This window comes from Lactuca sativa, chromosome 8 (assembly GCF_002870075.4).
Source record: "Lactuca sativa cultivar Salinas chromosome 8, Lsat_Salinas_v11, whole genome shotgun sequence".
Classification (NCBI taxonomy): domain Eukaryota; kingdom Viridiplantae; phylum Streptophyta; class Magnoliopsida; order Asterales; family Asteraceae; genus Lactuca; species Lactuca sativa.
The window spans coordinates 40272222-40344310 of NC_056630.2; the positions used below are offsets into that span (position 1 = coordinate 40272222).

The 72089-nt window shown below is 37.1% G+C and overlaps 3 protein-coding genes across 3 annotated transcripts; 2 read left to right on the forward strand and 1 right to left on the reverse strand.

Annotated features, from left to right (window-relative positions):
* The first annotated feature begins 19996 nt into the window (after window positions 1-19996).
* On the forward strand, window positions 19997-22625 carry LOC111914274 (uncharacterized). Its single transcript, XM_023910049.3, has 12 exons — window positions 19997-20222; window positions 20338-20425; window positions 20609-20789; window positions 20852-20978; window positions 21072-21170; window positions 21275-21405; window positions 21502-21550; window positions 21655-21744; window positions 21821-21874; window positions 21980-22045; window positions 22129-22232; window positions 22406-22625. The coding sequence occupies exons 1-12, from the start codon at window positions 20145-20147 to the stop codon at window positions 22473-22475; spliced, it is 1137 nt and encodes a 378-aa protein (XP_023765817.2). The 5' UTR covers window positions 19997-20144; the 3' UTR covers window positions 22476-22625.
* An 862-nt stretch (window positions 22626-23487) lies between these two features.
* On the forward strand, window positions 23488-25436 carry LOC111914273 (tubulin beta chain). The gene is made up of 3 exons (XM_023910048.3): window positions 23488-24054; window positions 24262-24531; window positions 24597-25436. Exons 1-3 carry the CDS (start codon window positions 23658-23660, stop codon window positions 25274-25276), a joined length of 1347 nt encoding a protein of 448 aa, XP_023765816.1. The 5' UTR covers window positions 23488-23657; the 3' UTR covers window positions 25277-25436.
* Window positions 25437-38000: 12564 nt separating this feature from the next.
* On the reverse strand, window positions 38001-40043 carry LOC111914272 (uncharacterized). Its single transcript, XM_023910047.3, has 4 exons — window positions 39397-40043; window positions 38904-38966; window positions 38743-38817; window positions 38001-38645 (listed from the first exon to the last, which is right to left on the reverse strand). Exons 1-4 carry the CDS (start codon window positions 39784-39786, stop codon window positions 38190-38192), a joined length of 984 nt encoding a protein of 327 aa, XP_023765815.1. The 5' UTR covers window positions 39787-40043; the 3' UTR covers window positions 38001-38189.
* Between the last annotated feature and the right edge of the window lie 32046 nt (window positions 40044-72089).

Genomic DNA, 72089 nt, shown 5'->3' on the forward strand with positions numbered 1-72089 from the left:
TGGCAACCTATGGCCACGTCGTGGGCGCTGGATTTCCAGTAACTTAATAGATTAAGCCACTTTCTTCGATTCCAAGAGCTCCAAAGCTCACATCTGGTCCATTATATAGTCTAAATGGATAAAGTTTCAACTTTATCAATTAAGACACCCAAAGAGATCAATATATCCAACCCTATGACCAAAATAAGACAAATACCACCATGTCTTAAATGTTAAGTCCTTAATCTGGAAAAAAACTTAACCCAACCACTCCATAAGGGTTTTCAAATAAAAAAAATTATCATAAAGATGAAAGCTTTATAGACATGCATTCCAGTACATGTCTAGAATCCATTTTAGGTCATAATAAGCTAAAAGTGCCAAAAAACTCAAGCAACGATAAGAACTCCAACCAAAGTCTAGATCTACAAAATATGATGCTCTTGGGACTCAGGAAAGTCATAAAGTTGCCAACTTTATGAGCTCTTTCCTTTCAAATTTACTCAAACATAAAGAACATTAGACAACATTCCAGATCTAGCCACCTTAAGCCAAAAAGATTGAGCCTTTGACACTTATAACAGTCCATAAGCTATGTAAGATGATGATGGTGTTGCTTCCTTGCAAGATCCAACAATAAATCACATTCTTTTCCTCATCTCGTCTTCTCCAAGTTATCAAATGCTCCCAAAAGACCATAAATCTCCAATAGAATGGGCTAGGGTTTCTCTAAGGTAGGGGGTAGAGGCTGGAAATGAACCCTAGAAATGGCTTAGAGAGACTTAAATACAAATGATGTTGGATTAGGTGTCTAAGTTCATAACTATTTATGGGATGTACTTGACCCGGTTGGCATGGTCCATTTGGGTTGCATGACATTGCAACACTTTGATAGACTAAATGAGAGAAAGGACACTTAAGGATTATTAATATATTATAAGTTCTAATATATTAATAATATTATTTAATTAGTATCAATCAAAGAATTGATTTGAAATTAATTAAGTGATCAAAAAGAGACTAATTAAATATATACGGTTGATTGTGTAAATAATTTATTCTTATATAGTGGGCTAATGATCCATGGTTTGTATGGATTGGGCTAAAACCCATAAGGTGCTCAATGGATAATCCATGGAGGTTACAAACCCATGGATCATGAAATATGAAAATCCATGACAATTAGGGTTTACATGGTGTAACCCTACCTGTGCGACAACAATACAAAGACCCATAGTCTAGCAAAATTGGCACTACTTGTAAAAGATAGAGGGATGGTTGATTTTGAGGTTAAGTGAACTTCTCTCAAGCCTATTCCAGGAGTTGTAGTGTTGTGTGAGACATTTGAGGCATCACACTTGAGGTGCTAGGCTCACAAGGATCTCAAGGAATCCAAACTACAAAAGGTATGTTCTTCTTCTAGCATTTATGTTTAAAAGTTCCCTATGGTATGCTAGATAGGTTAAGAACCTTAGAAAATCAATTTTGCATGTATCATAGTAAAACATAGATCCACGACTTCTACGGTTGCATGTACACCTTAGGAGTGTTAGAATGCTCAAAATCCAACAGTAGTATCAGATCCTAGACTTGTTTTCTTGATATTTGATGCAAACTTGCTGAAAACTCGAAAAATTGGTTGTCTGGGCAGTGGACTCGCCGAGTTAATGGGGGGACTCGACGAGTCCATGCCTATATTCAACCAACTCGACGAGTCAGTTCATGCACTCAGCGAGTTGGCTTTTCAGAGTGTAGTTTTTCGACTTTTGCTGCTGGAAATGGACTAGAAACATTACCCTAAACTGCTTTGGTCTTATAAAACTTGTTGTAGATGGTGTAATGGTTATGCTGATCCATTTTCAATAGCTATTATCAAATTTTCAAGTTTTATATGGTTAATTTTATGATTCTTGAAATATTTGATATGCATGTTCATGAACTTATGAGTTTAGAAGATCATAGGAATTATTTGTAACTTGCCTATTAGTTTTATAATTGATCATTATGTGTTTTAATGGAATCCATAATTTGCCCTCAAGTTATGGATTACCAAAAGTCACACTTTGACAGTCCACTAAAGAAACACATAGGTTACATAAAATGAAAAGTCACTCATTTTAATAAACCATTTAACCCATAAGTTATGAAAAATGAAAAGTTTTGAAAGTTACAAAACTTGCCCTCAAGTTTTGGAACATGTAAAGTCTCTTTAAAAACTTTAGTTCCAACCCCTAGAATTTTAAAAGTTAAAATTCAACACTTATACTTTATAATATTATAAGTTAATAATAATTATATATGTATAAGAACAAGTCGTTTTACCGTTAGTAGGCCTCATTCACGAAGCCGGTCTATAAGGGGGTATAAGGTTGCTGCCTATAAAATGGCAGCTTAATGGGTGTCCACTCTCACCCACCTTTCCTTTATCGGTGGATGGTCGTTAGCCGAACGGGTAAGAAAGGGACTTTAAATCTTCATTAAAAGTATGATGAATATAAGGTAAATTAATGTTTTTACAAATTCCCAATCTTAGTTACTTTAGGAAAATGTGAATAAGGTGCTAACCCATGAAATTACACTTTGCATTTTGCTTAAGTCGGTTAGCGGAGCGCGTGTGGTTAACCGGCACACTAGTTGGACTTAACAAGGTTGGCAAAGGGTAACTGAATGTTTATCATAGTATCGATGGAACGTGTGTGGTTAACCGACACATCGATTGAGGGGTAAACATTAAGTGTACCAAGTAATTTGCATGGTTACTTCACACCTTGTTTTGTGATCCTCAACATCCCAGTCACAAAAACTGAAGGGCACACTCGAGATTGAAACATGTCATTGAAAAGTTCAATGAATCTCAAAGAATCTAGGAGTTTCAAAACCAATTAAAACCTAATAATTTATTTCATTTTTCATGGTGAAAATTGGTGAATTGTCATTCACCTTATAACACCCAAGATTTTGAAAGCCAAGAAAGTAAAGGAAACCCTAAATTTAGGAGGGACTCGGCGAGTCGGAGCGGGATCTGGGTCGAGGAGTAAGTGACCAACTCGGCGAGTCGGCCAAGTGGACTCGGCGAGTATGGTCTGTGCGAGGAAAACCCTAAATCCGGGGCTTGGAGCCTATTTAAACGTCTCAATCTTCTTCCTAGGGCTCCTTTACTGTCTCTCACACCCAGATTGCCGCACCCTAAGCCTCCATTGTGTTCATTCAAGCTTTTAGCCATTTTTGAGTGGTTTTAAGGAAGAAGAAGGAGTGGGAATCTTTGAAGCATCAAGGAGTGGTCTTGGATCCGAAGTTTGGGGAGCATTTCAGAGCAGTTGAAGGTATTAAGTCGTTTCTCTCCTCCAAATTTTCCTTGGTTATGAGTTTTGGGGCTTTTAAGCCATGTTTAAGATCAATCTTGAGCTTGAGGTCCAGATCTGAGGTTGCTACCTCAGATCCATGCTTGTTTTAGTTTGGAATTCCAAAAAGTATCAGCCATTGGGTGGAATTTGGAGCCTCTTGGTCTTAAACCCTAGTTATTAGTGCATTTCGCCTAGATCTCCCTCTCTACACGTAAAGTTTGCAACTTTACGTGGGGAATAGGCTTGGGAAGGGTAGATCTACAGTTTGGAGTTCATGCATGACTCGGAAGTCCTCTGCATGTAAGTGGATCTTATTGGACTCGGCGAGTCCTTCGAGTGGACTCGGCGAGTAGCTTGAAGATGAGAAGGAACTCGACGAGTGGGATGAACAGCTCGTCGAGTCGGATGAAGATAGGCATGAACTCGGCGAGTTGGATGAAAAACTCGGCGAGTTGGATGAAGATTGTCGTGTGCTCGGCGAGTCTGTTCTTAGACTCGGCGAGTCAGGTCGCGTGGTCCCAAACCCTTCGAGTTAAGTCTCGAGTCAGCGAGTCGAGCCAGGACTCAGTGAGTTGGACAGGACAGGAATTGGGAAACAGTAGACCCTGCGAGTCAGGGGCTGACTCGACGAGTAGAGTCGCGAGTGGAAGGACTCTGGAATTATGAACTCGGCGAGTCAGTAGGGTGACTCGACGAGTAGGGTTGACTTTGACCTGAGTTGACTTGGTTGACCTTTGAAGGTCAGTTAGACTAAGTGTTATGTTGATATTGGTAGCTCGGGGAGCTAGCGGAGCAGTAGTTCGGAGTCAGTGGTCAGGTAGCGGTCAAGGGGGTTAGCAGCAGCAGTTCAGCAGTATCAGGTGAGTTTCCCTTTGTATGAATGGGTCTATGGCCACAATGCCGGCCCATGTAGTTATGAGTAGAAGACCCGGTGGTTAGCCCTAGGCATAATATGCTAGTATGATATTTGGACGAGGTCCAATGATAGAGGGCGGGTGCCCAAGGAGCGGTTTATGTGATAGTTTATACTTGTTGTCTGTGTGATACTTGTATGTGCCTGGTAAGGGGGTGAGTGTGGGCGAGGTCCCGTATCTCACCAATAGCAGAGTGTGGATGGTGTTCCACATCTCAGTAGCAGCAGAGCAAGGGCGAGGCCCAAGTCAGGAAAGGAGTGAGGGTGGGCTGGGCCCGTATCTCACTATCAGTAGGAGTATGGACGAGGTTCCATGACTCATCAGTAGCAGGACACGGGCGGGGCCCAGAGATAGGCGAGGCCTTAGAGCAAGAGTTGTTAGTATATGTTTAGTTTATGTAATGTTATGTGATATGTTTATGTGCTATTATATGTTAGTGGGCGAGGCCTAAGTAAAACAGATCTATATCCGAGCGGGGCTCGAAGCCAGGCGGGGCCTGGAGCGGCGGGGACGTTGTAGCGGGCGAGGCCCAGGATAGCGGGCATGGCCCAGTATGTGCAGTATGTGGTAAGGTGGGGAACTCACTAAGCTTCGTGCTTACGGTTTTCAGTTTTGTTTTCAGGTACTTCCGGTGGCGGAGGGAGAAGCTTGGGGTGATCGCATGGCACACACCATAGATTAATCAGCCTGGGAATGTTTACTCTGATAATAAACATGTGTTTTGAAAACTTATACTCATATTATGTTTTGGAATGATGTCTTTGTTTAAAGTAATGTTTTATTAAAAAGAATTTTTTGGTCTTGAATTTTGGGATGTTACACACCTACCTTCAAATATTTTATAGCTTGGATTACGGCATCTCTTTTCTGAGTTATAAAATATTGTGTTGGGTCCTAGCCTTAATATTTAATATTGGGTGTTATATTAAGGACTTTAAATCAACTAATTTGAATATCTCCCATTGTAGATGTCTAGTTTAGACAACTATGATCTTCCCAAATCTCATGGAAATCATACTTCTCTACCTCCACCTCCTCCATTTATTCTCCTTGACCCACAAGCTCGAAGACTTGAAAAATTCAAGGTCACTCAAGCCCTACTAGAAATGAAACATAAAGATGGAAGACCTGTGTGCACTCATGTCTTAAGAATGAAGTCACACATTGATAGGTTGAGAATGTTGGCACTACTAGAATATATAACTTTAATGACACACAATTTACGACACGCACCAATTTATGTTACGCAAAAGAGAATGTCCTTAAAATAGTGTCATCTCTCCAAAAGTTCAATGATTGACGTCACACATTATTGCGTGCCCTTAAATTAGTGTCTCAAGAAAAAAAAAACACGGAGGGCGCTTTATCTTAAACGCGCGTCATCTGTACCTGTAGCTTTATAATTTTAATGAAACACGCATTTAGTAGACAAGGGGGAATCGAAATCCCCAAAACTTTGAAAACCCGCCTTGTTCTTTCTACCTTCTTTCTATATTTCATCTTCGCAATCGACTCTCCTTCTTCGATACTCTCTTCCTTCTCTGATACTCTCTCCTCTAGATCTCCCTTCATTATCTACCTCCCGTATCTCTGTAAACCCTAATCCATCACCACCTTCATTCTCTCTAGCATGTTCTAGGGTTTTATTTTCTTCCAAGCTTTCGTTTCTCTCGTTTTCTATCAACACAGTACGTACGTGGTTTCTCTTGTTTTCTCTCAACTCTCTTCTCTAAATCTCCTATCATTTTCTACCTTCTTCAAAGTCGATTGTTTTTACGGTTTTATGGATCATAATTGGGTTATGTCCAAGTCGAGGGTTTCACCAAGCACCTGCAATTACCACACCAGTGACTTGTGAGGCGTTGAAGACGAGGAAAAACAAAAGTAAGCAAGGAATGAACAACTGGAAAGATCATGAGTTTTCTGATTATACAAGGAGGTTACTTGGGACCGTTTCTAGGCTAGTTAGGATTATATAGGATGTTAGGTCAGGCAATGGGGACTTGAAGAATGTGGAAGCGACATTAAAGGATGTGAAATCGAAGAAAAAAGAATTACAAGATGAGATTATAACTCGAATTTATGTAGAGTTAAGTGTTTTGAGGGGAAAAATGGAATTGGATAGAAAGTCAGGGGACATTCTTGATTCCATGATGAAGTCTAAGAGAGAGAAAGATAGGTTCTGGAAAGAGGTGGGAAAAAGACTGTAACAGCCCGGAATCGCAGGTAGTGTTAAATTATGTTTTTGAGGTGAGTTAAGAGGGGACTCGGCGAGTTGGAGCCTAGACTCGCCGAGTAGGATCGCAGACTTGGTCGCGGGTTCGCGACTGGACTCGACGAGTCCGATATGGACTCGGCGAGTCTACGCTGTTTAGCGAAAACCCTAACCGCTCAGGTTTGGGTCGTATATAATGCACTTATAGGTCGTCATTGTCTGTCTTTAGTCGACTGAGAAGAACCCTAAACGGCTGTGAGCATCTAGAGCAAGATTGGAGGATATTAGGGCTTGAAGAAATTGTTGTGCAAGGAGGAGAAAGGTTTTGGCTAAAGGAACAGCAAGGGAATTCGAGTTCTGCGGTTTGGAGACACAGAGAGGGCATATTCCAGGTAATATTTCGGATTCCTTTCTGTTATGTTGATGTGTGCATGGATTTAGGGTTTATGGAACCCATTTGGTGATTAGATGAATTAGTGCCTTGTTACCCAACGACTATAATCTTGTATTAGGACCTTTAGAGGTCCAGAAGGTCCCATGCTTGTGTATTTCGGGACGAGACTTATCTCAGGAAGCAGTTTGATCGACTGCATGGCGTGGACTCGCCGAGTCCGACGAACAGACTCGGCGAGTAGCTTGGAGATTTACTGAAACTCGTCGAGCTGTTCTTTAGACTCGGCGAGTGGAGTCGGGGTGGCCCCGCGATTCTTCCAGGAGTAACTCGTCGGGTCAAGGAGGATACTCGACGAGTAGGTAGGGACTCTCAGAGAGTTGGAGAACGTCTAGACTCGCCGAGTCGCCATGGCACTCGCCGAGTCCGGTCGAGTTGACCGTTGACCGTTGACCAGAGTGGACCTAAGTCTGACTTCTTAGGGATAGTCATACTTAGAAGATATAAGTGTTAATGAGAGATATGTGATGTTATAGGAAGGTTGTAGCTCGTCGGATTGTGCACGAGTGATTTCAGGAGTTGCTAGCTTTCAGCATTTACGAGGTGAGTCTTCTCACTATACTGTACCCGGAAGGGTTTGACTTTGTGACCGGAAGGTCAGATATGATATGTGATATGTATGCTATATGTGGTAAGTTATTTGTTATATGTGTGCTATGTATGTTATGTGGGCCGGAAGGCAATATGTTATGGGCCGGAAGGCGATTATGTTGTGGGCCGGAAGGCGTTGTATTGAGGACCGGAAGGTCAGGGCCTGGAAAGGCGTATGTGCGTAAGTGTATATTGGGGGACTCACTAAGCATTTATGCTTACAGTGGTTATGTATGTGTTTCAGGTACTAGCGAGGACCGTGGGAAGGCGCCGGCGTGATCGATACACACTGAAGATTGTTTTTATGATCTTGGGATTTAGACTATTTGTATCTGATATAATACTTAAAATTATTTATGCCTTGTCTTGAATGGAAATACCTTATTCTTAAAAAAAAAATGAAAAATTTGTTTGAAAATTTGAGTTGTTACAATTGGTATCAGAGCCTTGGTTTGAGGGATTCGGGTGCACCTTCGGGAGTAACTGAACTCAAACTGAGGATTTGAGGAAAACTTTTTAAATAAAGGCATAAACTTTTGTAAATGGTTTTGTGGTAAGCACGAAAGAAGCAGTGTGTACGATCAGTCAGCGCCTGAACGGTAAAGATCCCCAAAATACCTTACAATGTTATATGATATAAATTGTTATGCATGCTAGAAGACTAGGTATTCATGATAGGACTAGAGTGGCCTGATTTGTGATGCCTTAGTCTAGGGAAGTTTGCCGATATGAGATGCTTTGCTAGTATGCGGGTAGATAGTGCATATCAGAAGTAGAGTACTCACTATCCGGGGTTTTGGGAGGAAGACTTGGGATGAATGCTGATGCGGTGTGGTCGGTAGTATTGGGCCCGTACTACCGAAGACACCGGGTCAGTGGGAGACCCAAGTAAGAATCCCTGGATATCGGAGACTAAGCAGGGTTGCGTTATCGAGTGCGATTACACTTGATGGAGTCTCTGATAGTTTTATGTTGTATTTCAGAGACATCATGGTTAGACCACGCCACGGAGCGAGTACGAGCAGTGTGAGTGACGAGGATATTCGTCAGATGATTCACGAGGAGGTGGCGGCGGCGATCCGGGCTGAGATCCCGGAGATGTTTGGGTCTATTAAGACAACCCTGATGGAGACATTCGATGAGTGGTATGCCGCGTTGACTGAGGCTGCAACCGCTGCAGCTACCGCAGCTGTGGCCGCTGCTAGGCCACAGGGGGGTGACTCGCTGCTGTTCCGAGAGTTCAGCAACACGAAGCCACCGGAGTTCGATGGGACGCAGGATCCGATTACGGCGATGAGGTGGATCGCGGACATAGAGGGGTGCTTCTACACTTGTTCATGCCCGGAGTACATGAGGGTCCGGTTCGCTTTGAACCAGCTCCGTCTGGGAGCGAAGGACTGGTGGAAGTTCGTGACGGCGAACTTCACTTTGGCAGAGACTACAGCGGTGACATGGGAGGGGTTTACTGCCATGTTCAGGGATATGTACGTTCCCCCGGTGGAGCGGGAACGATTGGTTCAGGAGTTCTTAACCCTCAAGCAGGGTACAGATTCGGTGGCGGCGATCACGCGGAAGTTTCATGAGAGGGCGATGTTTTGCCCCGAGCTGGTGTCCACCGAGCAGGCTCGGATGAGCAGGTACTTGGGTGTCTTGAGGAGGGATATCCGGGAGTTTGTGGCGAACTCCACCTATCATACTTTTACGGAGCTTTAGGCGAATGCCAGGAAGCGTGAGATCGAGTTGGAGACTCAGGCCAGGGAGGAGGCCGAGTCTCAGCAGGCAGACCGGCGGCCGGCTCAGTCTCAGCCAGCAGCCAAGCGGATCGAGTCCGCCGATTCGAGGATGGGAGGTCCGAAGAGCCGCACTTGCGGAAAGTGCGGCAAGGGTCACGATGGGGCGTGTCGAGTCGGTGCTTGCTACAAGTGCGGCAAGGAGGGGCACATTGCTAGGGAGTGCCCCAAGGGGTTTATGGTTTGCTTTCATTGCAACCAGACCGGCCATCGGAAGGCCGAGTGTCCGCAGCTTCATCAGGGATCTGCACCTATTGCCAGGACTACTGAGGCTCGACCGGTGAAGGTCGAGGCCCCGAGGGCTCGAGGGAGAGCCTTTCAGCTGACTGCGGAGGAGGTCCGTGTTGCGCCCGATGTCGTGGCAGGTATGTTGTAATTCATGTATTTATTTTAATGTCGAAACGTTGTGCTTATGTTATTATATGCGTAGGTACTTTCCTTGTGAACTCTGTGCTTGCCTTAGTGTTATTTGACTCGGGTGCGAGTAGGTCCTTTGTGTCCTTAGCCTTTAGTCAGCATATCAGCGCTAGTCGTGAGTCGTTGGGTCGACCTTTGAGAGTTTCTATAGCTGACGAGAAAGTGATTTGTGCCACGGAGGTTCTTTGGGGATGCGTGCTAGAGATTTTCGGGGTCGAATTCCCGATTGACCTGATTCCTATTGCGATGGGTGATGTCTGTGTCATCGTAGGCATGGACTGGTTGAGCCGATTCGGCGCTGTCATCGACTGTGAGCGTCAGTTGGTGATCATACGAGACCATAGTGGGGGAGTTCTTTCGGTGTACGGCGAGGGTACCCGTTCGGGATCAGCTTTCTGTTCGGCCGCTAGGGTGAGGCAGTGTCTACAGTAGGGCTGTATGGGTTTTGTGGCGTATGTGATGGATACGCGGGAGGCTTCCGAGAGACCGAAGTCAGTTGAGGAGGTCCCTGTGGTGCGTGAGTTTTCAGATGTTTTTCCCGAGGAGCTGCCGGGAGTACCTCCTGTGAGGCAAGTAGAGTTTGGTATCGATCTGGTTCCGGGAGCCGCGCCTATTGCTAAGGTGCCTTATCGTCTTGCACCTCCAGAGATGCAAGAGTTGTCCTCGCAGCTCCAGGAGTTGCTGGGGAAGGGATTCATTCGGCCGAGTAGCTCGCCGTGGGGAGCACCTATCCTGTTCGTCAAGAAGAAGGATGGTTCACACCGGATGTGCATTGATTACCGGGAGTTGAACAAGTTGACGGTCAAGAACCGTTACCCGTTACCGAGGATCGATGATTTATTCGATCAGTTGCAGGGAGCATCTTGGTTTTCCAAGATCGATCTGAGTTCAGGATACCATCAGGTGAGAGTGCGGGATGAGGATGTCCAGAAGACAGCGTTTAGGACGCGATATGGGCATTATGAGTTTGTGGTGATGCCTTTCGGGCTCACCAATGCCCCGGCTGTGTTCATGGATCTCATGAACAGGGTATGCAGACCGATGTTGGATCGATCAATGATTGTATTTATCGACGACATTCTGGTGTATTCTAGATCTAGAGAGCAGCATGAGGAGCATTTGAGGGAGGTCCTTGAGGTATTGAGGTCGGAGAAGCTTTATGCAAAGTTCTCCAAATGTGACTTCTGGTTGCGGGAGGTCCAATTCCTAGGACATGTGGTTAATCAGAAAGGGATATTGGTCGATCCGGCCAAGGTTGAGGCAGTGATGAGTTGGGAGGTGCCGAAGTCACCCTCGGAGATCAGGAGTTTCCTTGGGTTGGCAGGGTATTATCGGAGATTCATCAAGGATTTCTCCAAGATCGCAGTGCCACTCACCAGATTGACCCGGAAGGGTGTTGCATTCTCATGGGGGCCCGAGCAGCAGACCTCCTTTGAGACACTTCGCCAGAGGTTGTGCGAAGCCCCGGTATTAGCTCTCCCAGAAGGGATGGAAGATTTTGTGGTATATTGCGACGCATCGATTTCGGGACTGGGTGCAGTGTTGATGCAGAGGGGTCATGTGATAGCTTATGCGTCGAGGCAGCTGAAGCCTTGTGACATCCCCAAAATCACGGCCAGAAAAGACCGATTTTTGTTTATGCTTTATAAAAATCAGAGTACTTCATTTTATAAAAATGTTGCGGAATTTGTTCCCAGAAAAACACGATAAATACGTTATTAAAACATTTTCGAAGAAACGTATTTATTTCATTTTAAAACGTTTGGGATGTCATTGTTAATACAGAAACATAAGCATAAACAGAACTTACAATTATTTACACTAGTGATCTACATCTCTTTAAATCTCTCAGTGTAATGTCACTTCATATCGTCACCTGTGATGTAAATAAACTGAGTGGGTCAGGTTGGGAAACCTGGTGAGTACATAGGGTTTTCAACCCACAATAATATAGTTATTATGTTTAAACAAACAAACAATCAACCCAATTACCCATCCCCGTTATCTTCTTTTAGTCTTCCCTAAAGATATTATCTCAAGGGTCATCTCTTATATCATATTTACTTTTCATCTCCTTACATCGTATTTCCTTATATGATTGTTCTTACGAACTTTACCTAAGGATCATCGCCTACATTGCATAGACAATACTAATCCGGGGATTACTCCCTCAATATGTGTCTAGCAAGAGTTAGGGTATCATCGCATGATTACGCAGCCACAACATCGCCTGGACTTGTAAATCATGATAAGGGTTAGTCTATCATCGCATGAATACGTAGCCACAACATCGCCTGGACTCGTACTTCATAATAAGGGTTAGACTATCATCGCATGAATACGTAGTTACAACATCGCCTGAACTCGTAATTCATCACCTACAGGTTGCTAGCCTGCTGGTGTTTCCACGGGGTTGTCTATAATAGTTCGTGGTCGCCATCTATACTCTGGTAGATGACTACATCTCCAAATTGTCGGACAAGGTTGTAGTATCCTACATCACCAATTCATAGTCACCTATCTATCATCACCTATCTCTCATTATTTTATTTCATCACTCACCAACTATTTCATCTACCCATGTTTTATCCCAACATATTTGTAGATATAAAATAAATATAAAGTTTAAATCATTTAAAACATGTATAAATCATTCCTCCAGCATAGACAACAAGTATTCAAACAATATGCACACATAGCACGTAATTTATATTAAAATACTTCATATCTATGTGTAAGATGAAAGTAAATATGCACTCACCTGAGTAGGTGGTGACTCAGCACTCGGACAGCGCTTCGATACTCTCAAAACGATATTCCTTTGATAAAACCTAGTATCGATACCACTAGGGTTTAGTTTAACGATAACCGCGACAAATTAATTAGTCCGAGTATTATTAAGCGTTAATAATACTCGATATAACTCATAATAATAGCCCAAATAATTATTTTAAGGACCTAATAACATTCCTATAATTATTTGAAAGCTATATTAAAAATTGCGTAAGCGTAGCACACTTACAGCGAATTTTTATTAAAAACCGGGCTTTGCTGGAGCAACGTTTCCAAGCCGAAAGCTTTTCTTCTCGGAGCCGTCGGGCGCTCCGGGGCTTTCTTCTCGTGCTAGGGAGGTTCCGTAGACTTGGGAGGGGTTTAGGGAGGCTAGAGAGAAGTTAGAGAGAGAAAGAAAGGCTTATGGTGTGAAGAAAATATGAGGAGTTCACCCTTGTATTTATAGGAAGTGTATAGTAAAGTAGTCTCCAAGCTTTGTCCGTAACTTTTGCATACGAGCTCCGTTTTTTTCTGTCTTTTTACTGTTGAGATCCTATTAATGAGATCTTCAACTTTCATTTAGACCTCGTTGGCTAATTCTCATTCTATCTCGGATTTACAAAACTGTATCAAATTCGTCGCGCTCGAAAAGTAGGGACTAAGCTTCGTCCATAACTTTCGCATACGAGCTCCATTTTTGTCTGTCTTTTTACCGTTGAGTTCCTATTAATGAGATCTTCAATTCTCATTTAGACCTCGTTGGCTAATTCTCATTCTATCTCGTATTTACAAAATTGTATCGAATTCACCGCGCTCGAAAAGTAGGGACTAAGCTTCGTCCATAACTTTTGCATACGAGCTCTATTATCGACGTTCTTTATATCCACGCGTTGGTATTTACGAGTACTATAACTTTCATTTAGATCCCGTCGGCTAAAAATCGACCGATCTAAAATTCAGATTTCGGGTTGTGCACTGCTATGCTAAATCTTAGAAAAATCATAACTTCCTCATACGAAGTCAGATTTGGGCGTTCTTTTTATCGATTTTCTTAGTTTAACATATTCTACGACTTTCGTTTAGATCGCTAATGCTAAATCTCGCTCTATCGTAAATTCACTATTTACGCTTCCCGGTATCGTGCCGGTTCCGTCGCGAAACTTCAACGGGTCATAACTTCTTCGTTATAACTCGGTTTTCGGCGTTCTTTATATGTACGAAAACCTTGTAACATACTATACAACTTGGTTAAGATTATTTATTCTAAATAATCTTTTGTCGAAAAGTCGTTTTCGACCCCTATTGCCTCTAAATTGACTAGCCCGGATTTGCGGGCGTTACAAGCCTCATGAGGCGAGATATCCCACGCATGATTTAGAGTTGGGGGCAGTAGTGTTCGCTCTCAAGATTTGGCGTCACTACTTGTATGGGGTTCGATGTACGATATACACGGACCATAAGAGTTTGAAGTATTTGATGGATCAGCCCAACCTAAATATGCGTCAGAGGAGGTGGTTGGATGTGGTCAAGGATTATGATTGTGAGATCCTGTACCACCCAGGCAAGGCTAATGTGGTAGCCGATGCATTGAGCCGCAGGGCGGAGAGCACTCCATTGCGAGACGTATGCTTGAGACTGACTGTGATGACTCTAGTGTTGGATGCTATTCGTGGGGCACAGGCCGAGGCTGTGCTACCAGAGATGCAGAAGAAGGAGCGGGTTGTGGGGCTAATTTCAGAGTTCGTTAAGGATGGACGAGGGCTTATGACGTTTCAGGGTCGGATTTGGGTACCGTTCGTGGGCGGTACGCGTATTACTTTGATGGAAGAGGCTCATAGATCGAAATTCTCGATCCATCCTGGTGCTACGAAGATGTATCTGGATTTGAGGAAAGAGTATTGGTGGCCCTGTATGAAGAGGGACGTAGCATGGTTCGTTGAGAGGTGCTTGACCTGCCGTAGGGTTAAGGCCGAGCACCAGAGACCGCATGGCAAACTACAGCCATTGGAGATCCCCGAGTGGAAGTGGGAACAGATCACTATGGATTTCATCACCAAATTGCCGAGGACTGCTAGGGGAGTTGACGCAATTTGGGTGATTGTGGATAGGTTGACGAAGAGTGCACATTTCCTTGCCATCAGCGAGAGTTCTTCAGCGGAGAAGTTGGCGGAGATATATGTGAGAGAAGTGGTATCCCGGCATGGAGTGCCGATCTCGATTGTTTCAGACCGTGATGTGCGCTTCACTTCCAGGTTCTGGAAGAAATTCCATGAGGAGCTGGGTACTAAATTGCATTTTAGTACCGCGTACCATCCCCAGACAGACGGTCAGAGCGAGCGGACGATTCAGACGCTGGAGGACATGCTCCGGGCGTGTGTGTTAGACTTCGGGGGTAGTTGGGATGCGTATTTACCATTGGCAGAGTTTTCCTACAACAACAGCCATCATTCGAGCGTTGGTATGCCACCTTTTGAGCTGTTGTATGGTAGGAGATGTCGGACCCCCATTTGCTGGGGAGAGGTGGGACTGAGAGTGATGGGCAGCACGGAGATCGTGCTTCAGACGACAGAGCAGATTCAGCAAGTTAGGCAGAGGTTATTGACTGCCCAGAGCCGACATAAGAGTTATGCAGACAGGCGCCGATCCGAGCTTGAATTTCAGGTCGGCGACTTCGTTCTCCTGAAGGTCTCTCCTTGGAAAGGAGTGATTCGATTCAGGAAGAGGGCAAGTTGGGGCCCCGGTATATTGGGCCATTTCGTGTGATCGGAAAGGTAGGCCGGGTAGCCTATCGGTTGGAGTTGCCAGCGGAGTTGGGACAGATCCACGACACTTTTCATGTGTCGCAATTGAGGAAGTGCATAGCCGATGAGTCGGCAGTGGTTCCATTGGAGGATATTCAGGTGGATGCGAGCCTGAATTATGCCGAGAGACCAGTGGTCATCAGGGATCGGAAGATCAAGGTTCTGAGGAACAAGGAAGTACCTCTGGTGTTGGTTCAGTGGCAACACCGTAAGGGGTCGGAAATGACTTGGGAGCCGGAACGTGAGATGCGGGAGCAACATCCGGAACTATTTGCAGAGTGAGACTTCGAGGGCGAAGTCTAATCCAAGTGGGGGAGAGTTGTAACAGCCCGGAATCGCAGGTAGTGTTAAATTATGTTTTTGGGGTGAGTTAAGAGGGGACTCGGCGAGTTGGAGCCTAGACTTGCCGAGTAGGATCGCAGACTTGGTCGCGGGTTCGCGACTGGACTCGGCGAGTCTACGCTGTTTAGCGAAAACCCTAACCGCTCAGGTTTGGGTCGTATATAATGCACTTATAGGCCGTCATTGTCTGTCTTTAGTCGACTGAGAAGAACCCTAAACGGCTGTGAGCATCTAGAGCAAGATTGGAGGATATTAGGGCTTGAAGAAATTGTTGTGCAAGGAGGAGAAAGGTTTTGGCTAAAGGAACAGCAAGGGAATTCGAGTTCTGCGGTTTGGAGACACAGAAAGGGCATATTCCAAGTAATATTTCAGATTCCTTTCTGTTATGTTGATGTGTGCATGGATTTAGGGTTTATGGAACCCATTTGGTGATTAGATGAATTAGTGCCTTGTTACCCAACGACTATAATCTTGTATTAGGACCTTTAGAGGTCCAGAAGGTCCCATGCTTGTGTATTTCGGGACGAGACTTATCTCAGGAAGCAGTTTGATCGACTGCATGGCGTGGACTCGCCGAGTCCGATGAACAGACTCGGCGAGTAGCTTGGAGATTTACTGAAACTCGTCGAGCTGTTCTTTAGACTCGGCGAGTGGAGTCGGGGTGGCCCCGCGATTCTTCTAGGAGTAACTCGTCGGGTCAAGGAGGATACTCGACGAGTAGGTAGGGACTCTCAGAGAGTTGGAGAACGTCTAGACTCGCCGAGTCGCCATGGCACTCGCCGAGTCCGGTCGAGTTGACCGTTGACCGTTGACCAGAGTGGACCTAAGTATGACTTCTTAGGGATAGTCATACTTAGAAGATATAAGTGTTAATGAGAGATATGTGATGTTATAGGAAGGTTGTAGCTCGTCGGATTGTGCACGAGTGATTTCAGGAGTTGCTAGCTTTCAGCATTTACGAGGTGAGTCTTCTCACTATACTGTACCCGGAAGGGTTTGACTTTGTGACCGGAAGGTCAGATATGATATGTGATATGTATGCTATATGTGGTAAGTTATTTGTTATATGTGTGCTATGTATGTTATGTGGGCCGGAAGGCAATATGTTATGGGCCGGAAGGCGATTATGTTGTGGGCCGGAAGGCGTTGTATTGAGGACCGGAAGGTCAGGGCATGGAAAGGCGTATGTGCGTAAGTGTATATTGGGGGACTCACTAAGCATTTATGCTTACAGTGGTTATGTATGTGTTTCAGGTACTAGCGAGGACCGTGGGAAGGCGCCGACGTGATCGATACACACTGAAGATTGTTTTTATGATCTTGGGATTTAGACTATTTGTATCTGATATAATACTTAAAATTATTTATGCCTTGTCTTGAATGGAAATACCTTATTCTTAAAAAAAAAAATGAAATTTTTTTTGAAAATTTGAGTTGTTACAAAGACGACCAAGGAGCTAGTGTTGACGGAGTTGGATGAGACTATTAGCTACGAAGAGAAGGAGTTTATGGAGACTTCAGAGGAAATAGATGAGATTGAGGATCAAATGTTGAGGAGAGAGACCATGACCTTGAGCATTGGTGTTAGGGAACTTTGTTTTATAGAGAGGGAAAACATCCCCTGGTTGAGAGTTTTATTCGGCAAATGAAGCAGAAAGACACTGACACGTAAATATTTTATAATGTTTTTATGTATGTATGTATATCAGTATATGTACTATGTAAATATGTATGTTTTTGGTGCTTCAATTATTGATTATGTGCTTGCAGGGTGCCTAAAAGCTCTAATACCAGCGTTTCTAGACCTGAAATCAAGAAAGATTTGCAAACAACCCGACCCATAATATGTAATATGTATGTTATTTTCTTTTTTATAGCCCCTCTGAATGCAATTGAAGCAAATCAGGTCAAATATTGGGGTGGTGATAGTAGTAGCAGTGCAATCCCTGCTACTATGACCCGTTTAACCGCACTTGAAGCAACTCGAACCACCTACCCTGCACGCCCCATCGTGCGTCCTGCCGCACTTGTTACAACGGCTCCGACTCTGCTGGCCTCTTGATCCTGAATCAAATTACTTGGGCCTCTTGCCGCACCCCTAAACTATGAGCCTGATCCGACTTCCTCTTATTCCCCATCTCTAAATTAAGACCCGTGTCTCTGGCACTCACTATCATATCATTTAGTGACTTGCAACTGGATTGACTCACAAAATGTCGGGTATCACTCTTCAATATCTCATGGTATCCCACCATCTTTATTTCCTCATCTACGACATACTATGGAACCAACAATGCCCTCTCGCAGAACATAGCAGTGATCTCGGCCCCCGTCTCAGTAGTCTGGCGAAGGTCCTGGAACTCCCTCGCCAACTCCTACACCTCAATCACCGGTGCAAACTCAGCTCGAAAACTAGTCACAAAATCATCCCATGTCATCAAATCAACCGCCGCATCACCCACAGAGTGCCCAACCTCTTCCCACTAATCTCGAGTTATGTCTTTCAGAAGATAAGAAGCAAGTCTGAACTTTGCCTCATCAAGACAACTGCTAGTGCGGAAGGCATTAGCGACTTCCGATAACCATTGTCTGCTCTCGATCAAGTCTTTCTCCCCGAAGTACTCCGGAGCCCCACATGCTTGAAACTCACTGAAGGTCAAAGTGAGAGCTCCCATCAAAGCCACCATCTCATACTGAAAAGCAATCAAGCGCTCATCCATAATCTCTAGAATGCCATCCTTGACCGTGCCAAAAATCAGATGTGTCTGCTCGAGTATGCTGCCGGTAATCTTAGACGAAATGAACTCCCACATATGATCATCCAACTGCCCGACTCATAACCCGAGCATGAACCCCCATCAGCACCAAAGGTACTTTAGACTTCCTACACCTATTAAAAATCAACAAATATGACCTATCAATAACATCATAAAAATGGTTGAATTATTAAGTGCATTCGCACCAAAACTTTGGAATACCTAAAATTCCATATAAACCCAAGAAGAACTTATAACAACAATATCAAACGCCTTTCGAGGTCCCACACAAAGTATAACTGAGTCATACCACACAACAAGAGACTACATATAAAGATGGGTAGGAATCTGAACTCCCCATAAAATAGCAATTCGAGACCATAACTCTAATAACTCTAAACACCCTACGAAAAGATGGTCCATTGACTTTATTGGTCTCGAGCAAATAAGACACAAAATAGACTCCACCATAATACCCTTAGAAGAAAGGCGTTCCCTCGTAGGGATACATATTAGATTGATACACCATATGAGGATATTTAACTTGATAAGAATCCAATTATTCCATATAGTCTCACAACCCCCATTAGGGAGAGAACCGCTATCCAAAAAACTCCGATCAGTGGCGACAAAGAAATAGTTCAACACATCTAAAGTCCACTCCAATGTCTTCGAACGATCACACAACTGGAACCTTGCATCATAACAAGAAAAGATTCCCATTGGGAAAGCTCGACGCCACTCCTCGAAAATCTCTTAAGAGAATCAAGCAACCAACTTATAGAAATCCGATCTGCCATCGAGATATCATTATGAAGAGCTAAAGCAAAAACCGATTAAAACCAGTCACTAAAACCTGACTCCCGATCCAACTCCCCTGCCAGAAGTCAATCCTCTTATCATCTCCAACATGCGAATGACATAACTGTTGAAAATCTAAACCTCGGTCTCTTAACTGCCATATGGACCTAACAATACCGCTCCAAGGACCATGAGGACATCCAAAAATGAAATGAAGAACTACAACACCCATCCTTACATAGATAGCTTTCATAAACTTAATCCATTCAATCATTCGTATTGTGAAAGAACCTCCGCCTATCTTTAGGCGACTCTCGTCGAGAAAGTAGACACATCTATTACGTTGATGTTTGATTGACTCTTCAGTTACATCGACCCATGCGCAAGACAACATGATCGCTTCATACGTGGTCTAAAGATGAGTCATTTTTTAGAGATGAAAGTTTGAAGGTGGAAAAAAATATTAGGATAATTGAATAAAGAAGGTTTGAATTCGGTGAAAATTAAAAGACGATGTTTGATATTTATAGTAGTTGATGAAAGGTTAAAAATTTGAAATTTATATAAAAAACAGTTATACTTTGAAAATTTGGGTATTTTTTTTTTGAAAAATATGATTTTTTTGGAAAAATATAGTATTTATTTAAAGTGGTAAAAAAAAATACTTCAGTATTTATTCAATGCTTAAAGTCAAATTAGGTAAATGGCAACCTTCAAAGCTTATGCTTGATGGTCATTTTTATAGAAAAGGTAAAAACTGAAAGATTGGTGGCTACAAAGTACAATGTACCAAATAGGCATAGCTCCTAAATCAAACCACGTTTTTTTTTTTTTTTTTTTTGGGTTTTCTACGATTACGTCATAGGGTGGATTAATTACACCGTTGAAACCCCTCTGGTGACGCAGAGCTAAACCCAAAATTGATCGGTGGAATTCGACGACGGACCAAAATCACACACCATCTGGAGACCATGGCGGTTGATAGTATGCCTCCGATCATCTACGCGCAACTCAATTACCTCCTCACTCATTCTCCTCACTCCATCAAGGTACGCGATTTCCGCATTTAGGGTTACATCAAGCTTTACAATTGAACTTGAAAAACCCTAAGTCAGAATCAAAGGTTCGTGTTTCTCATTTGATTTCTTGTCTTGTTTTCTGCAGGTTGAGCAAATGTGGTCTGGTTCCAAAAATCCTGGTTTCCTTGATCGATTTACCTTGGCAATTCCTTTTTGTCTCGATTACATCAAATGTCAGTTTACCAGTTTCCTTTTTGCATTTTCAGTTGATTTGTTATTCAGTAGAAACCGATTCTTTTGCTCGTTGATGTACTCTCTACATTTAGAATAGAAAAAAACATTTTTCGTTTTATGATCAGAAATATCCTCTCACATTCATGCGGATTTTGTATTCAGATTTGGTGTTGTAATTACAGGGGATGTTATCTACAATGCACAATTCCCATTGTTGGCACCAGATATCATTTTTGGACCTGAAGATGAAAGCTTCAGACCATACCACGCTGGTGGAGAAGGAGACCTGAAACCCAAGAACAGTTTATCTGATTGGAATTGCAAAGATCCAACTAAGCTATTGTCTCTGATTCATGAACTTAGGTATTTGCATTATGGATAATTTCCCATTTAGTATATGTAAATGATTATGTTCTCCACCGCAGAAATTTATACATGGCATACCAGAAAAAACGTGTTGGAAATGTTGATGATGAAAGACTAAAGTTTGAAATCAACACCATTTATTCTCAAGAGGGAATCGAAATGTATATGAGCTCTGGTTTTGACAAGGTATTTTGATTTTCATATGAGTTATTATATACTTTCACTTCATTATCAAAATTTTAAATTTTGTAATGATGTTATTATTCAACTGTAGTGTAGCCAGAAGAGGTAAAATTTGCAGTGCCTTTGTTGGAGATGGATTTGAACAAAATGGTTGCAGGGTCCACCTGGCGTCATCAACAGAAGATATACTTACAGGTAAAATCTTGTTTATATATATATATATATATATATATATATATATATATATATATATATATATATATATATATCATTTCTCTTTTTGTGTTGAATCAATTCAGGTTATATATCCTGTGGGTAGAAAGTTTTCAGCAATGAGTTCAGCTCCACGTTTAAAATTAGTATCTACCCCTGAGTTGAAGTCTTTATTCTCCATTGATGACTTCAGACTTCCTCCTTGGTTGGAAGGAATGTAAGCCCCTGTTTCTTTTTTCTTAAATGACTATTTTACCCTAAAAGAAACAACACCTAAGACATTTGAAATATTGATTTTTGATTTTGTTTAAAGGTGCATGGCTGAATATCTTCCCAATTTAGAGGAGATTCTTCAATCACAGGTTAATATTTTATTCTCTTCTATTACAACATTGTACATTCAAGAAATAGCAATATACTTTCATTACTTGTTTTTGTTTCTTAATTTTTTTTATTAATTTTATAGATAAGAGATGCTATTTCATCAATTGAAGTTAGAAGAAAGTTCATTACAGCATTAGCTATTCCTTTTGGAAGACCACTAGAAGCTGACCCAGTATGTAAATTTTTTACATTTTGAATTTAATAAACTTTTATTTTATTCGATTAATATTTTATATTTGTTTTACCAGGTATTTTGCAGGAAGGCAACATTTCTAGCTTGCTCTGGTGTATTTACATTTCTGGTATTATCAATTATGACAGTTTTATAAAGTTATAAAATTTCTGGTGTTATAATTTTATAAAGTCATAAAATTTGTTAAATAAATTTCATATTTTATGTTTTATAGGTGCACTTTTCACTTCCACTTCAGTTCCCTAGGCAACAACCTGCTCTCATTCTTCAAAGTTCTCAGGTTCCATATCCCTTTAAAAATAGGAACGTACTATCGACATGTTTTTTATTTTTATTTTTATTTTTTATTTTTATTTTATGAAGCATTTTCACTCTCCACCTGGTAATGCACCCATAAAGTCAGCTATTTTACAAGATTATCCATGGAGTCCAAGGTGGGATGTGGCAGAAATGACAGAGAGAATCTTGTAAGTTTTTTTTTTTTTTAATAAAACTTAATATATATATATATATATATATATATATATATATATATATATATATATATATATATATATATATATATATATATATATATATATATATATATATATATATATATATATATATATGTTCTCATGAAGTTTGCTGATTCTAACAGTGAGTATCTTATGGAAGAATGTTTAAATTTCAAGAAGTATTGCAATGAAGTACTCCTTCAGCAGCGTTAGTGATATTTATTATTTACTTCAATTTCTTGTATTATTCGTATAATATAATGTGTTTTTTAAAATTGTCCTTTTATTTCCAGATTTAATTCGTGATCATATGTTTGTAATGTTGAATTAAGTAGTTAAAGACTTTTAACATAATTTGGTAAATATGCTTTTTATTTTTTTATTTTTATGATGAGTTGTAGATTTAAGTCGTTTAACATTTTAGGTTAGCCTTATGCTTAAAATAAATAAAAATGACACATTTATAAAAGTGGCATGTTAATATTAGTAATATTAGTAAGTGTAACTTTTTTTATATAATCTAGCAATTCGAATATGAAGCATTTTGTTTATTTGCAAACTTGCCACCGAATAAGTCAAAGGCAGGCTGCAGGCGGCAGGCCATGGGTCAAATTGCCAATACCAATTTATTTTATCATATGGTTTCTTTAATTAGAAATTGATTTTATATGTATATATTAAATATATATACCGTCTTTATATTTTAGTTTCATACTGTCTTTATAATCTTTAGAAATAGTAAATCTTCTTTTATTTATTTTGTCCACAATGATTGATTAATTTCACTAAGCTTTTTATAATTTAATATTAGAGTGAACAATCAACACACGTTGATGACACCTTGTATTTATGACATGAATATGATTCCACCGACTTTACATATTACCGGCTTTAGTTCTTCATTTGTTTTACTTTTACCATTCAACTAGTTGGATCATCCCTATTGGTTGGTTTACTACATTCACGGGATTGAGTGTGATCTTTATCAATAAAAAATCGATTTACTATTATTACATATTTTCTCAGTTTATTCATTCTATAAATATTTTTATTCTATTAACGCGAATTGGATCTTTATAATATTCCCAAATCATTCAATTTATCAATCATTCTATAAATATATTTTTTCAAACATGATCTTTTGTGGAGAAAACAATAGTTGAGGGGTGAGAGTTGCAATTAGGGAAAGTTTTAAACCTGAAAAGCATTTTCAATATCAATACCCTGGCGCCATTTGGGCCCTCAATTTCCTACCACCGTCAACCCCCATCATCCACGATCCTTTCAACTCCGATTCTCTCTCTTTCTCTCTCTCTCCCACCGCTTTAGATCTATCGATCTGTTCCTTCATCTCTATATATCAACCGCAATCTCGCATCATCTTCTCCAGAAATCATGAGAGAAATCTTGCACATCCAAGGAGGCCAATGCGGCAACCAAATCGGTACAAAGTTTTGGGAAGTTATCTGTGATGAACACGGCATTGATCACACCGGAAGTTACAGTGGAACGACTGCTGATCTACAACTTGAACGTATCAACGTTTACTTCAATGAAGCTTCCGGTGGCCGGTATGTTCCTCGGGCTGTGCTTATGGATCTCGAGCCTGGGACTATGGAGAGTATTAGATCTGGTTCCAATGGGCAGATCTTTCGGCCGGATAACTTTGTGTTCGGGCAATCCGGTGCCGGAAATAATTGGGCTAAAGGACATTATACTGAAGGCGCTGAGTTGATTGATTCAGTTCTCGACGTTGTTCGTAAGGAGGCTGAGAATTGCGATTCGTTGCAAGGTATATGATAATATTTCACTCCGTATACAATTCGAATCCCGATCTCTGACACTATTCATTTCGAAACGCATTTTTTTTGTGTTTACCGACATCAGTATTGATATGAATTTTTGTGTGTAATACTGTAAATCGTCATAAATTATGTGTTCGTGTTTGATCTCATGTTGAAATTGCTTTGTGTGGTTTTTGTTTGATCCAATTTTGCAGGTTTTCAGGTCTGCCATTCGCTCGGAGGAGGTACAGGTTCCGGCATGGGAACACTTTTGATTTCGAAGATCAGAGAGGAATATCCCGATCGAATGATGCTTACGTTCTCAGTTTTTCCTTCACCAAAAGTCTCTGACACAGTTGTCGAACCCTACAATGCAACACTCTCGGTGCACCAGTTGATCGAAAATGCCGATGAATGTATGGTTCTCGACAACGAAGCACTCTACGACATCTGTTTCAGAACATTGAAACTCAGCAATCCAAGTTGTAAGTTCGTTTTTTCATCAATTCGTTTACGATTCATCGTTTTATTTCATCATTTTGCTTTACAGTCGGTGATCTCAACCACTTGATCTCTGCAACAATGAGCGGCGTAACTTGCTGTTTGAGGTTTCCCGGCCAACTGAACTCCGACCTCCGGAAGCTAGCAGTTAACCTAATCCCATTCCCTCGTCTCCATTTCTTCATGGTCGGTTTCGCACCTCTCACATCTCGTGGGTCCCAGCAATACACCTCACTCACCGTTCCAGAACTAACTCAACAAATGTGGGACTCCAAAAACATGATGTGCGCAGCAGATCCACGTCACGGACGCTACCTGACGGCGTCCGCCATGTTCAGGGGGAAGATGAGCACGAAAGAGGTGGATGAACAGATGATGAACGTTCAAAACAAGAACTCATCTTACTTTGTGGAATGGATTCCAAACAACGTGAAATCCAGCGTCTGTGACATTCCACCGACTGGACTGAAAATGAGTTCGACGTTCATCGGAAACTCGACTTCGATTCAGGAGATGTTCAGACGAGTGAGCGAGCAGTTCACGGCGATGTTTAGGCGGAAGGCGTTCTTGCATTGGTACACCGGTGAAGGAATGGATGAAATGGAATTCACTGAAGCGGAGAGTAACATGAATGATTTGGTGGCGGAGTATCAACAATACCAAGATGCAACGGTGGAGGAGGACGAGGAGGACGAGGAGGAGGAATACGACGGCGGCGTGGAGGAGTAAACTGTAAACTGGTAAAGTCTCACTTTTTGTTGTCGTTTTGCTATGTGATGCGATTTCGATTGTACTCTTTACTGTTTTGTTGGTTGATTGAGTTTTTGCGTATGATCTTTATGGGTGATTTTTACTTTTTATATAAGTATTTTAAGATTCATTTTTTTAATTATTTTTTATAGAATGGTTAATGAAGTGTAGTGAGGTTACCCTACATGATGGGTGATTGGCAACAAAGGGACAAAATGCTGGACTTTTTTGAGCCAATTAAAAAATGTGGATGTGTATTTTTCACACATTTCTAAAAACCAACTTCTCTCTCTAATAATGGATATAATTTGTTTAAATATAACCAAATTATTTAATCTTTTTATGTGTACTATGAGGTAAGCTAAACTAATAATAATAATAATAATAATAATAATAAATTCTTAAACTAAAACAGTGAACTTCGAATACGCGGCTAATCTCAATCAAATTAAGATTGGGAAGCGATTTGGTTTTTATTTGGTTTATTCGTATCAACGACATGGAGAAGCTATTTACACGTCTTTGTGATATTTGGATCAGAAATTTTAGAATGTTTGCAACTAAGACAAAGTTTGGGAGAAAGGTTTCCGTGCATGAATCTCGTACACATTATGGGAAAGTGGTGGAACATCCACATCATAATCAAAATGATACCATCTTTATATGAGATGGTAATATGATATGTCTTATGCTAATTGTTGGAAATTCTGGAAGGGTAAATTGCAAGTTGGCATTTTTCCCCATACAGTGAGATGAAGAGCATTTCTGTGAGGCTTTAAGGCTTTCCTTCTCTTAATCTTTTAAAGCCTTCACCGCAGGTTAAAAGCTTGCTTAGGAGTGACGAATCTAGAACCGAAAACCACATGGTTTTCTGAAACTGAAAAAAAAATGAAAGAGTAAAAAATTACTAGTTGTTGATCTTGTTGTATAAATAATTTTTTTTAAACATATCAATAATTATATTAATTTTCTTACAATTATACACGACAATGTCGTATATCTTGAAATATATTCATTGTATCGTTATCGATACTTTCTAAAACATATTATTTCCGTAACTATTGAACTAACCATGCTAATTGTAACTAACAACATTAATTTCAAAATAGTCACTAACCGTAACTAGCAAACATAACATTAAATTGATATACACAACATTTTTCGGTAGCAATATGACGATTTAATATATGTATGTTTAATACTTAAAATGCACAAACAAATTCATAAGATAAGTAATTAAGTAATATATTGTATTGTAATTACCATCACTTGTGACACATGAGTTGGGACATTGATTTTGAAGGCTAAATGATGAGAATATCAGTTTAAAACTTTAGAACCAACATACGTTTTATTATCACGTTTTATTATCAATCAAATATTCTCAAATCTCTACTAATTATATAAACTTGGAAATAGATAAATGTCACAAACTTGTGGGCTATGGGGTGGAAATTGGAGGTATGTCCTTTAAAACTTCTAAGGTAGTTCCTAATTTTTCTAGGTATAATTTATAATATAAGTTGCAAAATTAGGTGGGTCCTAAGACCCACCTTAGCACTGTGTACATACGCCTCTGTTGCCTAGTCGGGCCGAGGACGCTGACATGATGTTCACGAAATGGAGGGATTTAGTTAGGCGTGCACGTTAAAACTTCATATCAGTCATTCCTTCTTAGCCAAAATGTGTGACATGCCTAACCTAAATATCGAGATCCCCTCTTGACCCTAAATCGTCCCTTTTTCTAGTTGATCTAATCATGAAGTAGAAAAGGAACCAATCTGAAATAAATTTTCGATCTATGAAAATCGAGGGTTGTGGCTGTACATAGAGAATCTGAGTGATCATGCGTTGAACACATAAATAATTTCTTATTTAACAACCTTTATGATATGTACACATCGGTCACATATCCTAAAGAGCTACAAAAAGCGTAGGAGCTCAAGTATATGACACATGAGAAAGATACTAACAAGTACTTTGCGCCAAAGTACCGAGAGTTCCAAATAAAGACCAATCTTGGAGCACGTGCATTGGTTTTAGATTTTACTCAACAAGTTGATTGTGCTTTCCTTCTCTCTATCATAACTCTTCCACGTGTGTGATTATTGCATACTCCACGTGTGTGATTATTGTATACTCTCTTGGAAAGATTTCTCTAAGCGCAGGTGTAATTATTGCACACCCTCTTAGAAAGATTTCTCTGAGAGAATGATTGCATAAATATAAGGACTACTCATCAAATGATTTGTTGAAGCACTTATGATTTGAGGATGATGATTGCACAAATATGATGATTACTCTGGCCAAAAGAGCAAAGCTAGGTTAAAAAAAGAACAACTTTGCACCATGAAGGGAGAGTTCATGAATCACAACCATCAACAAGAATCCACCACAAAGTACCAAAAATTGGCATGCATGCGAAGAAGCCAATCACTATATATGAGTGCCCAGTGAAGAGTTGTCTAGTTGTTATTGTGTTTTGCTAAAGACATCCCCACCACTTGAAGCATCAAGTCTTCTGTCCATTGGTAACAAACCCTTATTGAAATGTTGGATGAGGAGTTGTTCGAGAATTTGATAATGTAGGCAACCCATAGACTATTAAACCTCTCCCAATAATCATGAAAACTTTCATTTTGGCCTTGACAGATTCCACAAATCTCGTTTCTATGTTTTGAGACTCTAGAAATGGGATATAATTTATCCAAGAAAGCTCCAGCCATGTCAGTCCAAGTGTTCTTCGACCCCGATAGAAGATAAAAAAATTAAACTTTTTTGCTTTGTCAGCCGAATAGGGTGCGTATATATCAAACCACAACTAGGTATTTCTGAGTTATCTAGCAGAGTATATATGGCCACCTTAACTAAACTCAATCTTGTGGTGTTAATGAATTGTACTGATCCAAATAAATAGGATTGTATGTTCATTCGATGTACTCCACCCCCCATGGTTGTCTCTACTAACTTACTGTTAAGGAATCCCTGAGACAGTTTAGTCTACTCGTTGCTTAGAAGGATCCATCAAGTTAGATCTTGAAGGATCTCTGTATAGGTGTGAGGATTGACAGGATGAGTAACTAAGAGTATAGTGTCTTATAGATATTATTGAAATATTATTTGCTAACAGTTGGTTTTGCAAGTTTGTTAAATATGGAGTAGTGCCATAATAATATTATGGGATTGAAAACCCTATGTATCTTACCAGGTTTCCCAACCTAACTCACTCAAATTATATGTATCACATGTAACGATGTTAAGACTATTAGAGACTTGAATAAGATGTTGAGTGATTAAAGAGAAAGCCTACAATAGTGTTCTGGACCATAGGTCTTCACGTTGTAACTATGTTGTGTATTGATTATAACATCCTTAAAGTTTACTATTTTGAAAAAAAACATTTGTACTCAAAATGTTTTAATATACTTCGATTTTCCGCAAACAAAGATGTTATGGTTTTTGAAAACATAAAGAAAAAGTTTTTTTCGTTTCTGAAAAATAGGGGATGTCACACAAACCCCATGCATGGCATCAAACAAGTGATTCACTTTAGATCCAAAACATATGATGCACTAGGGACCTTAGAGAGTGATAAAGTTGCCAAATTTATCAATTCCAACCTTTCAAGAGTTACACAGCAATATGAAACTTTCTCATTTACTAGATCCAAAGGAAATTAAACATAAAGGTAGAGTATTGAATGCTTAACAAGGTCCAGGACTGAAGAGAAAGTTGCACAATCACTGGATCTTACTTGCTTGCACCTCAACACCTTGATACTTTCACTAAAATACACCAAAATGCCAAGATTCTCACAAAAAACTCAAAGAGTAGCTAGGTTTTGCTTCTGTGGAGAGGAAGGATGAAATGAGGTGAAACCCTAGCCAACATGTCGCTTAAATAGGGTCCAAAGCTCGAACTCTAGGGTTTAGGGATTTGTTACCACCACGACATGATGGACACTTGACCATGCCATGGTCAATGCTCAAATGCATTCTTTATTTGGAAAACTTGGCCACGCCATGGTCAACAACTTACTGTGTCATGGCTAAAGGTTTTCCCCAAAATAATTATCCTTCGAGTCCTTGAGTCTTCCACTGATCAAATCCGAAAAATAGGTGTTACAGTAAGCTAGAATCTTGAGTTGGAATGAACTCCTCCAAGTACCACAAGCTAGGTTTCTCTTTAAGGCTCTCACAAATGCACCAATATTTCACTAATGGAGGCTTAAAGGTGATGGTTTTGTTTACAGATGGTGGAGGCTAAGACTGGCTCAAAACACTAGGAGTAAGTGTTATTATATAGGGCCTAAAGCCCGGGATTAGGGGTTGGGTTGATTGCGGCCTTGCACCGCGACTTATATAAGGTCGTGTCACTACTTAATGACATAGCACGCTTCGTGACGATCAAGTAACCTCATCGAGATCCTCCCACAACCAGGGGCTGACGCAAAATTTCATAGTAGGGGTGTCACGGGAAAGTCAGGGTTGATAATAGAAAAAAATAAAAAAATCCGAAAATTTTCCACTGCGCCCAGAAAATTCAAGGGTTGTCGGTGCCACTGTGGACCTCCCCTAAAACTGCCCTTGCCCAAAACCCTAATTAAAACCTAGCTTAAATATGATCAACAGAAAATCAACATACAAGAAACCAGGTGTTACACTCTCGACCACTATCGCCATTAATATCGCATCATCATGAGAAGAAATAGGAGGCCAACAAGGGTTAGTGTTTCACAACAAAGAAGCCACAACAGAACCATGCTTCCTTGTCTTCACACTTTTTTTATCCTCTTACATAATATATTGACATCAGGGGCGTAGCCAATTTTTTTTAGGGTGTTCCTTATATATATATATATATATATATATATATATATATATATATATATATAACTTACTATAGAAATTTAACTGATAAATATAAGGGGTCGAAATGTAACTTTAAAAATGAATTATTTAAAAAAAGCATGCCAAAATGTAAGGCCATGAAATCAATCTCATAGTGTTTAAGGAGGTGATATTATAGTGCCTTGCCAACTGCACTACATATGTTTTTCAAATAACTTACACCCAAATATTATTTTATTTTGAAATGCTAAAAGAAATAAAAATTTGAGGATGGGCTTAGAACTACCTTGGTCCTAAGGTGGCTCCACCCTTGATTGGCATGAATATATCTGTATAACATATGGCCTAAAATATATGCTTCAAACCAAGGTAACATACTAAAACAACAAACTTGTATGTGTAAACAATATGTTTCTTCAAGAAAAACATTTCTATCAGAGCTAATTGCATATCATTTATTACTTTTGTTTCAGGCCGAATAAAATTTTTAATTGCGGTAGATTGTGTTGCTTATATTGAAATCTGATATTTTTTAATGTTGTTATTAATTGATGAATATCATTTGTAGGTATACAAAAGCACGAGCCCTCTTAATTAACCTTGTATTAGCCATGTTTTTGATAAAATATGATCCTTATCTTCAAACAATAAGATGGACCTTTACTCCAATTACATACATGGTTTAAGATAAATAGTTATATCGACTAACCATCATGATTTCTATTGCAAATGATTAAAGTTATGGTTTCTTTTGTTAGTTATTTAATTATAATAATAATTAAAATAATAATATTATGTAAAAAATAATACATGATTTTATTCATACACAAGAGTTAAATAGAAACCTTTGAGATCGTGTGCTTCAAAATAACAATTTACCTTGATTTATAATAATTTGAATTTAAGTTTGTAAACTGCATTAAATTATTGTCTGTTATTATAATTTTTCAACTTAAAACATTATAATAAATGTAACATTTATCACACGATTCAAACTATTGACAATATTAGACTGTTGAAGAATTAATATTTCATATTTAATGACAATATTTTATTTTTAACGATATATATATATATATATATATATATATATATATATATATATATATATATATATATATATATATATATATATATATATATATATATATATATATTATTCGACAATAGGCTTAGAAATAGTAAATTTTATTGTCTTTGTGTTTTTGTCAGAGTTCTTTAGTCATTGACACTTTTAGTCCCTACAACTTTATTAAGGTGTTGTTTGTGTCAATATGAGACTCGACCACTTGATAGAGGTTTTGCCTCTTAGCTTGTAGATGTTTAATTCTAACCCTGACATGAATAATTTTGTGATATTAACTTCTAATCACTATTTACCTTGAATTATAATAATTTGAATTTGAGTTTGTAAATTATATTATATTATTGTCTGATATTATAATTTTTCAACTTAAAACATTATAATAAATGTATCATTTATCATACGACTCAAACTAATGACAATATTTTACTATTGAAGAATTAATATTTCATATTTAATGATAATTATTTTATTTTTAACGGTATATATATATATATATATATATATATATATATATATATATATATATATATATATATATATATATATATATATATATATATATATATATATATATATATATATATATATATATATATATATATATAGAGAGAGAGAGAGAGAGAGAGAGAGAGAGAGATAACTAGGTTCAATTATTCTAACTAATTATTGTGCGGATAGTATGAGAATTACTAAGAGAATAAGTTGCTTAACAATGCGAATACATTCAACCTTATTTGTAAAATTGTTTATAAATTGTTTATGGTAGAATGATTTCTCACTTTGTATATATAAAATTGTTTAAGGTGGAATGATTTCTTTTCACATCCAACATATCCATTACAAACTTCTATATAGGTAACTCGTATCCAAATTTAAAAGTATTAATTACAATATATTGTTTAATAAAAATTAATATGACATATTTTGTTTTATCACACTATATCTATTATGTTTCAAAAAACCACATGAATAAAGTCTTGAAAAAGAGTAACACACATGTTGGTAATACAAATACTTACACACAAGACATACATACACAACACGCACTCATACACTAATACATGTGGTAGCAAACTTAATTATAAACTTGACTTGATCCTATATATATATATATATATATATATATATATATATATATATATATATATATATATATATATATATATATATATAAAAGAAATGTCCGCTTACAAGTTAAGAATAATAAGCAAAAAACTGGAAATTTAATGATAATATTAATAGTCCATGACACAAAATCAGTATTTATAAACAATTTGAAAAATAGACAACTTTTTTTAAATTGTTAAGTGTTAATATTCTCAATTGAAAACAATAATAACAAATGTAAAATGACCATATACAAAATGAGAATATACAAGCAAATATTCATGATTTCAATACCATCCGTTCCACTTTCAACTTTAAAAAATGTTTTTAATATTCTTTTTTCATTTATATGTATTATTCACAATATTAGTAATAATGAATTTAAAAAATAGTATATTTATTTATTTTTCTATAAAATATAATAATAATAATAATAATAATAATAATAATAATAATAATAATAATAATAATAATAAGGTTTTTGTTTGCAGAAAAGTTCTAATATTTTTGTTTGCAAAAATGTCCCAATATTATAGACCAATTTTCAAAATAGTCGCAAATTAATCTATTACCGGTTCCAACCGGTTAAAAATTGTCGAAATGTAAACTTTTGCCGGTTTTAAGGATTTTTTATAAAAAAAAATTATTTTATGACTAAAACGTAAACTGCACCAAAATTTTAGAAGTTTATTGGAGATTTCCCAAATTTAAATTCAAGAATAATCTTTAGACTAGTTTACCAGTGGATCATTACAATAACATTCGTAATCCGAAAAGAGACAAATAGTCTATTGTAATTTTTCATCTCTTAGATAAAATAACCAAATCAACCTAACCAATGAAAACTCTAATTATCAATTTCTATGAATATAAAGACAGAGAGAAGTACAATCGAATCCTCCTTAATAAATGAAGTTTTTTTTTGCCACATGTCAATCTCTCATTAATTTTGACACTTGCCATTTTGTGGTATTTTAAAATAAATATTATCCACTTGTCAATTTTTGGTTTGTTTCAATTTTTAAAATTAAAGTCATATACTTATATATGTAAATTATTAAATATTATATATGATATTAAATTCCAATAAATACGCTTATTCATTTCTTATTTTGAAGTTGTACATTAAAAAATATTTTTTATTTACACTTTAATTTAATGTTTAATTTTTTTAATATCAACCCGTGTAATACATGGGTCTCACACCTAATTTCTAAAATATAAAGTTGAAGAGAAAGAAACAATGCTCATTGTGTTTAGTAACCAAAATATGTGACAACACACCAATATATTTACTTTATAATTTCTCCCCGTTTTAAAATACTTTTTATTGACATTAAGAACACAATATGATCATTAAAATAGATAAAACCTATAAACAGAATGAGCCACTTCCCTTAAAATCTAATGAAATACACAAATAGAATTTTTAATTCTATTTTAAATTTAAGAAAAAACTTTAAACTAGTTCATCAATAGATCATCACAACATCATCCATAATCCAAAAACAAAAGGCAAAAAATCAATAGTAATTTAGACATATCTGAGATGAAATTACCAAATCATCCATATCCAATAAAAATTGTATCTATCCATTTCTAAGAAAATATTAAAATAAAGCAGAATAGAAACAAAAATAAACGAGTTTCAAAAAATATGAAGTTAAAGGACATGACAACATACACGAAGATATTTTCCTTATATTTTGCCTCCGTTTTTTTTATTGACTTCAAAAGTAAAATATAACCCTTAAACTAGATTGAATTTAATAAAAACTTTTAAACAAAATGAGTCACATTCAACTGCATCAGTAACCCAAAAATTGGGAAAAAAAATTAATTTAGATATCTATTGTTAGAGTGTCAAATCCAACAAATAATACATGTACAATAGATTTTAAATACATTGTAATAATGCACTGAAAATGTAGTACAAGACAAGCATTCGTCGATCATGGTTTACACCTTTTTACGTAAGGTAATTTCATTGCGAAAGGGGGTTTTTGTTTGAAAATATAAATAACAATCCAATTTCAAAGCATGCAAAAAATTAAATAGATATGTTGAAACGGTTCTAGTTCTAGTTTTCAATGTTGTCATTTATCCTGATTATGCCTTGATGCAATTCATGATCACTATTTTATGTTGGTACTGAAAGATACTAACACGCTCTAATACCTATCGTTTGCCAAATTATCCAATCAAAACACATTCTTTGATTAAACCTAGCTTCACTAATTCAACATAAACACCACTCTTAGATTGTATTGAAAAACCACATTAAGTTTGATGCAAGCTTTCTAATAATGTTCATTTCTTTTCATATGTTCGAAAGTGTGAAAACATTTGATATATAATAATAATAAAAATAATAATATTAATAATAATAATAATAATAAAACTTATTGCTTGTTACCTAGCATTAACTTTATAGAATGATTAGGTATCCTAAAAGTTAATTAACTACACATGAATTCAATTCATATGAGTAGTCAATCAAACACAAATCAAATTAAGGTTTCTAGTTAAAACAAAAACATTAGCACCAAAATAGAATCATAAACCAAACATCAAGTTATATACTTCAAGTCAAACAATCAGCATGTTTTGAAAAATAACCGGAAACCAGGGGTTTTAGCCACACACAACTAAAATAAAATCAAACAAAGAGATGCAATTGGAAATGTTTAATGCTCTTACAAATTGGGATTACTAATGTTTGCAATGATTAGACGCCTTCAAAAATCTCCAAAAATTGCTCACACAAGCTCCAACAATTATCTATATGTGAAATGAACTAAATTTATCAATTTTAGCATAAATGGTAACCGCTCTTGGGTGAAACACACGGTCATGTGTTGAATGTGCCTTTTGAACTGATGCCCATGAGTTTCTGCAACAGATTGCGTTTATTACTGAAACTTCAATGACCTTTGATCTTCATTCCACTTTCATTTTATCTTCAACCTAAGTTGTGTTGCTCAAATATATGATGAAAATGACAAACACAACTCGTGTCGGTATAATGCGTATCACGTTTTAAACGTAGTCATTTACTATAATGTAGTGCAACGACTTGGGTTATATTTTCATGTTTTCTTTCGTGACACGTTCGATTCATCTTCGCTTCATGCTCCATGCTCCATGCTCACCTCCATAGCTTCTTGCTTCGCATACCCGCTATGCCTACAAAATAATTCACAAAATGTGATCAAAATAAAACATACAAGTGCCCCCAACTATTAACTAAATACAAGAATTAAGAAATAGAATGCAATGAAAGGACGAAATTAAACATGCAAAATAGGTGCATAAATGCTCCTAACTATGTTCTCAAATTACAAAATCAGGTATAGCCAATAAAAACCCTAACTATCCACTTCTAAGAATATAGTGTTGAACAGAAAAAATAAATGAGTTTTTATAAATACGAAGGCGAAGAGCAAGAAACAATGTTTGATAGTGTTTAGAAACAAAAATATGTGACAACATACACATTAATATTTTCCTTATAATTCTCTGTCCGTTTTGAAATATTTTGTATTGATGTCAAAAGTAAAATATTAAACTAGATTAAATTTTTATAAAACTTTAAGACTAAACGGTGTGGGCAACGCCCACAACCGTTTTTCTGACGTGGCTTCCCTTCAACACCGTGGTAACGACGAAACACCCCCCCTCCCCCGGCTCATTTCGTTTTCCTCCATTGTGATCCAAGCCATTACCCTTCGTTGCCCCCATAATGTTTGATAACGCGTATAACGGTCCATTTTTTTTTACCGTTGGAAAATGGCTAATATGTAAAAAAAAATAAGTTTTATTATTTTTCATATAAATACACATACAAACATAAAATTTTAACTACACAATCTTTTCTCATCTTCATTCTATTTTCAACTTAAAAAAACCACTTTTCCTTTCAACCAAATATGGAGCAAAACCCGAACACCTCGCCTCCAAACACAAACATATCCATCTGGATGGGTTTCGCACAATACAAAAGTTATAAGAACCTGCTCAACTCAAACTCACCCCCAATGCAATTTGCTACATCCCCTTACATGCAGCAAAACCAAAATATTTAACAAAACTTTTACAGTGCTTTCACTTCCATGCAACAAATAACCACACAACCACCACCAGAAACTGTTCATGTAACACAAATGGGAGGCAGTCGGAAAGGGAGAGGGAAAAGAAAAGGGATAAGGAAAGGGAAAGTAGTCGCGGATATGGAAGAAGATCCTCCACTGTGGTGAACACCCGAGGAGGAGTACGCTTTGGCAGTAACGTGGTGTGGGGCTTCAAAGAATTCAACCGTAGGAAATGATATGCGAAGAGCTGGGTTTTGGGAAGTCATGCTCGGCAAATTCCACACGCTTATGAAGAAACAGTCATATTGCAATATCGATATGCTTAGCAGCAAGTGGACTCCGATCAGCCGCCGGTACACCAAGTTTAATGTGATTTTCATGAGACTAGAATCGCAAAGGTAAAGTGGTGCGAATGATTTTGATATTTCCAAAGCCACGAGGGAAAAATATCAAGTGGAAATAGTGCACGTTTTCGAGTTTGAAAAAATATGGAAGATTGTTAGGCTAGATCCAAAATGGAATAAGACGCTAACATCGGGGGATGCACACTAAAAAATGTCTCGTAATTCTAGTTCATTAACGTTTCCGACACACGAATGAACGTCGACCTCAACGCAAATATGGATGATATCCCTGACGACATCGAAAGAGATCCCCCCCCCCCCCCCCCCCCCCACACACACACACACACACACACACACACACACCGATCGATCCAGAGGATGAAGGAAAAAATCGAAAGATAATATCTAGATAACTAGTTGATCAGTTTTTAGTTTTTAGGACAATTGTTTTTTATTTTTTTATTTTTATTTTTTTGTGTTCAACATTTTTTTTTTGACGTGTAAATTTTTTTTTATTTAAGTTTTTAATGTTATGGTTAATCTAGGAATTAATTAAATTGTATGTTTCGTTTTTTTTTATTAATCCAATGTAATTAAAAAAATATATATTGAAAAGAAAAACAATAAAAAATAAATAAATTGAGAAAAAGAAAAAAAAAACAAAAAAAGTAAAAAAAAAAATCAAAAATGATGTCATGGAAAGTTAAAGTTGTTATAACAAATTGTTCATTTCCTCCTTTTTGGTGTTATAGCATTATTTTGTGTTATAACCCCATTTTGACATGGCATATGAGATGATTTCTTTTGATAACACCCCTTACCTAATTGTTAGCATCCACTAGTCTAAATAAAATGAGCAGCATCCTTAAATTTTAAATAACATGCCGAAACAGAATTTTAAATTCAAGAATATTTTTGAACTAGTTCGCGGATGGATCAGTATAATTGTATAGACATCTCTAAGATAACTTACCCAATCACCCCTAACGACTAAACACTCAAACTCTCTGTTTCTACAAATATATAAAGTTGAAGAGAAAATATAAATGATTTTATAGGAATATTAAGGTGAAGAGAAAGAAACACTGCTTGATTAAAAAACAAAAAATACTTGACATCATCACAAAAATATTTTCTTAATAATTCTTGCTCCATTTTAAAATATATATTTTTTATAGACTTCAAATATAAAATATGACATTTAAACAAAACTTATAGCCCAGATTTAAATGAAATAGGCACATAGAATTTTAAAATTCAATAATAATCTTTAAACTAGTTGTGAATGGATCATTACAACTCTACCCATGACCCCAAAAATAGGCAAAAATAATCTATTGTAATTTAGCCATCTCTTTAAGTGAAATTACTAAATCACCCCTGTCAAGAAAAAAACCTAATCGCCGGCCATCGTCATCTACACCCTCTCGACAATTTCATCGCCGACGAAGAGTTCTTGTTCTCTTTCATCCTCATAACCCGATACCTTCTTGCCTCTGCTGCACTTCTGACCCTTTGATCATTATCCATCGCTAAATATTTACTCTGATCCAACGGCTGAGATGGAGTCATGAAATCAAAAGTCTCCCCTTGAATCTTGACACGTGCATCAATCTGATTGAAGAAATCAAATCTACCACCATTGTTACTCTTACCGGAGCAACTCACCGCCACCACTTTGCCGTTGTTCGGATCGACCATAAATTGTTGACAATGCTGCTGTAATTGTGGCGGCGCCGCCGCCGGAGGAGGGGCATACATGGTAATTTGTTGATGTTGTTGTTGTTGACGATGATAATGTTGTTGATCACGATTCATTCTCATAGAGTTATTCCATAAGTGAAGATCATCCATGTTTCTCGTATTTATCTGCAGATTTTAATTAAATAATTTAATCAGAAAAAAATAGGTTTTAATTTAAAAAATTCAAGAGGGTAATATTATTATTATTAGTATTATTAATTACCTCTTGTCTTTTTCGTTTCAACTCCAGATTTTGAGCGATGAGTTCTTCACGATGATTCTCCATGGCTTTTATTTTCTGTTTAATCAATTAATTAAATCAATTAAGATGAAAAAAGATTTCAAGAACAAAGTCAAAGTCGAAATTATGAAATTATTGCATACCCTTACGAGGATTTCTCTTTCTTGTTGCATTTCGTGATATCTCTCAATCAAATCATTCGTTGCCTGTAAAAATCATGGAAAACAGTTTAAGAAAACTGAATCTTAGGATAAAGAACACAAGAAAAAAATAATGTAAAAATCGACGATTATCCAGATGTCAGATTTTCAATCGAACAGAATCCCAAATTTCAATGTTCTCACCAAATCAAAATATCGTTCCAGATTTGTATGATTTACAACAATTGCATCTCAACCACCAATGAATAAGAAAGGAACTTCAACACCCAAAATGTAAAATTGAAGATGAATCGTTACCCAAAACTAAATTAGATTAAACAATCATACAAAAGAAGCAAGAAGATGAAGATATAGATGTAAATCGTTACCCAAATGTAAGATTGAAGATGAATCGTTACCCATAAATCTAATATGTAAGAACCCTACCAAAATCATCTGATTATTAATTGAATTTCAACTAAAAAACGCTGTATACCTTTCTCTTTGAATGTTTCTTCGAAGATGAGTGTTGTTTAGGCTTATCAGCAGCACCGTCGCTTCCGCTGCCACTAGGTAAGAAACACAGCGGCGTTGAAGGGCTTTTATCAGCTTCGGCCGCCTTTACTTTCTCCGGTCTACTCTCATTAATTTGACGGTGAGTTGACGGAGACGATTCCGATTTCGGAACCAACACAGATCTTTTCTTCTTTCGACCCCAAGTAAAACTGTATTTACTTAGCAACTCCGATTTCGAAATTAGATTCGGTAGATTGATCAAAATACTAATAACTTCAACCTCATCTTCACTCGGAATTTTCAACCCACGGCCACCACACACGCCTCCGCCTCCGCCTCCACCTCCACCGCCGCTGATACTCTGTTTCATTGCGAGTTTACAGCAAGTGAATCAATTTCGTTTATCAGAGAAAACGATTAGAAACCAAGATTACGAGAATTAGATATATAAGATGGATGAACGAAGAGATGAGGGGGTAGAAAGAGAGAGGGATGAGTTGTATTGTATGTTGCTTGGAGAAGAGGGGGATAGAAAAATAAGAAAATCCGGGTAAAAAAAGGAAAGAAGGAGTGGCTGATGCCACGTGTCTAGATGGTAGAGAAGGAGGGGCGTCTTATTAGGGTTTATGGGTATGATGATTTACTTGGAAATATTTAGAATCATATTGAAGTTGAACAATCGCATGGAAGATCTTGTACCTTGTGTCTTCTCTCTAATCTTTTCATTTTTATGCCATTTCGGATTCTTTGGTTTCTTTCTTACCATAATTAGTTAGAATGAAAAGATTGAGAAAAAGGTTGAGAGCAACTTGTTCAAAAAGTTCAATAGATACAAATAATAATAAGATGATTGTAATTATTTAGAAAAGGGTAAATTAATGAAATTGTTTATGTTGTTTGGTCAAAATTATAAAATTATGTTTTTGGTTTCTAACATTTTTTGTATTATTGTTCTTGCAATATGATTTTGTTGAGTTTTAGGCGCCCTAAATATAAAAAAAAACTATATTATATTTTATATTTATCATTTCACTTTTTTTAGTTGTTTATCATTTATTACTTAAAAAATTAATTAGATAATAGATATGTGAGACCCACTCTCACCACCAACACCTTCATTGCTAACATAATCGTTAACCATGAGTCTCCATTCACCGACCACATAAAAATCAAATCCATCACTACACCCATGTGAGAAACATGACTGTCACCACCATCTCAGCCATCACACCATTGTCAGTGTCATCCACCACACACACTCCCCTTTTCCCTTCTCTTACACCTTCATCCCCTTTCTTCACAACTCCTACATCTCTTCGGTACCACCAACGCTCACCATTCCTCCATCCATCTTTCTTTACCTCTTACATGCATCTCTTTTTCCAATAATCAAACCTCATAAAACGAAGATCATTCCTCAACATATACTAATCGAGAATACTAGGTATCGAAATTGGTGAAAAAATGATATTGGACCAAACTAAAGTTAATGGTACTTGTACCACCAATTATGATATTGGTTTTTGGTACTAGCATCTATGCTCACCATACACAATCTTGAATTTCATGATTTTAGAGTAGCGAGTATCATCCTGTATGGACATAAGTGGTGTCGACATTAGACTTTTTCTCACCCTATCATCTTCCTCATCCTTCACCTATGCCTTCTGCCTCAGCTTCTCCAACTGTATGCCAGAGCTTTTCACTGGAGAAACCAGATCGGGAACAACATATTATGATAGTTTTCATCTTGATGTTATGGTGGTAGTGGATCAGGAACCGCACATGGTGGTGGTGGTTTTCCTTATAGTTGTCAGTTTCAATGGAAGCTAGTTAAAGATCATCGAATTGTGTTTTGGAGCCAAAAAGGGTAACATGGGACTTTTAGCATGTATTAATGAATTGTGTTTTGGAGCCAAAATAAGCCCTTGAATTGTGTTTGGAGTCAAAAATGATAAAATGGGAAAAAAATGATATTTTGGGACTCTTTGCATGTATTAATGAATTAAGTTCTGTATACATTAAGTCAAAAGTTATTAGATAGAATTGTATGGATTGTTAATACATTTGCGTGCATGTAAGTATCACCAAAAATAGATTTGAAACGAGGTAGTTATGATCGTTTAAAGTTGGAAGGAATCATTAAAAGCCCGTCACCACGACATGGTGAGTTGTGCAGCCCAAGCCCATAAAATTAGGGGTTTCCCTATATTTAAGGACCTTACCTCAATATATTAGGTCATTTTACAGCCTCCATCACATCAAGAGCTCCTTGGGAGCAAACCCTAGCCTTCCTTTTCATAGTTTGGGTTCCTCCTCTCTCCTTGAATCGCTTTTGGTGTATATTTAGTTGTTTTGGTGAAGAAAGCAAGAAAGGTTGTGCTTGGAAGCTTGTAGCATGTGGATCTTTACAATCTCTACTTTTATAGACCTTGTAAGTCATAAATATCCATGCTTTATTGTGTTTCATCTTTGGATCTAAGAGTTTTTAGAGTTTTAGTGCTATATATGCTTGTTTTGGCCCTTTTGATGGATTTGAGTTGGAGTTGGAAAACTCCAGGGTTAAAGGTCGAATTTTTAAGTATTCTAGACCCATTATGATGCTAAGATATGGACTTCATCTTCATTTAAGTGGTATATATAGTCTTGGTGATATTTTTGGTCCCTTTAAGAGTTAGGGTTAGAGATCTTAATGTTGAGAGCCTTTTTAATGGATAAAGAAATAAAGTTGGAAACTTTATCCATGGTAATCATTAGAAGTATTAGATATGAACTTTAAGGATCTAGACTTGGTGTTTAAGAGCTTAATGGAATAAGTTGTTATGGGCATTCGCCATGGTGTGGTGGTATGCGTACCCCACATATGTTTTGTCCTCTAGTGACCACGGTGCGGCCAAAGGGATTAGTCGTGGCGTGGTGGTCAATGATTGGTTGATCGTTGACTTTTTGGTCAATTTGACTTTTGATCAAACTTTGGTATAATTGAGTGTTTGACTAAGTAGTGATCTCAGTTTGGAATTAGATAGCTTGGGGTTACCTGTTATGTTGTTTAAGTTGTTGTTGAGCTTCTTTTGAGTAGTTTAGGTGAGTTTTCTCACTATAATATGTAGATGCTTGTTGTCTTTGTGACGCTTCCATAGATGTTTATACATATGTTTGGCGTGGCCTGTTATTATGTTTTTTTGGGTGAGACTCGTGGGCGAGACCATATATATATATATATATATATATATATATATATATATATATATATATATATATATATATAATATTAATTAAAATTTATGGTTTTTTTAATCCTTATAAATTATTTATATAAAATATACTTAGAAAATAAAAAAGAATGAATTTAAGTGAAAGGCAACCATTTTTTAGGTTTCAAAGAATAAAAAAAAAAAAGAATTGATAAAAAAAATGAAGATGAAAGTCTAAAAAAAAATCGATAAAAAAAATGCTAATACCACGTGTCTGGATGTTAGGGATGGGGGTATCTTAGGATTTTTGGAGCATGATTTATTTGGAAACTTTTACAATCACATTCAACCATATCAAACGGAAGATCATGTACCTTATTACTTCCCTAGTTCCCTGCCTTTTCCATTTTTATGTCATTTCAAATTCTTTCTTACCATATATATACATAGAGAAATAGTTTGGTTCAAATAGGATTGATAACGAGGTTTAAAATGCAACTAAATCTAAAGAGACAATTGGACTCAGACAATAATAACATTGGTCTAGTTATTTAAAAAAAAAATACATGATTTATGTAATTTTAGCAATATGCTTTAAGGGTAAATTACACTTGCTAATTACTATATGTTCTTAAATAATCATTTGGTTAATAGTATTATTAAACGATTATATATATATATATATATATATATATATATATATATATATATATATATATATATATATATATATATATATATATATATATATATATATATATATATATATATATATATATTCAAATGCGACAAAGATGTGTTGATATTCTTAAGCATATGTACAATTACTGAAGCAACATCATTGATCGACGTTTGTTATTAAGTAAGAGTTATCGAAGAAGGAAGCTTCGGCAGAAAGAAATGGTTGTCGGAGATGGAGATGACTCTGTAACTGATAAGGTATGAAATCGTTTCATTCAAAAGGAATTAGGTCACAAATAACGATTGTATTTATCTATATTTTTGGCTTAGAGCTTTACACTAGTTTTCCATGGACTTAAAATGGGTTACATATAATTTTCCTTTTCAAAAAAAACCAATCGTGACCGATAATTTTCTCTAATTTTTCTTATTTATATACTTAATGTATTAGTTTAATACATTAACTATTATAAAACACATCTATATAATAAAAAACTTAAAAGTGTGATTAAACTAAAACTCTACGATAACTAAGAAATTACACTTTAATAAATTAACAATAATATATTGATTATTAAATTGTATATTTTAATTTTTTATTTTTAAACAATAGTAATATTTTTGTATTTACATTATTATTAAGGTGTAAATAATGACTGTAAAGTTACACAATCTCGATACAATATTACTATTTAAGGTTTTTTTTTTTATTTTAATAAATTAAATACTTTATTATTAAAAAATTATAAATCTCCATAACTATTTAGGTACTTTAATCTCTAAATATTATTAAAAAAAAACTCTTAATTCACCAATGAAACAATCAAAGTCCTTGATTGTGTTTTAATTTTATGTTTTCCACCCTTAGATCAAATTGCTGACATCATCTTCTCCAGATAAAATTCAAATACAATTACATTTAATTATAAACTATATAATAATTATAGAATCTTTAAATTCAGTAATTATTTTATCAACTGAGACATATTGTTCTATTTATATACATGATATTAGTTTCTCTAATTAATATTGCTCTTAATTTAACTCCCTTATTTATAGCTTTTGATTTTTAAATTCAAACCCGTTTATATTTTATTTATTATTTATTATTTTTTCAAACTCATTAAACAAATATATCAATAATCTCTAATCTCTAAATATTATTAAAAGAGAATCTTTAATTCACCAATGAAGCAATCAGAGCTCTTGATTGTGTTTTAATCCTAAGTTTTCCACCCTTAGATCAAATTGCTGACATCATCTTTCACAAATAAAATTCAAATACAATTACATTTAATTATAAAATTGATAATAATTATAGAATCTTTAAATCCAGTAATTATTTTATCAATTGAAACACATCGTTCTATTTATATACATGATATCACTTTCTCTAATTAATATTGTTCCTAATTTAACTCCCTTATTTTTAGTTTTTGATTTCCAAATTCAAACCTGTTTACATTTTATTTTTTATTATTATTTTTTTTAAAACTCATTAAACAAGCATATTAATAATTAAGTTATTAACCTATAAAATCTAATGTAATCCCACTAAATAAACAAATTATTTACGAGTCAAAATTAAAGTCAATATTATTCATAATTTATCTCTCAGTATATCTCATATAAAATGAATCATTTTGAGATAATTGTTTGAATTTTAAAACTGACTAAATAAGAAAGTCAATTAATTTGAAGTTTTGAATTAATATAGCTGATATCTTTTTTTTTACAGATAAATAACCGAAAATCTCCAAGATGATATCTTAGGATCCCAAATTTTTTAGAAGATAATGATTTCCTTATTAAAAAACCCAAAAAAATTTAGAAGATAATGATTTCCTTATTAAAAAACACCATATATATACGATTACACTGAAATTGTTATTCTTACGAGTTTGGATTGAGTCATGTGATTTACAGTGTTCTTCTTGAGCAATCTTTTTCTCTAATTCTTTTTTCCAACCTCTTATTTTACCTTGTTCTCCTTATTCTTCTTTAATTTCTGGCATTTACTATGTTCTTATTATTTGTTATTATTGTGTTCTTGTTGAGAGGTCATGAAAAAAATTAATCAATCTACTTTAAGCATATTAATTTCATTCATTTAGTTACAGAAACAAAATTATACCCTTTATATCGATTTTTTAATGTGTTGACCTATGTTTGTCAAGGAAAAACCATAAAAGTCGTTCTAATGCATGATGACAAAGCTGGTGGCACGGACCAAAAACAGGATAAAGAAGTTTTTTATTATTACACTTCAACTTGCATGAACAAAGACGTATATGTTGTTCCAAGGTTTTCAATTAATCTTTTATACATATTATTATAATCTTCGATAAAAAATTTCTAATTTTATATTATTGAATTTGTTTATATCAATGGTTATAGTTTCAAAATCACCATTATAATACAAGACTTTACTGGCGTGGTGTCACTTACGTTATTTGATTGTGACGCAAAGAAACTTCTGGAAAAAAACACACAAGAGTTGCTTTAAAAGTTTAATGAGGTTATCGATATTAACTTCACTTACAGAAAACTAATTTTTACTTTTTGTTTGTCTATTTTTATAACCGTTAATTTTTTCATTTTTAGGAGGGTAATATGAAGATTTATCTGTCTGCTTTGAAATTACTTTTGGATAAAAAGTTGGCGTTGAAAATTCAAATTTCTCATTATAGTTTGAAGAACAATGTTTGATGGTTATGAATCTCAAACTTCAATGTTGATAATAAAATCACTGTTGAAATGGAAAAAAAAAAAGTTAACATCGAACAGGTAACATTCTTTTACGAAACATACTACAAACACTACACTTATTAGATTTGTTTTTTATATCTTAGTTGATCAACTAACATGTTTTTATGTACTACAAATATAAGCACCGTAATCTGATTCATTTAACGTTTTATCGGCGAAATTCGGATGTCAAGACATATTAAACTTAAAGGTTTTAAATACAATATAACAAAATCTAATATTTTAAATACTTTAAAATATTATTAACTTTTAGATTGACATATGAATTTATTTTTATATTTAGGATGCAGTTTCGTTTACTGGTGAAAACGTCACACCCGCTTTGAATCTTGATAAAAGTATTGCAACAAGTCCACTAACTAAGTGGACATCCTTTAAAAAAGTGTCTAGACATGAAGAATTAAAACACAATTTGGAAGATGTTTACGATGTTGATAATCTGGAAACAATGTCTTCAACTAAACGATCATTAACATCAATGACAGATCGTACTTCTAGAGAAGGCAAGCCAAAACTGTTAATTCCAAAGAAAGAAAAATAATATATGATTTTCATGATTTTATATGAGTAGTTGAGTGATTTGAGTACGGTTGATTTTATCTTATGTTTACATACTATTTGGTTTTTTGGTTTGATTTTTGATTACTTTGTTTCATACTATTCGTTTTTTGGATTAAATTTTGATCATTTGAATACATTTTGGGTTTTATGAAATGTTGAATTATTCATCTATTTGTCTTTTGGGTTTAAACTCATATGAATTTAGAATTTTAATCATTTTTTACTCTATTATTCCGTTTGAATGTGAATTTGTCAGCATTGTTACAATGTTATTCATTACAACTGCAATATAAATATTAGCAAACTACAACTTTTATAAATCTTTTAACCATTCTAAAACAATTATTTATAGTTCCTTGTGAATTTGTTGATAAATTTATTAGTAAACATTTACCATTGAATTTGAGCAATCGTTAAATTTGTTCGTTTTCTATTGTTAAATCAAGTATAAATGAATTTGAACAATTGTTCAATTTCATATTCTATAATGTAAGTTATGCACTAACTAATCAAATAATAGTACATATCCAAGTGGTCGGGTACCTCCAAGACAATAAGCAAACATGTAAATTATATGCAATTTTACAATATTGTAATTTTTTTGCTGGATTTAAATGAACAATTACTTATTTCACTTGATTTAGATTATTGAATACTCATATATGGTTGTAATAAAATAAAACTCTGATAAATTGAAAAAATTGTTCATCTAAATGTTAAAATTTGAAATTTGTTGGAAATTTTGTTATATGCCAAGTTAGGCTTCTTTTTGTGTTTTCATGTTTGTTGATTTGACTATGCAGGGTGCATTTGAAGTTTCATTTCTCTACAAGAATGTTAATGTTAACATCCAAGTTGAAACAATCACAACTGGTAAACATTTGTTAGGGGTGTCAAACCCAACAAATAAAGGGGTACGATATACTCCAAAATAATCCCACTATATTGCACTAAAAGGTAGTACAAGGCAAGCAGGGTCGATCCACAGAGACACGGGATAATTAGTCTATACCTCTTTGTTCAAGGTACTATGGTCACCAACAGTAAAAAGGGGGATTTGATTTGCAATGATTAGACAAATAAAGTAAAATCACAAGTAATTGGCTGAATGAGTAAATTAAATTCAGATATTATAAAGACTCCAACTTCATGCATGACACTTTAATAATGTGAATCCAAGATGACAAGACCTTTGTTTCATTCTATCTAAGTTGGTACTTGAAAATGTTAACAAGCTCTAACACTTCCCATTCACCACAATAATTAACCAAAACAAGCTCTTTGATTAATCCTAACCTTACTAACCTAATCTAAACAAGCTCTTAGAATTGGATTGAAAGGTTGCTTTAAGCTTTATGTGAATGTTCCCAACAACACTTAATACTCCTCACAAGCTCGGGAGCGTAAGAATGTGTGAAAAGATTTACACTAATTTCATTCAATAGAAATCAGATTAGTGCTTGTTACCTAGTCTAATTTACAAAACAATTACGGATTTTGCATTTAGATAACTTGAATGATCTAACCCTAATTCAAATGGCCAATAAGAATCACAATTAGAATCAAACATTCGATTGAGACAAAATCAAATTCACTAGATAGAAATTAAGAACAAACATCAAGTCATATGATTAGATTCACAACTAGAAAGTCAAAACATGAGTTGGAGAAATTAGAGTTCTAGCCACACATGACTAGAACAAAACCAGAAATCTAGAAGATGAATTCAAGAATAAAAATGCTTACAAATACGAAATCAAAATGTTTCCAAATGTTTAATGGACAATCCTTGCTAAAAACTTCAACTCTTTCTCCTCAAAAATGCCTTTTTTCTGCTCTCTTCCCAAAAACTGACCTCTTTCCCCGAAATAAGAAAAGAGGAAAAACTGCCAAAAAGACAGTTTTTTTAGTCGAACACGCCCCGTGTCGATATAGAGAAAATAAACACGGGCCGTGTTGAGTGTAAGTACGATGCTCAAAAATGCCCAGATAGCCCAACACGCACCGTGTCCATATAGGCTAAATGAACACGGGTCGTGTTCATCGAATTCAGAAGGTAAATGCTTGATAGCCAAACACGCCCCGTGTTGGATTCTAGGGCAAACCCAACACGCCCCGTGTTGCCTTCTGGATGCTCCTCCAAACTTGATTTTTCTAATTCTTCCGATTCTCGTCCCATCGTCCCGCCATCTTCATCAACGCTCCCTAGCACCTCCAAAAGCGCGCTCCAACCCCTGATTCACCTGAAATTGACATAAAAATGTGCAAATAAGGTTGTTCAAGAAATTAACCTAGATATGCTAAAATGCAATAAAAACAACGAAATTACTTTAAGGATATACATAGAAAATGGGCTAAAAGTAGTGCAAAAAGGGTGCACAAAATGCACCCAACAGATCTCCCCAAGCTTAGACCTTTCTTGTCCTCAAGAAAGATCAAGAAATAGACGAAACGGGACGATTTTTGGTTGACAAAAAGAACTTAGAATGAAAAGCGTGTGAAGGATCCTAAAGGCTAACAATAAATGCATGCAATGTAATGCCATGAAAATTTAAGGTATATACAAAATGCATTTGAGAAACAAAATGAAACAAAAGAAAGAAAAATTAAGAACAAACACAAAATATGTACTTTTGTAACTAAATAAAGGTACAATCAGACTTTACATCAATAAGGCTTCGATCATTGATACCTTGGCAACCATCCTGTTTCCTTCCACATATCACAGACTCTCAATGTGAGGAAGACCCGAAACGGTGTAACCCAATAATCCAACTAAAGTTTTATTTAATCTTTATACCTTACTAAGCTTTATGGGCGAAAATAACAGAGTCCGGATCTTATGTCCTTAAGACTAGATGGCCAAGAATCAGAATCGACGCATCCTTAAGAACCCGCCACGGCGAATCAGCTTTCGCTGAAACAGTGAGCCCACCCGAAGGGCCCCAGCTCCTATGCTTTCACTTTTTTCGAGAGCCACAAGTATCATATCACACAGTTCTTTATTCGACAGATTTGACTTGAATTGGCTTTTGATTTGATTGAACTTTGATTTGTACTTCGTTTTGAATTTGGATTCTTCAATCTTCATTTTTGGAATTTTTTAGATTTCTTCGTTTTCGCATTTGAGAATCTGCTTAGGGTACTGGATATGACAGTTGTACCCTTCCTTCTTTCTTGACTGTGTGAGTCTGATACTTAAGCTCTCTGTTACCGCGGGGGTAACGCGTGTCAACAAATAGGTCCGTGTTTTGTGGGTTCAGAGTTGCCGATAAAGATTCTTTTTAAACATTCATAAGCAAATCATCCTAAAGCTGTTATTACCACCCAAAAACGTTTCAATATAAATTCTTTTTATTATCTAAGGCTAGGGTCTCGAATTACGGTGTTTGGGTCCCCTAGTTATGACAGCTGATTCTATGCTTCCGGTAACAATCCGGTTGCTTCGGTATTTTTTCATTTCATGGAGCAATTGTATGTAAAGAGTGTCATCATCTCGTACTTTTTTTTGTGAAAAATGCATGCATGAATATGAAATGAACCTAGTGTACAACTCTACCCCTCCCCAAGCTTGAATATAAGCATCGTCCTCGATGCTTGGAGAGGGGGGAACAACCTAAAACGAAGGTGGAGGAGGGGGATAGTAGCTGGGGTCACGGGTCCAAGCCCAAAAGTCCTCCTCCTGTTTGCGTTGAAGCTCCTGATCCCGAGCGTACTGAGTGGTGAAGGTGGAAAAATTATGGGTCAGGCTTGCAATATCTTGCTAGTAGGTGTCGAGGCGGGTACGGATTGACTGGAATGCATCCATATACTGCTGATGATAAGGTGGGGTTGCAACAAAATGGGATGAGCTGGCACCACCAGTGGGAGAAGCACGGCGGGGCTCCTCCTCCTCCTCATCATCATCACCATCCTCCGTGTTGTCTTCACTTTGCTCATTTACCTCGGTGGAGTATGAGTGGGGGAAGATGTATGGAATGATTTGCCAATCGGTCATGTGAATGGGATCTCGGAAAGCAAGAATGTCTTTATTGTCTGGTGTGATGAGGAGCTTTGGATCATGATTTTGACCCACGGTCCAATGGTGTGTGCCATTGCTTGCTGAACGGAAGAGTCGCATGGACTCAAGGATAGTAGTGGTGAGATAGGGCTCACCCGGCAGTGGCTGATGGGGACCAGGGTATGGGGCTCGGACTTGGGCGCTCTTGGCGAGCATACTGACAATACCCCCGCAAACAAGTTTTCCCGATCGGGATGCGCTCAGGCGGATGAGCTTGTGGCACACAAATCGACCATAATGAGGAATGAGGTTTTTCTCGGGATGGGTCATTGCATAGAGGATTTTGAGTTCTAGCGCGCTGATGGTGCTTCGCTCCTCTCTAGGGGCGACGAGCGAAGCAATGATTCTATGGGCCACCTTCATCACGGGATGGATAAGTGATGAGGCTTTGGCAGCGCTAGAGACATATGGGTGTTGTTGGGTGAGTTGAGTCCACCATGTGGCGTCAAAGAATCCTTGAATTGGATCGGTGGGGCCAAATGTGTTTTCCGTTGGGGCCCTCACAATGGCATTGATTTGATTTAGAGAGATCTCATAGTCTTGATTCATTAGACGGAAGTAGAGGTTCCCATGATCCAAAAAAACGGAGGATAGAAACTCAGCTGTTGGGACTTTATAGCTCAATTCATGGACCCTCAACAAGCCTTGCCACCCTATATTGCGGAACATGGTTTTAACTTGGTTGTAAACATGCAACTCTTTTAGGGATGGAGCATGCGCAAATTTTTGGATGGCATGACCCCGTTTAAGGAATGACTCAAGTTTGCCCTGTTGAATTGGGCCAAGACATACGACACCGCAATGAGACGGGTCGATTGGGGGTGTTGGGGACCTAGGTGGAGGCGATGGAGATCTAGATGAAGGTGATGGAGATCTAGGCTTCCGACGGCGGGCGGATGATTTGGTCTGTCTTGGTCTTTTGGAAGATGTAGCTTCCACAGTCAAGTTTGGAACAAATTTAAAAGTCAATGGGTCAAAATGTCAAAAAGTCAACTGTTGACGGGTCCAGTCAACTTTGAACTTGGCCACCAAAATTTCGCGGGAAATTTGGTTTTCAAAGATTTCCAACTAAGAATCAAGTCCAAATAGATCACAATTTCAAGTATTTGACTCAAGAACACAAAATCCAAAAGTTAGGAGTTGGAAAGAATTTACCGAATCGTGTGTTGGATTGTGTTGTTATTGATGGAAAAGATCTTCCTTAACGTCCCCAAGCTTTCCCCTTTCAAGATTAAGACACTAAAACACCAAAATCAAGTAAGAATTTTCGGACCTAGGGTTTGTCAAAACCCCCAAATCCACCATTAAAATGCAAGAAAATGGTGTTTAAGATGGAGAAGATGAAGTGTAGATGATGAAAATCAAACCTTTTTGTAGATGAAAGCCAAAATCTTGAAGAGATTGAAAGGTTTTTATGAAAATCGGACCTAGGGTTTTTGTTGGGAGAGAGGGGCTGTTAGAAAGTGAAAATGGGGATAAATGAGGTCAAATTCCAATTTTTTTCTTTAAAAAGGAGTTTAACTGCAGCGCAGACACGCCCCGTGTCGCCCTAGGCCAATTCGACACGCCCCGTGTTGGGGTTCTATGCTGAGTTATAGACGAACACGACCCGTGTTGGGTCAAAGCCTAAAGCCCACACGACCCGTGTTACTCTCTGTAAGAATTTGGGACTTTTTTTCATAGACACGACCCGTGTCAGTTGCAGGCCAAAATGGGACACGACCCGTGTTGGTCTCTGTAAGAATTTGGGACTTTTTTTCATAGACACGACCCGTGTCAATTACAGGCCAAAATAGGACACGACCCGTGTTGGTCTCTGTAAGAATTTGGGACTTTTTTTCATAGACACGACCCGTGTCAATTGTAGGCCAAAATGGGACACGAACCGTGTTGGTCTCTGTAAGAATTTGGGGCTTTTTTTCATGGACACGACCCGTGTTCCATTAAGGCTAAAAGGAACACGACCCGTGTTGGTCCCTGGATGCTAATCCCCACTTTTTGAATTTGAAAATTTCCCTCTCTTGGAAATGAAATACTTTTCCACCCCAAGGTCCGTTCTTTTGGTTTGAAAACAATGACAAAACACATTTGGAACATTAAAAACCATAAGAATGCAAAGAACGAAATGTTTTAACGAAAAATGACGAAAATACCCCCAGGTTGCCTCTCGGTTAGCTGCCCTTGTTTTAGGTCGTTGGCTCGACTTTGTCCCCCAGGTGTGCTTCATTCTTGGTATGTGGGGTTCTCCAACTCATCTACCTCTTCATTCTTCACCTCAAATCCTTCATAAAATGGCTTCAACCAGTGACCATTAACTTTGAATGTTTTACCCGTTTGCTTGCTCGTGACTTCCACTGCACCATGGTCAAACACCCTTGTGACCACGAAAGGACCGACCCATCTTGATCTTAACTTTCCTGAAATTAGCTTGAATCTTGAGTGATAAAGCAACACTTTTTGTCCTTGTATAAAAGTCTTTCGGGAGATTTCTCTGTCATGATATGCTTTTGTTTTCTCCTTATAGATCATGCTACTTTCGTATGCATCATTCCGAATCTCTTCTAGCTCTTGGATATCCAGTTTCCTTTTATTTCCCACCCCATCTTCACTCAAGTTGAATTTCTTTACCGCCCAAAAAGCTTTATGCTCAAGCTCAACTGGGAGATGGCATGCTTTACCAAACACAAGCCTATATGGGGACATACCAATGGGAGTTTTAAAAGCGGTACGGTATGCCCATAAGGCAACATCTAGCCTCAAGCTCCAATCTTTACGGTTTGGGTTGACCGTTTTCTCCAAGATACTTTTGATTTGCCTGTTTGAGACTTCTGCTTGTCCATTGGTTTGGGGATGATAAGCTGTTGAGACTTTGTGTGTCACTCCATATCTCTTCAAAACAGCTTCTAGCATCCGATTGCAGAGATGGGTCCCGCGGTCACTTATGAGCGCCTTTGGTGTGCCAAACCGTGAGAAAATATGTACCTTAAGGAAATCAACCACAACTTTGGAATCATTAGTACGGGTGGCCTTAGCCTCCACCCATTTGGACACATAGTCCACTGCTAACAAAATATAAGAACAACCAAAAGAGGGCGGAAATGGTCCCATAAAGTCAATGCCCCATACATCAAAAATCTCACATACTAGAATAGGGGTAAGGGGCATTTGATTTCTAGAACTTAAGGATCCGGATTTTTGGCACTTTTCATAATGTGCACAAAGTACATAGGAATCATGGAAAATAGAAGGCCAAAAGAATCCGCTATCTAAAACTTTCCTAGCTGTCCTTTGGGGTCCAAAGTGACCACCACAAGCATAAGAATGGCAAAAATTAAGGATAGATTGTACCTCTTTTTGCTCAACACACCCGCGAATTACTTAGTCCGCACAGTACTTCCAAAGGTAAGGGTCATCCCATATGTATCGTTTGGCTTCCTTCTTGATTTTGTCTCTTTGCCAACGGGATGAATCTAGGGGAAATTGACTTGTGACCAAGTAGTTTACGATATCTGCATACCATGGTGCTGATGGGTTTTGGTCATAAGACATCCTATGTGCTCATACAAACCCTAATGCTTGGATCTAGGTTTCTCTATTGTACATGCTTTGAATCCAAGACTATAAACCCTAATTCTAGCATATGGAAATCAATATTAACATATAATTAGGTTTAAGATATTACCTTGATTGTTATGTAGCAATAACAATCCCAATTCCTCCTTGAATTGACTTTGGAAGGCTTAGAGTCACAAGTGTCACTCCTCTAATGGCTCACAAACACCATAAGCAAGAGAATGAAGAGGAGAGAGGTTAGAGGCTGCCAAAACTCGTGTGAAACCCTAGCAAGAAGCTTAGCCACGTTTTTGGTCCTTAAGGGATCTATATATAGTGAGACAATTAGGGTTATCTAACAAGGAAACCCTAATTTGGTTGCTTAAGCCCTAAGCAACCCCTAGACTCCTTTAATCAAGCCCTTGGACGATTTCCTTATGGGCTTCCCATAAGAATTCGTCCACCTCTTGATTTAAGACAATCCATGGCCCAAATTGCAATTATTTTATAATTACAATTCCAGTCCCTTAAGTTTAATTAATATCTTTTAGTCACAAAACTAATTACCAATTAATTATTGACTAATATTAATTAAACAATATGATTTCTCCTTTAATATATTATTCTCATAATATATTAATAAATCATATTTAATCCTTTCTCTCCATAATTCATCCTATCAAGTTGCTTTGGTGAAGGCAACCCAAAAGGACCATGCACCATCGGGTCAAGTACATACCAAAATAGTTATGGACTTAGACACTAATCCAACAGGTGCTTCTTTGGCTGCAAATAGATGCTCATCTGGAAATGTGTCACAAATTGGTATACCATCTTCAGGTGATACGATGCGACTTAGATGATCCGCAACCAGAGTTTCCTTTCCACTCTTGTCTTTGATCTCAATATCGAACTCTTGCAAAAGCAGCATCCACTGTATTAACCTCGGCTTTGAGTCTTTCTTTGTAAGCAAGTGCTTTATGGCTGCATGGTCCGAGTATATGATCACTTTAGTTCCAAGGAGGTATTGTCGAAACTTCTCCAAAGCAAAGACAATAGCAAGCAACTCTTTCTCTGTTGTGGTGTAGTTGCCTTGTGCCCTATCAAGGGTCTTTGATGCATAGTAGATGACATGGTGTGCTCGGTCAACCTTTTGTCCCAAAACTGCCCCAACCGCGGTATTGCTAGCATCGCACATGATTTCGAATGGGAGATCCCAATTTGGCGGTTGAATAATGGGGGCGGATGTCAACAAATCTTTCAAAAGGTCAAATCCCTTTTTGCATTCATCATCAAACTCAAAATCAGCCTCCTTTTGTAGAAGTTGACACATCGGCACCGTGATCTTGGAAAAATCCTTTATAAACCGCCGATAGAAACCTGGATGGCCAAGAAAAGAACGTACTTCCCGAACATTTGTCGGGTATGGTAAGCCCTTAATAATATCTGTTTTGGCCTTGTCAACTTCTAAACCTTTTTGGGACACCACATGTCCAAGTATCAAGCGCTTGTCAACCATAAAATGGCATTTTTCATAATTAAGGACTAAGTTCGTGTCAATGCACCTTTGTAAGATTTTGGTGAGATTTTGCAAGCATTCATTAAAAGAGTTTCCATAAACATTAGAATCGTCCATGAAAACCTCTATGATATTTTCGACATATTCTGAAAATATGCTCACCATACATCTTTGGAAGGTCGCGAGTGCATTGCACAAGCCGAAGGGCATGCGTCTATACGCAAAGGTGCCGAAGGGACATGTGAATGTGGTTTTCTCTTGGTCTTCCGGGGCAACCGGAATTTGATGAAAACCAGAGAAACCATCAAGGCAGCAGTAGTGGGATTTCCCGGCCAATCGTTCTAACATCTGATCAATGAATGGCAAAGGGAAGTGGTCTTTGCGGGTGGAAGCATTCAGCTTCGTATAATCGATACAAACTCTCCACCCGTTTTGCACATGGGTGGGTACCAATTCCCCTTCGGAGTTTTTGACAACGGTAACTCCAGCTTTTTTCGGGACTACTTGCACAGGACTCACCCCCTCACTATCAGAAATAGGATAGATTACACCTGCATCCAAGAGCTTCATGATCTCCTTTTTAACCACCTCCATCATAGGTGGATTCAACCTCCTTAGTGCTTCACGGGTTGGCTTGAAGTCCTCTTCCATCAGTATTTTGTGCATGCATAATGATGGGCTCAACCCTTTTATATCCGCAATAATCCAACCGATAGCCTCCTTGTATTTCTTCAAAATGCCAACTAACTCTTTTTCTTCTTCTCGTGCCAGCTTGGTCGAAATTATCACCGGTAGTGTCTCTTCCTCTCCAAGATAGGCATACTTGAGATGGTCGGGAAGAGCCTTCAACTCAAGAGTCGGCGGTTGTACTATGGATGGGAGAAGTTTCGGATTAGAACTTTTTAGCTTCATGCGGGGTGGTTCAACTCTCATGGGTTGTGCTTTCTCCAAGGAATCAATTACTTCAATCAATTCGTCTTCCAATGTGTACTTGTCAGCCAACTCCTTAATCCCTGTCTCATCAAAGTGTTTGCTCAAGATGGTGGTTAGCACATCTTGGCTTGACATCTCAAAGCAATCATTAGTACATGAATCAATAACATCTATGAAGTTTAAAGAATGAATATCGCTAGGATAACGCATGACTTCAAAGATATTAAAGTTAATTACCTCACCATCGAACTCCATTGACAAAGTACCATTGGCTACATCTATTTTTGTTTTTGCGGTACTCATAAAGGGTCTCCCCAAAAGGATGGAGCTCGATTGTGGGGTGTTTTCATCACCCATGTCTAAAACATAAAAGTCAGCGGGAAAAACGAGCTCATTAACTTGCACTAACACGTCCTCCAATACACCTTTCGGATGTACCAAAGACCGATCACCAAGTTGAATGATAACTCCGGTTTTTGATAAAGGTCCAATTCCCATTGTCTTATAACTTGAATAGGGTAAAACATTAATTGATGCTCCAAGATCAAGCATGGCACGTGGTACAAAAAGGTTACCCATTTTGCAAGGAACCGTGAAAACACCCGGGTCCTTGCATTTTTTTTGGTAGCTGCTTTTGTAACACGGCTGAGACATTTTCACCAACCTTCACAGTTTGATTTCCTTTAAGCTTTTTCTTAGATGTGCAAAGTTCCTTAAGGAACTTAGCATATCTAGGAATCTGTGTAATGGCATCTAAAAGAGGGATATTGATTTCAACCTTTCGAAACATGGCCATGATTTCGTCATCTTCCCTTTCTCTTTTGGTGCTTGCCAGCCTTGAAGGAAATGGAGCTGGTGTGACTTCCACTTCGGATTCTATTAGCTTCTTGGACTTTGGAGTACTCTTCTTTTCCTCTTCTTTGACAGCTTCTTCCACCTCAATCTCTTTCTCTTCTTCTTCTTCATCCGACATCCTTGGACTTTCATAGCTTTTCCCACCTCTTAGTGTAATTGCACACGTATTGTGTTTTGGGTTCTTCTCCGTTTGAGAGGGTAGCTTGCCTTGCGACTCCATCTTACTCACAGATTGAGCAAGTTGTGATACTTGTTGCTCCAGGATTTTTATGCTTGCCTTGGTTTCTTGTTGAAAGCTTTGAGTACTTGTGGCAAGGCTTTTTACTATGTCTTCTAAGGACATACTTGAAGAACTTGCTTGTGGAGGGGGTTGTTGTGGATGCCTTGGTTGGAAATTTTGAGGTTGGAATGGTGGTCGTGGTTGATTTTGAGGAAATGGTGGTCTTGGTTGATATTGATGCGATTGATTGTGCTGATAATTCCCTTGTTGATTACCTCCCCACCTTTGATTATTGGTCCATCGCTGATCACCTCTTGGTTGCTCATAACCTCTCTGATTTGCCCCCGAATAGCCTCCCATGACTTTCGCTTCTTCATAATCTTCCTCTTGAAGTTGTGGGCATATATCGGTTGGATGCCCTACTTGGGTGCAAATACCGCATGGGCGAGGGTGTGGGTTGCACACCTTTGTCTTTGGCCAACATCATGACTACTTTCGTGAGCTCGGACAATTGAGCTTCAATCTGAGGAGTTTGTACTTCTTTTACACCCCGGGGTGCATCCGTGTACCATTCTTCATCATGGCTTGAATGTTTGGAATCTTCAGCCATGTTCTTGATTAGATTTCGGATCTCAGTTGGGGTCTTATCGGGCAAAGATCCACCACTAGAGGCATTAAGAAGCCTTCTTTCCATTGGAGTCATTCCTTCAATGAAATATTGGAGGAGCTGGTACTCAGTGATCCCGTGCTTTGGACAATGAGCACAAAGTTTCTTGAATCTTTCCCAATATGTGTGGAAAGCTTCTCTTTTGTTTTGCTTGATTCTGATAATTTCCCGTCGTAGGGCTGAAGCTTTCATTTCGGGAAAATACTTGTCCAAAAACAACCTCGCAAGGTCCACCCAAGTTGTCCCCGTCCCTGGTGGAAGGTCATAGAGCCAGTCTTTGCCGGCATCTTGCACTGCAAAGGGGAATGCCCTAAGCTTAATCTGATCCTCCGTGACATTGTGTGGTTTCATACCCACACATACTACATGGAACTCGGTGAGGAACTTGTGAGGATCTTCGTTCTCCAATCCTCTAAAAGTTGGGAGTAAGTGGATAAGGCCGGATTTTAGTTCAAGGTTTGTGGCAGCTGGATACGTGATACAAAGAGGTTGTTGAGTAACCTCTTGTCTTGACCATTGGCGGAGGGTTTGTTTGGGTGGTGGGTTTGGAGGTGGATTTCCTCCATGGATGTCTGCCATGGCTTGAGAAGTGGGTGATGTTTCTGTGGGTGAAGTGTTTAGGATATTATGAACAGGTGAAGAAGGTGGAGTGGTATTGTTGGGTGAGGATGGTTGTGATGAGAGTGAGAGACTTTCTGTTTCTGATGTGGATACACTTGAGAGGGGTATGTCCTCCCAAATGTTGATGACCGGGGGAGTAGATGACGAAGAAGTCCCGGAACCCGGTTGCTTCCTTAGCTTCTTTGCCGTCTTCTTTATCTCCGAGTCAATTGGCAATGGCGTACCTGTACGAAAAGATCTTGGCATAAAACAATTAGTAACACCGTGTCCCCGGCAACGGCGCCAATTTGTTAGGGGTGTCAAACCCAACAAATAAAGGGGTACGATATACTCCAAAATAATCCCACTATATTGCACTAAAAGGTAGTACAAGGCAAGCAGGGTCGATCCACAGAGACACGGGATAATTAGTCTATACCTCTTTGTGCAAGGTACTATGGTCACCAACAGTAAAAAGGGGGATTTGATTTGCAATGATTAGACAAATAAAGTAAAATCACAAATAATTGGCTGAATGAGTAAATTAAATTCAGATATTATAAAGACTCCAACTTCATGCATGACACTTCAACAATGTGAATCCAAGATGACAAGACCTTTGTTTCATTCTATCTGAGTTGGTACTTGAAAATGTTAACAAGCTCTAACACTTCCCATTCACCACAATAATTAACCAAAACAAGCTCTTTGATTAATCCTAACCTTACTAACCTAATCTAAACAAGCTCTTAGAATTGGATTGAAAGGTTGCTTTAAGCTTTATGTGAATGTTCCCAACAACACTCAATACTCCTCACAAGCTTGGGAGCGTAAGAATGTGTGAAAAGATTTACACTAATTTCATTCAATAGAAATCAGATTAGTGCTTGTTACCTAGTCTAATTTACAAAACAATTACGGATTTTGTAATTAGATAACTTGAATGATCTAACCCTAATTCAAATGGCCAATAAGAATCACAATTAGAATCAAACATTCGATTGAGACAAAATCAAATTCACTAGATAGAAATTAAGAACAAACATCAAGTCATATGATTAGATTCACAACTAGAAAGTCAAAACATGAGTTGGAGAAATTAGAGTTCAAGCCACACATGACTAGAACAAAACCAGAAATCTAGAAGATGAATTCAAGAATAAAAATGCTTACAAATACGAAATCAAAATGTTTCCAAATGTTTAATGGACAATCCTTGCTAAAAACTTCAACTCCTTCTCCTCAAAAATGCCTTTTTTCTGCTCTCTTCCCAAAAAATGACCTCATTCCCCGAAATAAGAAAAGAGGAAAAACTGTCAAAAAGACAGTTTTTTAGTCGAAGACGCCCCGTGTCGATATAGAGCAAATAAACACGGGTCGTGTTGAGTGTAAGTACGATGCTCAAAAATGCCCAGATAGCCCAACACGCCCCGTGTCCATATAGGCTAAATGAACACGGGTCGTGTTCATCGAAGTCAGAAGGTAAATGCTTGATAGCCAAACACGCCCCGTGTTGGATTCTAGGGCAAACCCAACACGCCCCGTGTTGCCCTCTGGATGCTCGTCCAAACTTGATTTTTCTAATTCTTCCGATTCTCGTCCCATCGTCCCGCCATCTTCATCAACGCTCCCTAGCACCTCCAAAAGCGTGCTCCAACCCCCGGTTCACCTGAAATTGACATACAAATGTGCAAATAAGGTTGTTCAAGAAATTAACCTAGATATGCTAAAATGCAATAAAAACAACGAAATTACTTTAAGGATATACATAGAAAATGGGCTAAAAGTAGTGCAAAAAGGGTGCACAAAATGCACCCAACAACATTCTAAATGATTTTTTCACTTACATTGATCAAAATGTTATTTTAAGTGGTGTGTTCTCATGGATACCACACCGGTTGTCACTATATAGACCTTCTAGCGGTTTATACAAGAATCATAGCGGCTTTATGAAGAATTTTGATGCGTTTTCAATGAAGTATCACTCTGTCAACATTCTTCTTTATAGTTATTTCTCTTATTTTCGATATAGATGCGTGTCAAAACAATAAGACAAAAAGAGGTGTTAGTGGCCATTAAAGATGAACACGTAATATATATTTTAAGAATAAAATATAAAGTGTAAATTGTTGATTTATGATATTTATTTCAATGAAAAATATGTTGTTTGATTGTTAGGTTACATATCTGGTTATTTTTTATTATTTTTTTATAATTTGATTTTGACAAGTTTGATCTAAATTTGATAATTGAAGCAGGTAGGAAAGATATGTGCTAATGTTTTGAATTTGCATTGCCCTATAGAAACCAACTGTAGCTTCACAGACCATTCTCTTATATCTTAGTAGGTCTTAACATTTCCCAAAATTCAGCTACAAGAAGTCATGGATGCACTTCTTGAATCAATCCTCTAAACCGAATTTCATTTGTTAGTTGGATGTAGTGACCAAAATGCAAGATTTGTGAAAGTTCATTATTATTTATTAGTGTTAACCTTTAGCAAATTATGAAACTAATATTATATTTTTGTTCATAACATGTTTTTTTTTGTAATAATTTATTTGATCGGAAGATATGTATATGTGATTGGGTGTAGCCTGGAAAATCATATTTTAATTTTTATAAGAAAAAGTTACTTTGAAATTGATATGGTTATGGCAATTCACTTTATTTGTAATGTTTATCGAATTTCTTTGCAGAATTTAATGTTGCTGGTACATGTAACAACTTATTGTTGCTTTTAGTCTTACAGAGCTAATATGAAAAGAGCCATATGAGCCTCCATGAGGGTTGGTACACCGAACAAAGTCCATTCATAAAGCTACTACACAACATGTTTTAATCAAGAAGTCACATTATGTTGTGATAAAACAAAGATCACATAGATCATTTATGTTAAAAATTACTGTGTTAAAAAACCAAATTGTTCTAATATAAATATTAAATATTTATATATAATAAGTTTGGTTAAAAAACTCTAAAAATGAATCTAACTAACATTTTTTTTATTAAAATTCAACCTAAGACAAAACTACTTATTAATGTGATATGTATTTAATTTATGTTCCCCGCGTTTAAATCTAGTATATCTATTAATATACGGATCAATATTATAAAATAATATGTGATGAAATGAAAGCTTGTAAACCTAATCTAACTATTGAATCGAAAATGTAAAAATAAATCATGTCCATATAAACCATATGTGATTAAATACATATAATCACATATGATTTATGTGAACAAGATTCATTTTGGCTTTCTCGATTCAATAGTTATTCTTGTGTATTAAATCATATGTGATTATTAGATGCCATTTTATGCATCTTTTATGGTAGTTTTCATTAGCATTTAGGATCTATTGGTGATTTTATATCATTGATATTATTTAAGTGTAATAGGATTAAATTTGTTGACCAAAAGTGATCTTGTTGAATATTGAACAAGTTAGGATGGTGTAGGAGTGCACACTTGTTCAAGTTTTTCAAGATTTAAAGTACATTGTTATTTATGGGCGGAGCCCCTAAACGAACGGGGGTCCGGGGCAGCGCCCCTGGGAGCGGGGTCAATTTGACCCTTTTTTCCCTGAGATCCGTTTAATGACAGGTTTGGTAGGTTTATGATTGTTTGTAACTTTCTATTGAAAATTTTCAGACATGAATGATATATCCGTTTTGGGTCATTTTTCTGGTACATCTTGAAGAACATTTTCACATACATTCTCAGATTTCATTCTCTTAATTTCATCCAATTTAGTGTTCGATCTGTACCATCGAAATACTTCAATTTGATAGTGAATCACGACTTTCAGAGAATCCAAGCAATCTATTCACCCCCTATTTTCTAAAATGATCATATTTTGTGCATTTGCATATCATTTATTTAAAGAATGTTCAACTCATGTCTTTCGTTAGAATTTTCGTATTGCTCATGTTTTTATGTCAATTTTAGATAGTCCAAGTGGAGCAGTACTTTAGGAGCAGTTGGATGCACTTTGGAGCTTAAAATGAAGCTTGGAACTTATGAAGGATTCTGAGGAACGCATGGAAGTTGTTTTGGTCAAGAAACATTCGATCAAATTGATCACTGTAAGATAGATTCTACAAGGATATTGATGGCAGCTTTGACCCTCTGTCAGTATTTTAACCATATCGCATGAGTTGTAACTCCGATTGACAAGATTCAAAACGTTCAAACTAGACGAAATTTCGGATGACTTAGGCAAAACATGTGATCACAACTTGAGACATCCGTCAAATTTTGGTCAACAAAAGGCAACAAGGGTCAACAAAAATCAATTGTGCATATATTAGGTCAAAAAGGCGAAATGTGATTTTCGTAACATCCCTAATGCATTATTGAATATTATAATGCTACGTACGCTATTCGAAATCCATTATCAAATAACGCTTTTATTGTGAACAATAAACTACAGTAATGTAGTAATTCGATAAAATACACAAATATTACCGAGAATTAGGTAATGTCCATAACACGCGATTTACGTGTTCACAAATCCATAAACACGATTCAAACATCATATGACCTAGTATTTAGTTAATATTCCGGTGGTTTTTCCGGGAAAAGGTCATACATCAAGAAAATGAAAGTTGCCACGATGTGACACTAATACTTTATATAACGAATTGGGAAATAATCAAATTATAAGGTTTTAATATTATTGTTAATAATATTAAATAACAATATTTTTGTTAGTTATTAAACCTTACAAATTTCTCTTATTACATTATACTTCTATAAAAATACAAGACTTTTATAAAAAAAGGCTAAATTTTTTTATAAAAACCATAAGAGACAAAATGTGTCACCTCTCTCCCAACATTTCCCTCTCCACCCAACACACTCATGATCTCTACCATATTAGAATATGTCACAACTAGAAATTTGGTGCCTTGTAACTACAACACTTATAACAACTATGAATCAATAACATGAAAGCATGCATGATGCTTATTCTATAACAATAAAACTTCATCAAATACTTCATTCTAGCCCTACAAATGGTCAACAAAGAATTGGAAACCTTTGAAATTCCAATTTGAGTTCACTTGAACTAGGACTTCCTTATTGGACCTAATGGACCAATGAGCTTCCAATTTAACTAACTTGAACCTAGAACTCTCAAATTGGCCCTAATTAGACCCATATACATGAAACTTAACATGTTTGGGCCTTATGAACCCAAAATAAATTAGATTAACTTTAAGGGGCCTTATTGTACCAAAACAAATTTATATTAGCCCTAATAGGTCATAAAAATCATTCTTTGATTTTTATTGGACAAAAAATCATCTAACATAACCATATAATGGGCTTAAACATACAAGGCCCAATTCTTTCCTTTTCCCCTCTCCATTCTCGGCCCAAACCCACCAAGAGGGAGAGTTGACTTTGTGTGGGTGCCACCTCATTTTTACATAGAGGTTTTCCATGCAAAATCTCATGCTTCTAGACAACCATCACCTCACTCACTCTCTCTTCTCTCCTCTCTTTCTTCCTCTCGGACGAACCCAAACACACACACACACACACACACACTTCACTCAAACTCTCTCAAAAGAAACTCTCTCCACTCCTCTCCCAAATTTCGAGATCTAGGAAGCTTTCAAGGAGAATTTTCCCACAAACACATCATATAAGGTAAGTTGATGTTAAATCCATGATCTAGCTACTTCATTTCATCCAAAAATCTCTTCTAAATCCATTAAATCTAGTGATCTTGCACCTTAGAAGCATCTAAGCTCGAGGTCTACCAAGAAGACTTGCTAGGATCGAAATCTTCTTCTAGTCTTCTTCAAAACCGAAACTACAACTCAAGGTGAGCTTCATACCCCTCTTTTTCGGTTTTTCATATGTTTTATGGGGGAGAATACAAGAAAATGTTTAGATCTATGTGTATGTGTATGCTACGTGTATTTTATGCATGTATGTGTGTGATGTTATGTGTTTTTGTGATAAATATGTAACAAAAAAGGGTGATAATTCGAGATCTATGACATGAGAAAGGAAACCAACATAATCTAAGTTGTTTTACACTAATCTAGTCAAGAAAAATAGCTTATAAGGTTATGAGGAACATATTCTAGCATAAAACCCATTTTAGGACTTAAATTGTCAAAAATACAAAACTTGGGTTAAAAACTGTCAAGTCATGGTTTCTTGAGGGTCAAAAGAGTCAAAACAGTTTCTATAATCAATTTCCTGAATATTAGAATTTTCAAAGGACTTAAAATGCAAAAATTTAGCTTAATGGGCTTAGTTTGGGCTTTTCGGCCCAATAAGCCCAAAATTGCGAAAATTGAAGTTTTAAGGGGCTGAATTGTAACATTCTGTAAAACAGGGGACATGAAGTGAAATAAAACTATTTTAAAGGTCAAAAATGCTTTTAAATTCCAAAAAGGATAAAAAATGTAAACTTTTTATATTTTGGGTCAAAACTGTAAAAATTGCGGAATTTGGGGTTCTAACCGAGAAACACCATTCTGGAAGGGCTAAAACTGTTTACTAAATATAATTTGGGTTAAAAATTTCTTTTCAACAAGTTTATGATACAAAAGTGTCAAGAAAATGTTTTTAAGGACTAAAAATGAAATTCTTTTATATAAAGGACTAAAAGTGTTATTTTTATAAAAGAAAGGTAGCGAAAAGGTAAAAGTCATACTTCTAAACAAATTAATTCATTAAGACAAATTAAAAGATATCCGACTAGTGACAAAACGAAAAACAAATACACCTTCAATACCAAATATCGTTATAAACGAGTTGATTCGGTCTCAAATCAATACAAAACAACAATCGCTAAAACAAAACTCTCAAATAGATATGTGATGACTAAAAGGAATAAATCTACAAACTTTGGGCTTATATGTTATTGGGCCTTCAATAACCCAATATTTTATAAAAGGACTTTCAATAGTTTTATGTGCTAGTGGGCCAAAGTGTCCCGTTAGAAAAGCTAGTAAGGTCATAGTAATCAAGTGTGAGTTGGACCATTGTGTCTTTCGCATCTACAACAGCCTAAGGTTCTTACGATAGTAGTGGGACATAATACTCCTCTTCTCTTCATTTGTTTAGGCTTACGAGAAATCAAAGTAGACAAAAATTAGGACGGTATATAATATGGATTAACCAATACTCATTCGTTAAGACAATACAAAAATCAGTAATTACGAATACATGTCAACATCGGAAAACATCGGGTTTTCCGGGGAATTTAATACTACTCGTTCGAAATCTTATAACTATAATACAAAATACCCTTCCTATATATATATATATATATATATATATATATATATATATATATATATATATATATATATATATGTGTGTGTGTGTGTGTGTGTGTGTGTTTTTAAAATCATTCATGCATCAACTTATGGATCTTCACACTTTGATAAACAAATGTCTTTTCGGAAAATATCGGATTTTCTAGGTTTTTACAAAACTAGACAAATCATTTTTATCACAACATTGCTTATGAACTCACCAACATTTCATATGTTGACGTTTTTCCAATATAACTTTTATTCTCAGGTAACAGGTAATAGAAAGATTTATAAGAAGTAATGTTAGATGTCATGTTGTTAAATGTACTCAAACTATTTAGGTTATGAATGTGTAGTGATGAAACAATGTACTTGATGTGAACAATTCCAGTTGTAATATATTGATGCATGGTGATGCTTATGTTATGATTCATGTATATTCATTGTGATGATATTCAATTAAAGTCACGCGAGCCCTCAGACGTTTCCGCCGTCTGGTTCGGGGGTGTGACAGAATAATACTAGAACCCATGCCTTGAATATTTTATCCGTAAGGCTTTACATGATTATAATAAGCTACAAAGTATACTTCTAATTAAATAATCACACAAACATGCTTCTTCCCTTTCCCATGCACCCCACCCCATTCTCTTCCCTCATCTATATAACTTACGGCTGAGAAGGACTTTCCCCTCCCTCTCTTTATATTCAAATTTCATACAACTCCCTCTAAAGTGCTTCCAAGGGTTCCTAGTTGATTCCAAGCTTTTTGCAAGTCTTTTGGTGAGTCTTTCTTCCTAATTTTTGAAATTTCCACCATCCATCATCATCTTTTGGTTATTTTTACTCATTATCTTGAATCAAAAACTCTAGGCAAGACCTTGAAGTTTCAAGAATGTGTCACATAATTCTTACCTCATCTTTCCACCATTTCTTGCCATCTTCTAGGGAAAGCACATAAAGTGAGTTCATACCCCTCATTTTCATCTTTATCCAAGTTTTAGGGGGATAATACAAGTAAACTTGTATAATTGTACAAGTTGTTATATATGCTTACTTTCATGTTGTGTAAAAATGTTATTTACACGGAATAATGTTATTACCTAGTATTATGAACATTTATGTGTGGTGTGTTGTTTAAAATACAAATCTATGAAAAATGAGTATAAACATGCTATATGTTCTTAAGAAAAATTCATGAATACAAAACTATAAAAACTAGGGTTCTATGAACATAATATGACTTTTGTAGCAAAAACGGTTATAACCAAGATATTACTGATGGGTTTTATGCATAAGAAACAATCCTATGTGCTCCCCCAAAATTGTTTATCACAGATCCAGAATCGTCCAAAACATATCCCCAATGTGAGTGTGTGTACAATCAAGTCGGGGCCTTCCCACGATCCTCGGAAGTACCTGAAACACATAACACATAACACGGTAAGCACAAAGCTTAGTGAGTTCCCCCAAATACCACACGTATCGCATTAGCCACTCGAGGCTAACTCAATACGACCCTCCGGTTAATGTGTTCCAGTAGAGACCCTCTGGTCAACTCGAGTGGACCCTTCGATCCTAACTGTAACACCGTAAAATTTAAAACGATTTTTCACTTAATTTTTAATAAAACATTTCATTATTTAATCATCCAAAAGTCAAGTATCCAATGTTTCCACAAAATACATAACATAATCCATAACCCAAGATCTCAAAGACATGACATCTGCAAGTGTGTACTGATCAAGCTGGCGCCTTCCCGCGATCCTCACTAGTACCTGAAATACATAACGCATAACACTGTAAGCACGAATGCTTAGTGAGTTCCCCAAAATACCACATACCGCACATACGCCTTTCCAGACCATAGGATCTTCCGATCCAAGTGTCTAAGGGGATTTCCATCCCAGACTCTGTTGACCTTCCGGTCCATATCATCTTGACCTTCCGGTCCACATCATCATACTCATATCACAACATATCACATATAGCATACATCACATATACATCATACACATAAGACCTCCCGGTCACACATAATTACCCCATCGGGTAAGGCATAGTGAGAAGACTCACCTCGCTAATGTCGGATAATCACTCGTGCCCGATCTCCCGACCTATCGTCCTCCTATATCATAAGTACAACTCTCATTAATACTTTCCTGACTTTGTTTGACTGACACTATCAAGTCAACACTAGTCAACCCTGGTCAACGCTAGTCAACGGTCAACCTTTGACCCGACTCGTTGGGTGCCCTCGGGCAACTCGGCAAGTTCACCCGTGTCCACCCATACCTCTCTAGTCCTGTTTAACACGTCGAGTCTTTCCCCTGCTCGACAAGTAACAACTGGCTTGAATCGCGGGGCCACCCCGACTCAACTCGTCGAGTCCAATTATGAACTCGGCAAGTTCCATCGCGTACTCACGACCTCTAGATCCCTTCTGACTCACCGAGTCATTCCCCAACCCGGCGAGTCACCAACTGTGTGATTTACAGGGAAACCTTAACCCTACTCGTCGATTCTGTTCTTGGACTCGGTGAGTCCATGTCATGCACAAACCCAAATGACCTCCTGAGGTCAGATCTGTTCCATTAGTCCATAGATCCGACCTTCCCAAGCATGATAATCACGTAAAGTTTATATCTTGATGCACATGCAACATCTACTTGATCCTATATGATGTTTTAGCCCCAAATATCATAACCCAAGGTCAAAACCCCCATTGATCTTCATAAAGCTTGATGAGCAATGCTCTCTGGACCTCTATGGATCCAGATCTAAAGCCTCATCACAATAAGGGACTAATTGGACATCAAATCTAACCAATAAAAGGGTCCAAGAACCCTAAATCCATATGATCATCATAACAACAGAAGGGAAGCCGAATTACTACCTCAAATATGATGGCCTGAGCTCCAAATCCACAGAATGGCAACCTCCTTTGCTTCCTCTTGGATAGAACCTCCTTATTCTTGCTAAACAACACCTCAAAGGTCAACAATGACTCCCTCTCTCTCTCAAAACGCTCAAGCACTCTAGGGTTTCTCTTAAGGGACTGATAGCCACAAATGACGGCCCTAAGGGCCTTTAAATAGGTCCCAAACCCGAGAGATTAGGGTTTCATTAAACAGTGCGGACTCACCGAGTCCACCCATGAACTCGCCGAGTCCGGTCATTGATCTGGATAAGAATTCGCGACCCTACTCGGCGAGTCTAAGCACCAACTCGCCGAGTCCCTCCACAAACTCCAAAATAAATTAATAAAATATTATACCTGGGGATCCGGATGTTACACTAACTTAATAAGCTCATAAAAATAATACTCAACATAAATCAAAAAGACATAATGTAGAATATTGCAATACACAAATAAGCACATAAGACATCTCAGTTACACAAAGATACCACTCATGGTAAGTATAGTGAGAAGACTCACCTTGCAAGAAATCGGCTAATCTCGAACTTAAATCATCGGTCTAGCCTCCGCCTAACACATACGGCAATTATCCCTAATTAATCACGGCTCTCAAGAAGCTACACTAACCCTTCTACAATCTCATAGAAGGGTAAAAGACCATTTTACCCCCCAATGGACATAATTGTCCACAAATTGACCATACCCTAAAAGTCAACGACAGGGAGTACGCTGCACGTACCAGCTCTATACGTTGGGCGTACTTAGCAACCATGCAGACATCGGGAATGCACGACCCCTACGCTACGCGTACTGGGATTACGCCCAACGTACATCCCCGTTTCACTCTTCTCACTCATTCGGTCTTAATCAGTTAAGACCTTGGCTCAACTCACAGATCTGGACTCCCTAACAACTCTTACTCCATAAAGTCAGTGACTTTAAGCCTTTGCATAGTTGATGTGGTCACAATCACAAAAAACATCCACTCTCTTAACTCAAAAAGCTCATATTTCATGCATGGCTTGATTTCAACGTCCAAGACTGGATTTTTATGACTCCTCTCCACTAAATACACTAAAAGGGGGTTGATCATGGTCTCTGGAGTACAATATCTCATAAAGTCTCCAAATTTTGGGACAAAACCCTAAAATACTCTACTAAGATGCACAAAACAAAAGAGTGGGAAAGCTTGAAGCTTTATACCTCAAAATGAAGCTCCACACTCAGATAAGCTCATATCCAAGGCCCAGAATCCCACTCCTTCTTCTTCAAGGCTCCTTCTACACTCCAAAGAAACACAAGAATACTCTCATGGCTCTCAAATGCACTCACAAACACTAAGAACGAAAACTAGGGTTTAGGAGGGTTGTTGTTTGAGAATAGTGGCCAGGAATGAGGCCATCATATCCTTTAAATAGGGGTCTAACCCTAAATTAGGGTTTTCACTATGGGCCTAGTATGCCTAAACGTACCCTCTGGTATGCCCAGCATATTAGGTGGCTTCTGCATTATATGCATGTATATGAGTACGTTGAGTGTACACTCACGTATGCCCCGCGTATTCATTCACCACCTTTTCTCATAAAAGGACTAAAATGGACAAGTACTCAAACGACCAAGGGTTATGAGGTATACCTGGACACGAGATGTTACACCGCGGATTATCTCCTTTAATTAGATTAGTAAGATTAGTTGTTTAATGTTTAATTCTAATAGATTTATCATATTTTAGTCATGTATGGCTAAAACTTTAGTTTTTAGTTCTGCATAGACTAGTATTTTTCATGTGATTAGTTTTCAGATCTAATTTTCGTTTTGTGTTTCTATCTAGATTTTTAAGTTTTGAGCTTAATGAACGTTTAATTTTAATTCTTGTTAGTCTGATCTCCTAGCTAGGGTTTTATCATCCCAGTTAATCAGTTAATAGAATATGTAATTGTTCTAATTAATTTGTAATAAATAACAAGTAACAAGTAATAAATCGGCTTCGTGTCTGGGATTTGACTTTATTATAAATTGAAAAATCATACCTTTACGCTTTCGAGCTTGTGAGAAGTATTGAGTATTGTTGGGAATTTTACATAGATCTTATTGCAACTTTTCTAATCTTAATTAAAAGCTTGTTTAATTGAACAGTAAAAAGTTAGCGTTAATTCAAAGACCTTGTTCTGGTTAACTAGTTTAAGTAAAAGAGATTATACTAGAGCTTGTTATTTTTCTCAGTACCAGATTAGATAGAATGTGTCCCAAATAATCAGATCTGGGTTAGTTGCATGATTAGGAAAGCTGCAACTAAACTGAAATTGTTTTTATTATTGATTTTCGTTTAATTTAATATCACTGCATTTTTAGTTTTTTAGTTTATAATTAAAACCCCCTTTTATATTTTGTTTCTTGACTAGATGTGCCTGATGCAAAAAAGCATTGACTTTTAGGCTTTGTCCCTGAGGATTCGACCCTGCTTCCATGTGCTATATTTTTAGTGCAACCAGCAATGATAAATTTATTTGCTTAATACACGCGCGATTGCGTGTTAATAGTGATTATATGTATCTAATCACATATGATTTATATGGAAAAAAACGAATCTTGTCCATATAAATCATAATTGATTAAATATAGATAATCACATGTGATTAAATGCATAAGAAAAAATATTCAATCAATAACGTGAAAACAAATCTTTTCCACATAAATCATATATGATTAAATACATATAATCACATATGATTACATGTATCTAATCACATATGGTTGGTGGTTGGTGGTAGGTGGGCTGGTGTTGATCGGATGTGGAGGTGGGTGGAGGTGATGGGTGATGGTGGTTAGTGGTGGGGGTGGTGATAATGGGTG

Bases quoted from the DNA above. Each gene is read 5' to 3' on its own strand.
- LOC111914274 (XM_023910049.3), top strand. From the start codon at position 20,145: ATGGCGGTTGATAGTATGCCTCCGATCATCTACGCGCAACTCAATTAC. The intron at 20,790-20,851 runs GTATTTGCATTA...TCTCCACCGCAG, and splicing joins TCTCTGATTCATGAACTTAG to AAATTTATACATGGCATACC. The intron at 21,171-21,274 runs GTAAAATCTTGT...GAATCAATTCAG, and splicing joins AACAGAAGATATACTTACAG to GTTATATATCCTGTGGGTAG.
- LOC111914273 (XM_023910048.3), top strand. From the start codon at position 23,658: ATGAGAGAAATCTTGCACATCCAAGGAGGCCAATGCGGCAACCAAATC. The intron at 24,055-24,261 runs GTATATGATAAT...CCAATTTTGCAG, and splicing joins GAATTGCGATTCGTTGCAAG to GTTTTCAGGTCTGCCATTCG. The intron at 24,532-24,596 runs GTAAGTTCGTTT...TTTGCTTTACAG, and splicing joins GAAACTCAGCAATCCAAGTT to TCGGTGATCTCAACCACTTG.
- LOC111914272 (XM_023910047.3), bottom strand. From the start codon at position 39,786: ATGAAACAGAGTATCAGCGGCGGTGGAGGTGGAGGCGGAGGCGGAGGC. The intron at 38,967-39,396 runs GTATACAGCGTT...TGATTTTTACAG, and splicing joins AGAAACATTCAAAGAGAAAG to GCAACGAATGATTTGATTGA. The intron at 38,646-38,742 runs GTAATTAATAAT...TAAAATCTGCAG, and splicing joins TGAAACGAAAAAGACAAGAG to ATAAATACGAGAAACATGGA.